Genomic DNA, 71,410 nt, shown 5'->3' with positions numbered 1-71,410 from the left:
TTGTTTAAGTACATTTATGTAATTAAGAGAAGATAAAATGTAAATGATCTGTCATCTTTTGGCTGGCGGACACCAACAAAACGAGTAAAGAAACGCATCAGCGTAGCATTCGTAAAGCGTTGGTGCCTGTAAAAAAAAAAAAGACTCGAAAGGACTTGGGACTTGGAAGTTTCGGACTTGGGACTTGACTTGACGGTTGCTTGTCTTGACTTGAGACTTGACTTGAGTTGACTGTCTTTGCTTGAGACTTGACTCGGGACTTGAGGATAAAGACTTGGACTTACTTGAGACTTGCAAAACACTGACTTGGTCCCACCTCTGGTGATGAGTGAACAGTGATGGCTTAGTTACCTTGAAAAAGTAATCCGATTACTGATTACTTTTTAAAAAAGTAACTTAGTTACGTTACTGATTTCTTGATTTTTAAAGTAACTACATTAGATTACAAGTTACTTTAGTAGTTACATTCAGCAGCAAAATTAGTTTTTCCAATGCTCACTTTATTGGAAGTGCATTTTTAACAGTAACAATGTATCTCCTGATATTTAAATGATGTATCTCCTGACATTACGTTTTTGTAGCTGTGTGGTATTATTTGTAAATGTATTTATAAATGTAATACAAGCGATCTATTCAGTCAGACAGCTATTTGTTGTGAAACGAAATACAATTACAAGTTCAAGCATTTTTAAGTACTTTAGCCAAAATTCCAGCATTTTTCAAACCTGGAACACACTGAAACACAAAGCAACATTAAAATTCGTCATGTTCCTTCCCCTGTTTTTGAGGGGTGATCCTTTATACTACCACATATCGTGGAACTCAGAATTACGTGAACGCGCTCGCGCTTTCACAGGGTCGCGTGCAGCGTGCGGAGTCGAGCGCTACGGTCAGACGCAAAAGTAGAACTGAGCCAAGAAGAAAGCAAAAATATATATTTTACTAGGGAAAATAAAAATAGTAATGCACAGTTACTTGGTAACTTTAATCTGATTACTGGACTGGAAATAGCGCGTTATATTACTTGTTACTGAAAAAAGTGGTAAGATTCACTGTGAGTGATAGAGTGATGATGATCAGTGATTCGGAGTGATGGAGTGATAATGAGTGATAAAGAGTGATGATGATCAGTGATTATGAGTGATGACTGAGGGGGTGAACAATGAAGAGTGAGGAGTGATGACTGATGGAGAGTGACTGGTGAGGAGTAATAAAGAGTGATCAACATTGAAAAGTGATAATAAGTGATGAAGCTCACCAGTCTCTCAGAGCACGGGTGAGTTTAGACTCTCTGTATGGAACATGCTGAGAGACTGCAGCACTCAGACAAAATATTACCTGCAAGTAGAGAAAACTACATTACCCACAAAACCCGAGTAACGCAGCAAAACCCATTACCCTCAGACTACAACAAAGCACAAAGGATCAGGTAAATTTAGAAGAAAATAAATTTGAGAGAGACTTGCTAAAGTCTTTATTCAGTTTACAATTTCTTAGCCCCATTCACATGAATTGTGGACCTCTCAAAGCCAGCATTCAGACCGCAATTGTTACTGATGGGTTCAAACCCAGCTGTGCCATGTGTTACCCAAGGAGTCCAGTGTTACTGTGGCGGACTGTATATCTGTCAGGGGAGGGTAAACTGAACAAATAACCAAAACAACAAAAAACGAAGCATGTCAACCGGAATCGTGATTTGACGAAAAAAGGAGGTTAAACATTCCACTAGTTAAACAATCACCATCTTAGCATCAGGTCTCTGAGAACCTTTCAGAATCATCTAAGATGTAGTAAGTTGCCCCTTCATAAACACTGAAGATCCTCTGTATTAATGCTGAGGCTGCAGTGAACACGCTGCTCTGAAATCCTTCACGTTAATGTCTCGCTGATTTGATGAGATCTTCCTTGTTCTCTCTCCTGTGTGCTAGCGGACTGGAGTGTTATCATGCAAGCGACTTTGTTTTCACAAATGCACCAAAAATATTCTGCAAGGGAGCGAACGGAGTCCTGCGTTATCTTGCTGTAGCTATGGTAATGGGGCTTGTTCCAATATCCTCCTGAACTTGAGTTCATTTTGTTGAATGTGACCCTGACTAACCCCTCCACCGTGACCCCTCACTATTCCCAGCCCCCTCAACCTTCACAGAAACACATTTAACCCCTAACACGTCCCCCTCAGTCTTATTTCCATCTTATTTCCTGTGTGAGTGTAAACACATTGGTGCCCACACACACAGTTTCAGTGCCTACTTACAGGCTGAGTCCCCATATACACCCTAAGTCCCTACATATAGTCTGAGTCCCCACATGTATCCTAAGTCCCTACATGTAGCGTGAACCCCTACGTACAGGCTGGAGTTCCTTCCCTGTGCCTGTTCAGAGAGGTCAGAGGAGCCCAGGGCTCCAGTTATAGCAGATTAGTGCTGTGATGCTCACGTTTCTGAAGATAGTGAGAGATCGTTTGAGTGTTTTGGCTTCCTGTGGGTTCTCTGGAGTCACATGGAAACCCCTCCGCATATCAAGAGCTGTAGAACTATGACATTCAGACTTGCAAAGCAAACAGTCAGAAAGAAAGAAAGAAAGAAAGAGAGAAAGACAGAGGGAGAGAGAAAGAGAGAGAGAAATGGGGAGGAGAGGACAAAAACATTCTGGTAAGATAACTGAAGCACCCGCTCCAACTAAATAACACCAATTTTCCTTTAGCAAAATGACAGCTAAGGCTTCAGAGTGACTAATGCAGTGAATACTCAGGACATGAAGACACGAGGACACGAAGACATGAAGACACAAGGACATGAGGACATGAAGAAAAAAAAAAGCATTTCCAAAAGAGAAACTCTAGAGTGAAAGGTTGTGTGTGTGTGTGTGTGTGTGTGTGTGTGTGTAGGAGTATGTTATTGTAGGTGTGTGATCAAGCTTACTTTAGATGCACTTGCAAGATCTACCTATAAAACCAGAAAGGAGTAAAATGGTCATCTTTGAAAACGCAATGGTTTAAACACACACACACACACACACACACACACACCCACACACATACATACACGAACATGTATACACACACTCTAGTTACTATAACTAAAGAGAGAATACAGTCTACAGTTCATAGTGATACTGTAAACTTACCAGAGTGAGCTTGCTGGACATGAAAACTCCTTCTATAACAACAATTACACACACACACACACACACACACACACACACACACAAGAACACATACATACACACATATGCATAACACAAGGTCACATTATAGTGAGTTAAAAGCACTTTAAGCACACGGGCGGTCCAGAGGGATTTTCTGGCATGTTCCTATCTCTTTACACACACACACACACACACACACACACACACACACACATACACACATACACACATACACACACACACATACACACACACACACACACACACACACACCAGTGGGGGCAACATACACAGGCTGATAACTCTACAGATACCACACACACACACACACACACACACACACACCAGTGGGGGCAACATACACAGGCTGATAACTCTACAGATACCACACACACACACACACACACACACACACACACCAGTGGGGGCAACATACACAGGCTGATAACTCTACAGATACCACACACACACACACACACCAGTGGGGGGCAACACACACAGGCTGATAGCTCTACAGATACCAGGCACACACACACACACCAGTGGGGGCAACACACACACAGGCTGATAACTCTACAGATACCACACACACACACACACACCAGTGGGGGCAACACACACACTGGCTGATAACTCTACAGATACCAGGCACACACACTAGTGGGGGTGGTCCTCCCCTGCCTCTCAGAACCCCTGCTGGAGTCTAGGGTGTGTCCGTGTGCTGAGATTGCTTTCATAAAAGTAAAGAATGCCATGAATTGTGTCTTTGGCTACAGTGAGTGAAATAACAGAATGTTGGCAGATTGAGAGCAAAGTTCCTGTCTGGTTTTAATTACACAGTATACTGCACGGTTTACAGACGACTGGTTGAGCAAATGGTAATCTTAATAATTTAATATCAAACCATATTAATTCATAATTAATAACAATTAATTAATGGCTTAGTGTGGAGGGTGTGCAGACTGTTTTTATTATTTATGTAGTCTAACAGTCTTTGATCAATAAGCCACTTTTGTTTTGTAAATTTGATTGCTGTTACAGTGTTACTGTCCGCACATGAGTTTTTCTGTCTGGATGTGATTTTTTCTTTTCCATTATATGATTGGTCTCTTTCATCTTACCACTGTCAGAGTGTCCTCTCGTGTGTATGACTGTCACACAAAACACCATGTGAGACTTGCTGGCAAAATCACCCTTGGAGACACCTGCACACAAATACAAGGAACGAACGTGTCCTGAGAGCACTGGATCTTTGTCTTGTGACCTACTGGGTTACTAACTGTACACTGGATCTTTGTCTTGTGACCTACTGGGTTATAAATGGTCGTCCTCATACCTGTGTTCCTGTGGGCGGCACCACGGCGGTACACCCTGAGAAGATCCTGGGCAGAGCTCACCTCCACCTCCCTCAGCCCGTCCAAAAACACCGTCTCCTCTGTGTCATGGATACGACACACCTCGCTGACCTGAGACTCCTGAACAGGTACAGAACAGCGATGGATGAGCTCACAGGAGAACCTCACCCATGAGAGACCATGATCTAGGGCTATTTCAGTCTCCCCTTACATCTACTAAAAGAGGTTACATTGCTCATTAACTGAAGCTCAACATACAGGTGACTAAACATGTTTGTAGCTAGCTATGAACGAAAGAGGAATGCTAATTAGTCAACATTTGCCCACGTTAGTGCTGTAATGTTCGTAGCTACAGTAATGTTAGTAGCTACTGTAATGTTAGCATTGTAATATTTGCATTTTTGCATGTTAAGTAACAGATTGTAAAATGCACTCACCAGCAGATCGTAGATCTTTTCATTAGAGACATGGTAAAAAGACACTCGGACTCTAACGTAAGCGGCTTCAGGAGCTGGAAGCTTCATGTTAAGGAGGGAAATCTGAATGCTGTTATTTTGGTCTCTAGTCAGTAACATGATGCAATTCTCAAAAAAAATGTGATAACATGACTAATACCAGCAGACGCCAATGGCCATCAAGTAATTTGCATATAATGTGGACAGGAGTGATCGACGTTCATGCTCTCTTAGCGATGGTCAGGAAAACCAGCACCTTTGACTTCACTACCTTTTAATTTAGTTCGGACGACTCCCAGCTGTCTTCAGCTGTGCACTAGAACTCTGTATTTGGAATAATGTCAGCATAATAATTTAGTAGAGCAGCTGGATAACCTACACTGATACAGGCAACAGAAAACACGTTCATATCAGTGCAAACTGTTGTGGGCAGTGTAGTCCAATATGGTCCAGAAATCCCGTGGGTTTTTAGAGGACTGTAGAGAGTTCAAACAGACAGAAATGTGGCTGGTGGAGTTTGGAGCTGCTCTCTGCCGGGTGGATACAGGTGAAGATGTCATCAGCAGCACGACTGACGATGCTCCTCTGTCTTTCACTACTGTGGTGAACAGTGGTGGAGCTGTGGTGAGTCTCCCCACTGTTGTAGGGGCCATATGCTATCACACAGCCATTATAGCCTTTCATGAGATACTCCACCAAGGGCTGGTGGTGATGGTGGTAAGATGGAGAGAGGGGAGGCAGAGATAGAGTGAGAGAGAGCGAGAATACAAAGAAAAAGAAAGAAAGAAAAGTGAGATAAACAGAGACAAAGAACAAGAGAGTGGGAAGATGATGGAAAGAATGAAAGAATAACAGAGTGAGACTGGCATTCTTCTCTTATAAATGTAATGGAACGTGATACTCCACTGTAGTACTTGTGCAACATGCACATTCCTGTGCCTGAGAATCAGCAGAGAGATAAATGCCTTGGCCGTCGACTCGTAGATGTCTCTGGGAGAAGCCTCCTCATCCCAAACAGCGTCGAAATCCAGAACGTGAGCTCTGTGGCCCTGAACAGCACAAACACGGGCACCAGTGAGCCAGAGATACACAGCGCTGGCAAACAGTCACACGCCACCAAACCTTCCAGTGTTTCACTCCAGTAGAAACCTGACAGACATGCTGTGGAGTTCTCGCTGTTTAATACCCCGAGCTCATATGTGTGTGTGTGTGTGTTTGAGAGTACATTGCTCATGACAATAGGGAAATACAGGGAGAGATTTCATAGGGAGAGATGTCAGGGCATTGATTTAATTGGAGTGGCTGTTTTGATTTGATTAGTCAGAGAACCTCTTACCCTGCCAGTGTCAACAGTTACTCTGTTCAGCCCCACGACTCTGACAGAGGCTCTGCTCTCTTCTGGAGAGAATAAACACAGAGCTCTGTCTAGGGATGTTTCAACACACACACACACACACACACACACACACACACACGTACACACACGTACACACACGTACACACACACGCACACACTCACTCACACTCTCTCTCTCTCACACACATTCACACACACACACTCCTACACACACACATACAAACACACTCTCTCTCTCTCACACACACACACACACACACACACTCACACATAACTAATGCACAAAATATATTCTTAGTCTTAAACAAATCACCAAGAAAACAATAATCAAGCTACAGCCACAACCAAGAAGGGTTATGGACAGAATGAATCAGTGATGTAATGTTTAGATATTCATAAAAGCAGCATTTGTGAAAGTTATCTGTTAAGAATGAATGAATGAATGAATGAATGAATGAATGAATGAACCTGTTAACATTTCAGTGCGCTCCTGTGTACAGAGACGCAGAACCACCCGAAAGCTCTTGGAATCGCGACCTTCGGGTCCCATGTTGTCCTAACGTCTGCGCAACGACACAGACCAAATATTAAACCCACTAGCAGTCCTGGTTACCTAAAGGTCAACGGCATCTTTATGTTCAGACATGTCAGAAACATTCGCACTGGTAAACACAGAGATAACTTTGAAAGAATCAGAGTGCTATGTCAATTGTTATAACCGTTCATGATTAAAAAGAAGTGTATAAAAGTGCCCTACGCTTTAAAATCGGCTATTACTTCAGTCCAAAGTGAGACTAAAGATCACAACACTGGTGATAAAACGTAACGATAACGTGCGTAAATTGAGAAATTACATGTGAATAGTGAATAGAATCTGTAAACTAAGTGCTTGACCACAGTGCAAATAAGTGGTGCAAATAATTACAATTGTCATTACATTACTAAAATTTATCGAAGATAATACCATATATGTATAGAAACATGTGTCCGATTCCGACAGTATTATTGTGCTCCGTGTCTGTAATGCCAAATGTTTGGGGAGAGAAACGTAGTTTACCTTAAACAGATCACTGTCAGCGTTCTGCACCGCCGAGCCCGCTGTACGTCCTGACAAGAAATCATAAAAACTCTCATTGATTCAGATGCTCCTTCACTCATCCACGTGTTGAATCTGTAACAGCGTTGCAGCGTCCCGGTGCCTCGCGCACTCAGCGCACACAGCCGCGTGCGTCGGACGGAGCGTCACGTGCAGCTCCGCAGGCTCGAGGTCGGCGCGCGAGGCGCAGACATACTCCACACACTGCACCTACACGTACAACCACACGAGGTTTATTTAACACTCGGTGGTGTTTAAACCCAAACGGACACCGGTGCGCGCTGCAGGAGTTGATGAAGCGTTCATGAGAATGTGTGTGTGTGTGTGTGTGTGTGTGTGTGTGTGTGTGTGTGTGTGTGTGTTCTGGTTCTGGTTGACGTCCTCGTCCATAACGCGACTGACGTCCCGTATATGTGCTGTTGCCCGAGTTTCAGTGTGGAATCCCCCCGTTTGGTGAGCCGGTGTTTTCTCCCCCCCCCGACCTGCTCCTCTGTGTCTTATTGTGCTTTTACAACCTGCTTAGCAGAAGAATGCGCATCATCACATGGAGACATTTCGGGCCTTCCACCTGTTAAACACCAGAAGATAAATGACCCACTAAAACCAACACTGCATCGTCCTTAAAGCTGTACACGTCCGCTCATAGAGAATCAGAGCCAATATAGCTGGTGATGTAGTTATCAGCTACATTCACTGCCTGTGGTGGCCACGTGTGTAATACAGCAGCCAGTCTTAAGGAGTGTGAGTTACAGTAGGACACAGGGTGGAGGAGAAGGACCTGCGGGTGTGTAGACGCAGGTGGCGGCTGCCATCCGCAGCTGTGGCGGTGCTAAATGGCAGATTCCTTCACTTCATGTGTATCTACGCAGCCGCACTGCGAACTAAACTCCACATTCAGGGTATGGAACACAAACCCGTCTGGAGTCTGTCGCGTTATACTGTGAAGGCTGCATTTATTAAAAAATTAATAAAGCTGACGAAACCAAACGGTGTGAGTAAAATATTTTTGAGTCTACTTACAAAAGTGCCGCGTGTTTCATACTCAAAAATGTTCTCAGGCATTTTAATTCAATGAGTCAACCAGCACCACCAGATGGCAGCACAACACCGCAACACAAGCGCCCGACACCCCTCCTACAGGATATACCAAAATACAGGAGTTAGATATATATGAGTAACTGTGATATGAGTATATATGAGTAACACAAGTGACCGTTGTGATAATGGATAATGGATTTAGCACATATAACCCTGATTTAATATTTTTATTATTTTTGAGAGAGAGAGAGAGAGAGAGAGAGAGTGAGATGATTTTGAGTAAATGCCTATTATGGTGCCTAGATGATTAATCCCAGGTGAAAAGTCGTAATCCCACACCATAAACGCAGGCTTGTATGTTCCAATAACAGCAGGATGCTCTTAAACGGGCCAGTGAGCTGAGACGTCTCCAGAACACGTGATGAGGCCTCTGTAATGAACCGTGGCCCTGCTGGGTTAGGCTGAGACCCTGTAACCACACGGACCTGTGTGGCAAAGCCAGAGCTGCTGTGGAGAGTGTGAGCTGGGCTGCCCACCTGCTCTGGGAGGGGAAGTAGGTCAGAAGGGAGGGGGAGGGTGGTGGAGGGTGGGGTAGGGGGAGCAGGGGGAGGGTGGAGGAGGGGGAGGGTGGTGGAGGGTGGGGTAGGGGGAGCAGGAGGAGGGGGAGGGTGGTGGAGGAGGGGGAAGGGGGAGCAGGGGGAGGGTGGAGGAGGGTGGGGTAGGGGGAGCAGAGTGCCACACTGCAGGGGGCTCATCTGGTGTTTCATCAGGAACTCAAAGGGCGAGAGTTATGACCAACATCCAGCACACACACACACACACACACACACACACACACACACACACAGGGCCCCCCCACCCGACGCTCTAACTGGTTGGTAACACTGCTGTCTCTCATGAAGCCTGGGGCTTCAGTCCCAGATCTGGCATGTGTTCAATGCTAAGTGTGAAAGACTACTAGCATTACATTCACCTCATGCGACATGTTTGAAAATGTAATTCTGGACAAGTGTGTTGGTTAAATGCTAAAAACACAACTCCTGTGCGTGGAAATCACACAGTAAGTTGTTATCTTGCAGACAAAACTTTAGCAAAATCTCCAGTGAATTAACTGCACTTCAGCAGCGGTAAGATCAGCTTTGTGTCTCCTTACTGTACCCGTGTGTCCTCTTAGTGCTTTTAGCTTAGTGTGAAGAAACTCTGTAAATGTGATGGTTTCAAATAGGACAGCTAAAATCAGAAATCTCTCCTTCAGTTACTATCCAGTCAGGCCTGTAGTGGTCTGTAGTGCCTATCGTGGGCGAGTATTTGTAAAATGTGACGTCTAATGACCCATAATTGTTGGTACACAAAGTCATAATGTCCCATGAGAATTCGTGCTTATTAGAAGTAGCCACATTATGACCACAAATAAATCACCCAATGCCAAAGGGATGTGTGTGACATGTAAGCTAGTGATTATTGTAGAATTATCAGAATTCGGGTTGAGTTCTCAACACTGCAGAGGTCCAGAGGGCTGAGCGTCCTGAGCCTTCTAGAAACCAGATCAGGTTGACTCCAGAGTCCTCTCAGCTGTTTGTGGTACACTTACACTGGCAGGAGTGAAGCAGGCACCTGCCCTCACGTCCCACCCGGGAGAGACCGGCGGTGCGGATGAGTGTCTATGCTATTCAAGGATGCTGCTCGGGCCAAGAAACCCGAGCGCACACTTCCGTGCCAACTCTTGGTTCTTTTACCGGAGTCAAACAGCAGAGGGCGATCAGGGCTGTAGCGCACGCTGCCTGTCGCGTTAGGCAGGGGGCCTCGGTCCGAGCGTCTCACACACACACCGCCTGTAACTGGCACCCGCAGGTGGTGTTGGCAGAGGGCCACAGACTCTCCCGTTCAGCAGCAGTACCACAACACAGCACCGGGGCACAGGGACACATTAGAGAGGCTGAGATCACTCAACACACTGATCAGACTTCAGACACGATTCCTGTAAAGGAATTAAAACGGAGTTACAACCGTCACAGTGGTTTTAAAGGAAGATATTTCTTTGCTGGTGTATTTTGGATCCGGCCACGATAATGTTAAGAAAGCTCCACTGGGTTGAGGGATAAACCCGTTGGTGGAGTTATTGCAAATCAAAACTTTCTCTGACGACACAAACTTGTTTAAAATGTTCAGGAAACCAGTGAAACAAAAAGGGCTTAGCTTCAAGAAGATAACCAGCATTGAGTTTAGATGACCAAAAGTCAACAGCTTGAATGACTGACAGCTACGCTGTCCTATAGAAGTTCCCTCAGGCTTCGTCCTGCAGGCCAACGAGGGTCAAACGCTGGAGGTCTCCTCCGATTTCATTCATTTCTATTCCCACAGAGCTCAATCCCAACCCTGGTCTGCTACACCTGTTCTGAAGACACTATATTTAATTTGGACTATTCACATAGAAATTGCTACAGCTCACTGGCCCACAATAGGTTTCATAACAAACTTCGTCATGTGTTCACAGTATTAAACTTCACGTGAATTTATTAACTACAGAATGCAGAGAAGATTCTTCACAAGCATGCAATCAAACTGGAGGGGTGATTATTAACCAGACCAGAACCAGACACAAAAACGAGAGCAGAGAACATGGTTATAAAATTCTTTTAACTTTAATTCGCTCAAAAAAGTTTCACATCAAACGTTACCCTTAAAGAAGGGGGTGTGGCCCCATGGGCCGTGGGCCGGATCTGGAACATTCTTCTCCTACTGAGAATGTCAGCATTCCTGATTCTGCATTTCCTTTCATTTAGAATGAACTTTAAAAATAATAATAATAATTAAAAAAATGTAAACTGAGGGATTTTTTTAAATTTGCTCTAAGTAGTGTCTTAAAGCACTACAGCATGGTAAACAAAGTAAATTAGTACAATTAAAAAACAAACAAACAAAACCCTCTAACTGTCTCTGGGCGAGTTAACTTGAGAGCAGGTATAAAGACGCAGCCTACGATGAACCCATAAATATTTTAACCACTTTCTTTTAAACTTCCATTTAATGAATTTAATGAAAGCTCTCAAAAAGGAGCCACCATCCTCATTGAGGAAAACAAAACAAACAAACCCCAGTACCCCCCCCCCACACACACACACAGAGCGCTGTTGAACAAATTCCACAGAGCGCCACCTGGAGGCAAACACTGTACAGAGCCAGCATCCATCACACCTACACCCGTTACACATCCACACAGTCATCCATACATGAACTCCCATGAATGAGCTCAACATTTCTGCAGAAAGCCCAGAGCGTTCTTAGTTCACTGCAGCGTGTCTCTCCAACACACCCGCCCACACAGTGATGAGGAATCTTCAGCTACGTCTAAACAAGCCCTCAAATCGGACTTCGCACTCACATTTCTGGTATTGATCGGGTTGAACACAGAATCTGATTATACAACTCTGATTAAGAAGCAGGTCTGCTTTACAGCAAATAACCACAAGCTTTGAGCCAAATCTACTAACAGGAAGCATCTGAGTTGAGTCGAGTTATTTATCTCAGTCCAGCAGCTGTGATCAGCCACGTTTCTGATGACCAGCACAGCAGGACCGACGATCCAACCACTGCCTGCCTCCTCCAGCTGAACCGCATGCTTTTAAAGTCCCAGAAGTGAAGCAGTGCTGGGCGTGGGCGGTGCCCAGGGTCCACGTGGGCGGGGCCCAGGGTCCATGTGGGCGGGGCCCGTGTGGGCCTGCTTTGTAGTGCGTTTCCCAGCTCTGGGTAGAGGTGTCCGCGGACGTGTGGAGGTGCGAGCTCTCAACAGGACGTTCCTCAGCACTGCAGGAACATGTGCTATACTGCACAACATCTCACAAACCTGCACTCCCTCACCGACGGAGAAGACACACACACACACACACACACACACACACACACACACACACACACACACACACACACACACACACACACACACACACACACACGAGGTGGAAGAGGAAGGAACGGAGGTGGAGACGAGAGAGAGAGAAGGGCAGGCAGAGAGAACGTGCTGCTCTGAAGAAACTGCGTGCAGCGCTGAGGTTGACCAAACGTGAGGTCCAGACCCAACAGAAAGGGATTACAGAAAGTGTCCGTAAAAAACACAGATTAGGCAGAAGGACTGGGTCATGAGATCATGTACAGATTGGCATCGTTTTGGTCAAGAAACACTGTGTCTACAAAGGAGGAAGTATCTCTCACACACACACACACACGTATACACACTCACAACAGGGCCCCAAACACAGTTTAAACAGAGCTGTCTTTAGAAATATGTTGAGTTCTCATAAGGTGCCAGCACACCATGTGTGTGTGTGTGTATTGTATGTTTTATGTGTGTACAGAGGGTGTGTGTGTTCAGTCACACATCTCCTCAGGGATCTCGTGAGGGTTCAGGATTCCAGGCACAGACATCTGCAGTTTGTGTTTCTCCTCCTGGGCCTGGCGCAGAGACGCCTCCCTCTCCTCCAGGAAAAGGTCTGTTGTATCTTCACCTGCAAACTCCTGCACACACACACACACACACACACACACACACACACACACACACACACACACACACACACACACACACACACACACACACACACACACCAGAGAGCAGGTCATTCACAGGCCTCACGTCAAGCGCCCTTCTACAAACCACACCCCCAGATGTTTGTCCACACCCCCCACACCCTCTCTGGAGGGAGAGAGGACCAGACAGCCGTCCAGCGAGGAACAGAATGCCTCAACCCAACCTGCACACTGCACACACTAGCTAGGAGTCACAAGAGGTCAGAGGTCATTCGAGCACAACCCCCCTGGAGCCTGACCAATGGCAGCGGTACGGACGGGGGGCCACTCACCTTGATCTGCACCAGGAAGTCTCGGAGGTGCTCCTTAAACGCAGGGATGTCCTGGTTCAAGCTGAACAGCCCCGTCACAAACACTTTGACCTGTGCACTGCGCACAACAGAAGCAGCCATTAAGATGTGGGTCACACGGCTCCGCCCACGCGGGGGTGGGACAGGGCTGACCAGCATGAGACAGGAGAGAGCAGACTCACTCCTGCAGGTGAGGGAAGGCGGTCTTCAGCAGATTGGCGACGTATTCCTGGATGAAGGCCTGATTACTGACGGGGCTGGTGGGGTTGAGGGTCATGGTGATCTTCCCCTCCTCCACCAGGTTAAACATGTACGCCAGGATAGACGCGTGCATGGTCAACCCTGCAGGACACACACACACACACACAGACACACACACACACACAGACACACACACACAGACACAGACACACAGACACAGACACAGACACACAGACACACACACACACACACACACACACACACACACACACACACACACACACACACACACACACACACACACACACACACACACACACACACACACACAGGTGATTCAGAGATGCAGGGGTTTCTAATGCTAGAACCCCACGCTAATGCTCGCAACGCTGTCAATTTTGCTGCAAGTGTGAATGTGCATGTGGTTGTGTGTGTGTGTTTGTGCACTCTCATCGGGTGACTCACCGGCTGTGTGAGATGTGTCTGTCACCACAGAGAAGATGTGCTGCAGTATGTCACAGAAATAAGTCTGGTAGAAGCTTTGGGCGGCAGCGTCTTCCTGGGCCACGTTCTGGAGTAATGTGTAGAGAATCTGTAGACCTACACACACACACCCACACACACACACACAATGTAATATTTGCATATCGCTCACACAGACATGCTAAGGGGATTGGACTCACTCCTCATCAAAGTGACGGTGCAGAGCGAGTCTCACCCGTGTCGGCCACGTTCCTCATGGTGTGCTTGAAGGCCCAGATGATGGAGTCCAGCACCAGTTTGAACTGGGCGGGCGGGATGGCCAGGAAGGCGGGGAAACAGTGGGAGTTGACGGCCTGCAGCAGGTAGAAGAAGTGCGTCCGGTGCTCTGGATACTCCTCGAAATCCTGCAGCCACACGCAGAGAGCCGCATCGCACACGCTCGCCACATAATCCCACATTATAACCCAGGATCATAATCCAGGTTTACAATCGGAGAGGAGACCTAACTTGACTTTTACAGCTGCAGCATGGCACACTGCAAGGAGTGTGTAAGCTATAATTTAAACAGCTGAGCCTCGAGACCCAGAACCAACTCTGTGAGCCAAACACCTGCTCAGAGCAGCAGGGAACTGCACCTTTGAGCTTCAAGTGTGTGTGTTTCATCATGCTCAGTGTTGAGTGTGTGTACGAGCTGCTGTGGGGTGTTTGGTGGTCATGTTTGGTGTTGAGTGTGTGTTGAGCTGCTGTGGGGTGTGTGTTGGTCATGTTCGGGTGTGTGTTGGTCATGTTTGGTGTTGAGCTGTTCTGGGGTGTGTGTTGGTCATATTCGATGTTGAGCTGTTCTGGGGTGTGTGTTGGTCATATTCGGTGTTGAGTGTGTGTTGAGGTGTTCTGGGGTGTGTGTTGGTCATGTTCGGTGTTGAGCTGTTCTGGGGTGTGTGTTGGTCATGTTTGGTGTTGAGCTGTTCTGGGGTGTGTGTTGGTCATATTCGATGTTGAGTTGTTCTGGGGTGTGTGTTGGTCATATTCGATGTTGAGCTGTTCTGGGGTGTGTGTTGGTCATATTCGATGTTGAGTTGTTCTGGGGTGTGTGTTGGTCATATTCGATGTTGAGCTGTTCTGGGTTGTGTGTTGGTCATATTCGATGTTGAGCTGTTCTAGGGTGTGTGTTGGTCATATTCGATGTTGAGCTGTTCTGGGGTGTGTGTTGGTCATATTCGGTGTTGAGTGTGTGTTGAGGTGTTCTGGGGTGTGTGTTGGTCATGTTCGGTGTTGAGTGTGTGTTGAGGTGTTCTGGGGTGTGTGTTGGTCATGTTCAGTATTGAGTGTGTGTTGAGGTCTTACTTTGTTGATCATGTTCAGCGTACACTCAAACACGGCGTCAAAGATCTGCGGGATCTCTGAGGTGATGTGGCCGCCCAGTTTGTTTACAATGGTTGCCATGGTACTGAGCACTTCCGGCTCTCTGGCCGCAGGAACGTTCCGCTGGTAATCTATGAGGACGGCGTCCAGCAGGGGCGGGACAAAGTTCTCACCCACCTGACACACACACACACACACACACACACACACACACACACACACACATCAGAGTGGGTCTCGTATAGGGGGCAGGAACAACGGGAGAAATGACGTTTGGATGACGCTCAAACTCCAGACTGCGTTCTAAAGTGCACACTGTAGGGAATAGGGAGGAGTGTGTGTGTGTGTGTGTGTGTGTGTGTGTTTCGTACCATCTGCGGGTCGTTGGAGCGGCTGACCCAGCCTGAGATGAGTTTGAGCGTCTCTCTCTTCACCGTGCGCATACTTCTGATGAGAGGTTGCTTCGTCACCATCTCTCCTGCGCGCACACACACACACACGCGCACACGCAATATATATAATAGATCAGAAACACACACACAGACCCACAAAAATGTCAACAGTACACAGACATAGAAATAATGCAGTAATGCCTTCATGTCCACAGCATGTGTGTACTGTGGGTATGAGCAACTCCACTAATGAGTCTCTCTCCTTCTCTCTCTCGCTTGCTCTCTCGTTCTTTCACATATGCTCACACACACACACTCTCTCTCTCTTTCCCCCTCTCTCTCTCTCTCTCTCTCTCTCTCTCTCTCTGGTGCAGCTATATTTTGAGCCTGCAGTAGCCTAGCAAGCAGCAGTTCTTAACCAGTCTCCTGCCAAACCCCTGCGACATCAGAGGGGCCATTAGCAGTGGTGCATGCCCAGGCCACGACCCCTCCCCACACACACCCACCCACCCCCCCACACCCCCACCCACACACACCGTTGGTCTGGATGGCTGCGGAGATGTTCTCGCTGAGGCACTTGTAGACGTTGAGCATGTCCAGGTAGATGCGTCCCAGCTGGACGACGAAGGGGTGTCCCACAGCCTTACACGCCCTCACGTTGGTCTTCAGGATGCTGCCTAGCTGCTTCACCGTCTCCGGGTCCTTCAGGATGTCCACGTTCTGCCCAGGGACACACACACAGCACAGGGTCATGGAGCTGGACACAGCTGATCACCACCAGTGTCCAGTGGAGGGGGGGGGGGGGGGGGGGGTTGTGAGGTGGTATTTGGGGGTGTGTCTTAACCCCAGGGGGGCGGAGCCTCACCTTGGTGGCCTGCTGGATGATGCTGTCCCACACCTGATTGGGCAGCAGCATGTACTTCTCTATCAGGTGTTCCTGCACAGCCTGGTCTGTCTGGGCACCAATCATGTAGCCCACCGCTTCATAGAACGTGTGCACCTACACACACACACACACAAACACACACACACACACACAAAAACACACACACACACACACACACACACACACACACACACACACACACACACACACACACACACACACACAAATGTACTCGGGTGACTTATCCAAGCGTCTCAGTTAACAATCTTACACAACATTCCCATCGGAGACGGCAGGGCTTTGTAGAGCCCACACGAAACTATCTCCAGATTTAACGTTAACTGCAGTGCCGACGTGACACTTTTCCTCATTCGTACACGTCTAATGCTGGCGAGTTTTAACGTTTATTTACGTTATCCAGAGTGACTTACAAAGTGCTTTGCATCCGATTACAGAATTCATCCTAGGAAATAGTACAGATAGGCCAGAATGTGTGACGTGATATTTATGTGACGTGGCGCATATGCAGTTTGTCCTCATTTGCATATGATGTTAGTGATTCATAATAGAACGCCACTATGCAAAATCCCCGCAGTCGACGTGGGACTTTAAAGTGCACGACCTCATGAACACGTCAACGTTGGTTCTTTCACGGGTCCATTTAAGACAGCAGTAAGCAGACACGTGCACTAACTAACACCATGGGAACTTACATAAGAATGAAATACTGTGTTGCACATTTTGAACGGTGTAGTGCAGTTACTGTGACGTTTTATGAATATGACACATAGTATTTATTAAAGCTCAGCATCTAACTGTGAGGACGTGCCACTCGTAATGACCCTCGGCCTGTTAATACGTTACTACTCCCTATGGGCGGGGCGGCCCGTTACTACGTTACTACTCCACGTTACTACTCCCTATGGGCGGGGCGGCCCGTTACTACGTTACTACTCCCTATGGGCGGGGTGACCCGTTACTACGTTACTACTCCCTATGGGCGGGGCGGCCCGTTACTACGTTACTACTCTCTATGGGCGGGGCGGAGGTCTCCACCTGCTGCGGCTGCAGGTCACAGATGATGGTGTTGATGTTGTTGAGGATCTCGTCGATGAAGGGCATGACCTCTCCGACCTGCACCTGCACAAAATGCCTCCTGCACTTCTGAGCAATCTTGATGAATGTGTCACAAGCCATGTCCTGAACACCATCATGGGTCTCTGGGGTGGGCACAGAACAGAGAGAGAGAGAGAGAGAGAGAGAGAGAGAGAGAGAGAGAGAGAGAGAGAGAGAGATTTTCTGTGTTTATCATGATATCATACAGTCTGAGGGCAGCTCAGCGTGTCCCCACTGTAATGGGTCTTCAGCCTGTCTAAACACACTCCAGGTGACCGTTCCTAAGAGTGAACTGTAGATGGTGAGACTAGCCACTAGGAGGCGCTCTGGAGCAGGACAAACCAAGAGCAACACAGCAGATGTGTGGGTCCCAAAACACCATATTAAAAGACCTTCATCTCACCCAATCAGATCAGAATATGGCTGCCTCATTGACTCGCTTGGGAATGTGCTTGAAATTTTATTATGATATTTATTATATCTGTATCTAACATAAACATAGCCCCACTGTGAAGGATGTTGAAGTCTTGGTGGCCCTGTGGAAGTGATTAATGACAAAATGAACAAACAACATGTATATCTTAACGTCCCTGAAATGGGCAGTGTGTAAAGCAGGAAGTCCGTAAACACCCAACAGTGAGTGCGGGACATAACTCACCATGCATGAACTCAAACAGTTTGTTCACCACAGTCTTGAGGAACTTCCAGTGTGCACGCAGGAATCGTGGGTACTGGCCCACAATGTACATGATGTTGGAGGCAATGATGGCCTTGTTATCTTTCCCACGCTTCTGTTCACACAATCCTAGCAGGTCCTAACACACACAAGCGCACACAAACGTTCAACTACCTTTGCATTCGGATAGTCAACAATAGTCAATGGGCAGGTGCACTTATGTCTTCATTAGTATGATAGCATGTGTGACTGAACCATGACTGTGGAGTTCTGTGCTATATACACTACTATAGTGTATTACTGTATACTAATATACACTACTATAGTGTATTACTGTATACTAATATACACTACTATAGTGTACTACTGTATACTAATATACACTACTATAGTGTACTACTGTATACTAATATACACTACTATAGTGTACTACTGTATACTAATATACACTACTATTGTATACTACTATGCTATATACACACTACAATTGTGTACTACTGTATACTAATACACAACTACTATTGTGTACTACTATATACTTTTGTGTACTATGATACTACATTCTACTGAGTACTACTGGGTCTGTGCATGCAGCTGCGTGAGGGAGGTCAGATACCTTGATGACGGTGACGAGGAACCTCTTCTCATCTTCCTCGTGCATGGCTCCACTGATGGACCCGATGGCCCAGCACAGTGTGTTCAGGTTCTTCCATGACCACTCGGTGCCGTTCACCTGGTTATGGAGCTTCTCAGTCATGATGCGCTCCGTATCTGCATAGTCCAGATGGGTCAAGTACACTACACGCATGCAGAGAGAAGGGGCGTGGCGAGGGGCGGGGCGAGGGGCGGAGACAGGGGGCGGAGAGAAGTAAGAGAAGGAGAAAAGGGGATTTATACTTTAGAAAATAAACACCATCTATATTTTTCTCAACACTGGACCAATAGGATGTCGTCTGTTGTCAATCTTAGGGTGATATTCCTCGAGTGTGGACGGGGGTTCCTGGATGTTCTAGTGCTACATTAAGTGTGTTCCTACCCAGCGTTTCTCTCATGTTCTTGTAGAGGTTGATGGAGTCCGTGTCCTTCATGAATTCTCGCACCACCTCCCCCTGATCGTTCTCCACCACCAGCACCTCCTCGGGCTTCGCCATGCGGCTCACCATCAGAAGACGCACCTGGAACCCACACACACACACACACACACACACACACACACACACACACACACCCGTCAAAGAGAATAATCCTCGAACTAACGCATACAGGTTAATAAGTTACAGTGTTACTGGCATGTATGAACATGTGTGGTGGTGTGTGTGTGTGTCTGTACGCGCATGTACAGATCTGCGCGTGTGTGTGACTACAGATGTGTGTGTGAGGTCTTCACCTTGGACAGGACTGGCAGGTAGAGCTGTCTGTGTGTGTGTGTGTGTGAGGTCTTCACCTTGGACAGGACGGGCAGGTAGATTTGTCTGAGTGTGTGTGTGTGTGTGCGGGTGTGTGTGTGTGTGTGTATGTGTGTGTGTCACTAACCTTGGACAGGACGGGCAGGTAGAGTTGTCTGCGTGTGTGTGTGTGTGTGGTCTTCACCTTGGACAGGACGGGCAGGTAGAATTGTCTGCGTGTGTGTGTGTGTGTGTGTGTGTGTGGTCTTCACCTTGGACAGGACGGGCAGGTAGAATTGTCTGCGTGTCTGTGTGTGTATATGGGGCACTAACCTTGGACAGGACGGGCAGGTAGAGCTGTCTGCGTGTGTGTGTGAGGTCTTCACCTTGGACAGGACGGGCAGGTAGAGGTGTCTGCGTGTGTGTGTGTGTGTGTGTGTGTGTGAGGTCTGTACCTTGGACAGGACGGGCAGGTAGTGGTGTCTGCGTATGTGTGTGTGTGTGTGTGTGTGTGAGGTCTTCACCTTGGACAGGACGGGCAGGTAGAATTGTCTGCGTGTCTGTGTGTGTATATGGGGCACTAACCTTGGACAGGACGGGCAGGTAGAGCTGTCTGCGTGTGTGTGTGTGTGAGGTCTTCACCTTGGACAGGACGGGCAGGTAGAGGTGTCTGCGTGTGTGTGTGTGTGTGTGAGGTCTGTACCTTGGACAGGACGGGCAGGTAGTGGTGTCTGCGTATGTGTGTGTGTGTGTGTGTGTGTGTGTGTGTGTGTGTGTGAGGTCTGTACCTTGGACAGGACAAGCAGGTAGTGGTGTCTGCGTATGTGTGTGTGTGTGTGTGTGTGTGTGTGTGTGTGAGGTCTTCACCTTGGACAGGACGGGCAGGTAGAGGTGTCTGCGTGGGGGCACGTCGTAGTGCTGGCTGCCAGACAGCAGGGGGGAGGTGGAGGTGCTGAAGGGACTCTCTCTGTACAGCTCCGCCGCCAGGTGGTTCCAGTACTCCAGACAGATCTTAAAGATCTCCGTCTCCTCCACCTCAGACACCAGCAGCATGTAGTGGAGGGCCTGCAGGGGGCGACACCGGCCACAACACCTCCACCGTCATCACACACTCGCTACAGGGTGGAGAAGGGCCCTACTCCAACAAATACATCATAACGCTCCACAGAAAAATGACACTGGCTGACACCTCAATGCTCCACCCAAGTGCTCCACCACGCTCTAGAGCAGAATCTCCAACACCCTCACTGCACCGTTTGACTGCAAGTAATAAGAACACACACACTTTTTTGGAAAGTGCTATATAAATAAACCTGCCTGGCCTGTGGGGTGTGTGTGTGTGCCTCCTTATCTACACTGCATTGGCTCCCAATATGCCCCACAAAGCTCTGGATGGTCTTAGTGACCTCTTGAACTGCCATGTCTGTTTCATCCCTCTATTAGCAGTAGAAACCCGACTGAGTGCCCATAATGCACCCAAGATGTGGAATAACGTGCTCTAAATCAGATGCAGTCTCACCGTTTAAGACTTAGACTTAAACCTATTTGTTGAGTCAAGCAGCTTGAACACCTCCCACCTTAAGTGGGGGGGGGGGGAGATCTGTTGGGTTCAGGACTCTGAGGGTTACAGGTTGTCATGTTGTTGTCTGTCTCCATGTTGTTGTCTGTCTCTGTACCTCCATGAGCGTCTCTCGGAGGTTGAGCCTCTTCTCGATGAGCTGCCCGTGCTCCTTGAGGAAGGTGCAGAGGAACAGGCTGAGGTTCTGGATGAAGTTCTGCTCATCGTCCTTCCCGTTCGCGTACGCCAGGCGGATGTTTGTGTTCAGAGGCAGCATCTGCAAACCACAGGGGAAAAGTGTGTGGGTACCTGTGTGCGCTCATAAATATGGCTGGTGTCTGTTCACAAGTCTACGTATGTGTTTTTTTTTTTTTTTTAAACATTAGTTTTACATGAAGGTAAATGATAAATACACTGAGGTGTTGTGTGTGTTACCTGTTTGAGCTGCATCATGGTGAGTGTGAAGAGTGTGACGAACTGCTCCTCATACTGACTCACACTCACACCTGCGATCTCCGTCAGACACTTCAGAGTGACGTTACGGAACATGGGAACGTTCAGGAACTGCAGGAAAGGAGGGGAACGTGTTTTAACAAATCTTAAAATGGGCACGACACCATCTTTATATCTTCAGAAGAGGGATTTCAACACCTGTGTGTTGCATGCTGTGTGTTCTCAGCACCACGCACGGTTTACCATCACACACACTCAATCTGGGCTGAGGTCATGGTCCATCTAACCACTAATATCACACACTCCCAGTCCTGAAGGGCAGAGAGACCCGACCCGTCAAGTCCTGCTCAGGACCGACCAGCAAAAACATCAACGCTTACTGTAAACATAGAGCGTGTGATTATAACCTGTGTGCTGTGTGTCTTCATAAATGTATGTCGATGTGGACTGTTATAGTTTTCTACTGTGCCACATATACGGGGACATAACCTCACTGTGTCAAACACAAACCAAAACAAAAAAGGATTTTGATCTGAGAAAAATCCTCTCCATATGCAGGCTGCTCTAGTAGCTCTGACTAGTAGATCAGTGTTCGTGTTTCAGAGTCTGGATGGGTACGAGTCTCTGATACCTTGTACACCAGGGTGCTGATCAGTTTGGTCTCGAAGATGTAACCCAGCGGAATCCAGTTCAAAAAGCGTAATAACGTCTCCAAGGTGGCGTGTACCAGAGGAGCATTCTGGGAGTTTTCCTGCGAAGTGGTAAAAAACAAAAAAAAAATTGTGATTTAAAATGATAAAAAGAAGTTTAGATTAACTGTGTGAGAATTTGAAAAGATTGTGGAGGGTGTGTGTGTGTGTGTGTGTGTGTGTGTGTGGATGTGAAGTTCACACACCATCACAAACTGGCAGAGCTGAAAGATCTGGGAGAACTCATTACACATGCTGTGGGAGCAGAGAAGAGGAGGTTACACCGTGGTCGCAATCATCACAGACACGGGTCTTCATCATCATCATCATCACCTGCCACCACCTCACCTGTCCTTCAGGTGCTTGGCCTTCACCTGGGTCATCTGTCCGCTGGAGAAGTCGAACACCTCCTCACTGAGCAGCTTCAGGATGATCATGTTGTTCTGACAGAGGCTCTCGCTGGTGCGGCTCGCCCCCACGATGTCGCTGATGAACGTGGGCCAGTGCTTGGGCCACTCCTGCTTCAGGATCTAACCAACACGCCACACACACACGCCTGTTCATGAACACACACACACACACACAAGTAGTGTTCTCCCACTAAATGACCAGCTAGGTAACTTCAATCAGCCTGTAGGAACATTACTTGAGCTTAATGACTCTAACCCCCGACAACCTGCTTAATATTTGTAAATTGTACAGCATCTACAACAACGTGACAGCACCTTTATAAGATTAAAGAACACTAACGGGCTCATTATTCTGATTAATACTGCATTACTGACGATGCCCAGTGCTTACCTGAACTAAGATCATGTTGAGCTTTCCGATGTACACCTTCTCTTTCTGTAATAAAGGGCAACAGGTCAGTCTTCTGCCCCTAATCGATAGGGCCATTTTAAACGACTGAACACAACAGGCAACAGAACTGTGATTATGCTGCTACATGTTAGATGCAGCTTTGTCACTGTGCTAAGTACATGGCAACAGAGATACAGTTAGTCAGGAAGTGTAAGCCGGTGTGTGTATAGTGCAAACAGGAAGGGGACGCGGGAGCGTCAGGTGCAACTGTAGCGAGAGTGAAGTGCGCAGATAACGGGAGATAAAGACGTGAAGGTAACGGACGTGTCCCGGGTCGTAAGAGACTGGAGGCAGACGTTAACGTGTAAGGCCTGCACAGAGCGGGGGGGGGGAGCTCAGGCCCAGCAGTGATAATGTGACAGCAGACAGTTGCGCAGTGCTCTCCAGATGGGAGTTGTGTGGACGCCCTTCTTTAGGCCCTGAGAGGAACCGAGAGGACAGGTCAACCATCCTCTGACTCCACAGGAAGTAGACACACAGTCTAAATCAGGACAGAGGTGTAGACACAACCGTGGACAAGGCTGGACACTCACTCTACCTCAACCCCACTGATGTGAACAAGGGCACGTGGTCCTGTGTCGTCTGGGTGTGGAGGGACCACGCTGTTATTGCTACACCTCGAGTCTTGACCAGGCAGTCTTGAGTGTGGGGGCAGAGCTGAGTGTGGGGGCGGAGCTGAGTGTGGGGGCGGAGTCGAGTGTGGGGGCGGAGTCGAGTGTGGGGGCGGAGTCGAGTGTGGGGGCGGAGTCGAGTGTGGGGCAGGGTCGAGTGTGGGGCGGAGTCGAGTGCGGGGGCGGAGCTGAGGGCTAAGCCCCTAGCCCAGGGGAACACCAACGGCAGTAGAAGAGCCGTGATTATCCACCCTAAAAGACTGTGGTCTGTGAGTACAGAAATCTCACATCCGTTTACGGAGGGAGGTGCTGAGGTGAAGATTGGGGAGCTTGGACATCAACTTGGACGAGTTAACGCTGGATGAGTTGACACTGATCAACAGTAAAAAATTGCTGTTTTCTAGGAATGTCAGGGCACAGTGTAGCATGGCATGATGGTCAGGAACACTTTTGCAAACACACGATCGCTCTATTATTTTTGAGCACTCATGATTGATCTGTGATTGATCAGGATGCCCAGAGCACATTAAAAATGTCTGGTGATTTATACAGTTTGCATACTGCAGCATTCTGTGAAATAGGTACAATGGAAGCCAATATGGCGATAACAGCAGATATATGGTGCAGGCTGCCTGGACCCTGGACTTTGCGCGTGGACCCTGGACATGGACTCTGGCCTGAGGATCATCACTCACCTCCACATTAGCTGCGTCTGACGAGGTCTTGATAATGAGCCCAACCACATACTTCTTAATGCCTGCACACAAGCAGAGGAGAGGACAGTGTGGTTAAGGGTTACGACTCAAACACGTCCTGTAGTACTTTGAAGAGAGACTTTGTGAGGGGCCAGAAAAATGAACAGAATAAGGCGAGTTAAAACATCACCACAAACACTGCTTAGCTAAGGCACATGAAGGGTCTCGGGCCAGATGCCAAAGTGTAGTGAATGTGAGAAACAGTAGAGGGAGCCACTGAGTACACACATCCTCCTCAATGGAGACAAAATGGAAGGAGTTTTGAAATAAGGTCACTTTATACTGGGGTCTAGCATGCAATAATAAACTAAAATGAACACAAGGTCAAAATGTTTTACAGATAGCACTTACATAAATATTTATCCATCTTCATATCTGACTAGACTCAAAGCTGAGAATGAATAGTCAATTTGAACCTTGACTCAAAGCCCAGAAACCCACGATACTGTGAGCTGTCACCCAGAGCCAGGAAGACTCTGATGGAAGAAGCTTAAATGGAGACACACGAGCAGAGTGTCAGACGCACCTGCCTGTGTCCACCTGTAATAAAGCCTTTCAGCTAGGGACACGTCCTTTAATTCATCTTTATCAGACTTTGTGCCCACTGGTGCCCACAAACCATTGTGTGCTCAAAACACTACGAGCACACTCAGAATACACTCACATGAACAAGTGTTTGCGGTGACTGAGCTGCTGGTGGGTGTTTCTCAGCATGTGAATGAACTGGATAGTCATGCAAAACGTTTTAAACTGGTGCACATACAAGTTACGCTAACTTGTAATTAACTAACACTAACTACACTAACAAGTTACACTAACTGTGTTTTACATAGATTTTTCTAGTTTGGCATATTTAAAAACATGCAAACATACAGCTCAAACTACTATTACAGCCCATACTACTAATACAGCTCATACTGCTGCTACTACTACTACAGCTCATACTGCTACTACTACAGCTCATACTACTACTACTACTCAAACTACTACAGCTCAAACTACTACTAATACTACTACTACAGCTCATACTGCTACTACTACAGCTCATACTACTACTCCAGCTCAAACTACTACTAATACTACAGCTCATACTGCTACTACTACAGCTCATACTCATACTACTACTACTACAGCAGCTCAAATTACTACTACAGTTCATACTACTTCTACTACAGCTCATACTACTACTACTCAAACTACTACTAATACTACTACTACAGTTCATACTACTTCTACTACAGCTCATACTACTACTACTACAGCTCAAACTACTACTAATACTACTACAATTCATACTACTTCTACTACAGTTCATACCACTTCTACAACTACTACTACAGCTCATACTACTTCTACAACTACTACTACTACTACAATTCATGCTACTTCTACAGTTCATACTACTACTACTACTACTACTACTACTGCTACTACAGCTCATACTACTACTACAGCTCATACTGCTACTACTACAGCTCAAACTACTACTAATACTACAGCTCATACTGCTACTACTACAGCTCATACTACTACTAAAACTACTACTAATACTACAACAGCTCATACTGCTACTACTATAGCTCATACTCATACTACTACTACTACTACTACAGCAGCTCAAACTACTACTACAGTTCATACTACTTCTACTACTACTACTCAAACTACTACTAATACTACTACTACAGTTCATACTACTTCTACTACAGCTCATACTTCTACTACAGCTCATACTACTACTAATACTACTACTACAGTTCATATTACTTCTACTACTACAGCTCATACTACTACTACAGCTCAAACTACTACTAATACTACTACAGTTCATACTACTTCTACTACTACAGCACATACTACTACAACTCAAACTACTACCAATACTACTACTACAATTACTACTTCTACTACAGTTCATACTACTTCTACAACTACTACTACAGCTCATACTACTTCTACAACTACTACTACTACAACTCATACTACTTCTACAACTACTACTACAGCTCATACTACTTCTACTACAGCTCATACTACTTCTACAACTACTACTACAGCTCATACTACTTCTACAGCTCATACTACTTCTACTACTACAGTTCATACTACTTCTACAACTACTACTACTACAGTTCATACTACTACTACTACTATTACTACAGCTCAAACTACTACTACAGCTACTACTACAGCTCATACTACTACTACTACAGCTCAAACTACTACTACTACAGCTCATACTACTACTACTACTACTACAGCTCATACTACTACTTCTACTACTACTACGCCTCAACTGGAGCCTCCACACTCCGACAGTTTAGCCCCTGCCTATTTTTTTATTGATAAACATATATAAACAAGGGCACATCAAATAGATCTGTGACCATCTTTTCTGATTGGTTATCACCATCGAGTATTCACAGCTCATTTGCATACAGTTGAGCAGAGCTGAATTTGTTCACGTTTCTCACATTACTAGCGTCATGTCACGTCACCACATAGTGGAGACGTATCTCACCTATGAGATGACCTACGACCACGACACTGGGGGGTGGGGGGGGGTCTCAGCTTGGCAACCATGTTGTGCCTATAAATGGGTGTCTCCCCCAGGAAACAAGACTGCAAATTCAAGCTCAATAGTTGGAGAACTTTGCTCATATGGCGTTTTTTGTTCCGGACGTCACCATCTGACCCAACTGGAGATATTTATATTTCCATTTATATTTATATTGAGTAAAGTGAAAACCCCCGTACGGATACACAGACACCCGGGCTCTGCAGGAAGAGGAGGAGGAAGACTGGGGTTGTTTTCACTCTGCACACTACAGCCTCACACATTTTCCAGCTTGCAGCCTTAAATACTTAGCAACTCCATCCAAATGAGCCCAGTCTGTATGCTGACCACACACGGTGTGGGACTCTTACTTCTAAAGTCCACTGGACACCTGCCATGCACACTGTCCAGTTACAATTTGCCTTTTCACCTGCAACCTGGACCCGTATCAAGACGTGCATCAGGACCCGTTTCAGGAAGTGTATCAGGACTCGCTTCAGGACGTGTATCAAGACCCGAATCGATCAGGTGATCAATAATACGACAGTATGGGCAGTGGCCCCACACCCGGTCATGCAATGCACGGTAATGCTTCCAATGCCCCGCTCACAATGGGTTCTGCCAATAGAGGGCTTCATAATGTCCTGATGTCTCTTTCTACAGACTGTTCTCCTACAGGCAAAGGGAAGATGGCATGCACCACCCAGGCCAGTAGGGGGTGCTGGTGTAAGGACACAGTCTATGACCATGCAGTGCTTGCAAGAGAAACAGAACTGGCATTCAAACAAAGAAAAACTATGTTAAGAACCATTTACATTTCATTTGATGTTGTAAAAAAAATGTTTTAATGCATTTTAAAAACACCAGTTCAACAAACACTTGCATGTGGACCTGGATATATAACAGTTTGTTGAAACTGAGGGTCTTACCAAATAAACAGGTCCAACAATATAGGCCTGTCATAAACTTGTGTGCCTTCATTTTAAGCAAAAGGAAAGAAAAGTCTTGAACAGATTGCATGCAAAAAGAGCAGGTCAGGCTCTGACCTGGAGCTGGTCAGTACAGCCAAACGGGTGATCGGTGTGTTCAACTTACCTTCACACTGGTTTCTGGGTAGGATCTTCCATCTTGTTTTAATAACCGTTTCCAGAATCTGCAGAGCATAGTACTGTAATACCAAGGGAAAAGAGCAGATATGAATGACTCTACCAGCTTTAATAAGCTTAAGCACATGAGCTACTGCTGGACTGGATTGTCAGAATGACTCAAAACAAAAGGAGAAGGAGAGTGGCCCTGCCTGAATACACTTATACTCTTTCATGCAGGCTTAATTTCAGTGTGTTAATTCCTATGGTTTTGATTTAAACTTTCTAAAGAATTGGTGAATGTGAGTTTAAGCCTGTAGAAGTTTTGCTGTTTCTGCCAGCTTCACACCAGAAAGTGAAAGCCAGGGGAGGAAACGCCAAGTCTAACGGGTTAACCGCTAACGAGACGCCGCTAACGAGACGCCGCTGTATCCAGCCATAACTGCGCAGGAAGCCCAAGAACCCACAGAATACAACATATATGTTTATATGTCGCACAGTGAAAATAAGCAAAGATAAGAGAACACTACTGTTCCTCACCCCCAACGCTCGTACGGGGTAGTGTTACCACACCACTCGAGGAAAGCTAGTCACGGGGGAAAAAATAAAACGAAAGCATATCTAACAGCGTTGCTGGCTGTGCTTTTCACCTTCAGCTGGTGTGGGTCTCGGGAACAGCAAGACGAGTCACAGGTCTGGTTCCATACACATGTCTACAGAGCTTCACAAAACTTTATTTGAATTTTACGGAGCTGTGAGAATTTGGGGTTTGTTAGTTTGTGTTACTGCCTTTAGTGTTTTAACCGTCAAGTGTTTCAGCTGTAGGGATCGATGACTGTAGGCTATCAGGGGAGAAAACTCAGGTGGGTCAAAAGGGAGGCGGATGAAATGAGGAGCTGATGTGGAACAGAAGATTTACACATTGAAGGAAGAGGAAGAGCCGGCCCCTGTGTCCCGTGGCCCCTGATGGCCACAACCGTGGTCTTGGTCCACGTGCAACCCTGAGCATTTGAACAGGCACCTTTAATACTAGTCAAGGTGCACCATCAGGGTGTCAAAGAAACCAGGCATGTGCACTGACGCTTCACACATCTGAACATGTCCTCACATCAGTGCAGAAGCTGTGTTTCTTCAAGGATTTTTCCTTCCATCTTTCTAACTGAGAAAGTGATGGCCAAAACAGACAACCACAATACAGAGTGAGAGATAGAGTGAGAGAGAGGCAGAAATGATCCCTACAGCCGAAACACCCTGTTACCCCTACACCTAGTTAGAGCAATACCTGCCACCTGCCTGATACCACTGAGTAGATATATCTTGGAGCAAGAATGCAGGTCTAGGCACAGCCTCTCCTAACCAACACAGCCACAGAGGAGAGGAGAAACTGCTCCTGGATCAGACACTTGCTCTGAGATGCTGCTCCAGATGAGAAGTAAATGCAATGAAAACGGATGCAGAGCAGAATTGAGTATAAGGGAATGAAAAGGTAGACCTTGTGGAGGCCTGCCGCCCAAAGCCTAGCTGTGTCAAGGTGCACAGGAAGACACACCCCTTTTCTTCCTATTACAAGCAATCAACATAATGGAACATTGTCATTAATAATCAAATATGAACAATTTCAATTAAGAAATGGTTGAGTGTTTTTGTCTGTTCTCTTGTATTGTTCCTTAACAATGTTTTTTTTTTTTAAGAGAAAAAAGAGAATGTAGTGGAAACTGCCAAATGACCAATGTACTTTACATAGTTTTTCCTTCACTTAATTTTGTTTTCCTGAAAGATTTTGAAAGGTATGAGAAATTTAATAAGAGTTTTACCTTTTCTCTTTTAGCAAAAGTTCCTCTAAGGCCTCACATTTTGGGCAGCACAATATGAAACTATGAAACACTGCTGACAAATCCCCTCCAAACATTAGTATAAGGGTTAAGAGCGTACATACAGCAAGCCCCAAATAAACAAATAAACAAATACATCAACAGCAAACAGAGCCACCAGTACTTTGAGGAAGCCTCTTAAACAATGGGGGAAAAACTCCATCGCAACCGCCATAGGAAGAACTGCTGAGCAAATCAAAGTCCCAATTAGGATGAGTGAGAACAGCTGCAGGATTAGTGCCGAGCTCTCTCTCTCACACACACACACACACACACACGCGCACACACGCACACGCACACGCACGCACGCCTCTTCACAAGGCCCCGCAGTCTCAACACTGAAACCCGCCCTATGGTGTTCAGTGATTCCTCACTGAGGTTTTGATGGCAGGTCCTTCTTCGGTTTGCCCATGAAGACTAGATGAGCGTACGGCTCCGATAGAGACGGGATGGAGGTGCAGGAACTGAGTGAGCAGACATGCTGCACACGGATCCTCTCAGCAGCTCACACTCCCCAACAGGCCAGAGGGGTCTGACTGGACACTTCACTGCCAACACCTCACGCTTCATACACATTTCTAATTAAGAAATTAACTGGTGTGGGGAGGTGGAGTTTATTAGACTCACCGAGGTTGGAAGGTATCTAAAGACGTGAGTGGGGAGGTCCAGTTTAATGGGCTCTCAGATGTTGGGAGGTATCAAAGGTTTGACTTGAAGCCAACAACATCTTATATAAAAATAACTGTGCCCATGACACCATAGTAACACAAACCAAAACAAGCCTCGTCCAATTGAGCTGCAGGCACTACAAATGCCCAACAGTTAATTTGTATGAAATAATCCATCCGGTGGCACTAATTCCTCACTGTATTTCCCCAAAAATCTGTACGAGTCACATCAGATCAGCGCTTCCTCAGAGTAGAGGTTAGGAGCCGCCCTCAGGAGGCCCGTCGGGCCGAGAGTGCTGCTAGAGGCTCTGCTTCTCGTCCCCACGGTGAAATCCACCATGCAGGGGGGGGGGGGGGGGGGGGGGGGGGAGGAGCCTGGCCAGCACTCACGCCCCCACAGTGCCCCAAGGGCGTGGAGCAGCCTGTCAGGAGGGGGCAGGCTCACCTTGGTGTTCATGTTCTGGGAGAACTCCAGAATGGTGTCTACTCGGGTCCAGGCGTCGGGATGCTCCTTTAAATGGGTGAGGACCTCCTGCGCCATTCTTTGCTATGAAAACAAAACCGTATCAACATGGACACATCGAAAAAACGTACTGCAGACATTTAGTATAGATATTGGACTGCATAAAAATCTGTACGTGCGAAATCAAATAAGAAACAGAAAGATGGAATAGTTATGAAATTAGTGCATCGCGCTCTGCAAGCTCATTGTTCCTGTTTTGCAGCCCAGTAGTTTGAGCAAAACATCACAAATATTTGGTGTTCAAATTCAAGTCTCAAAATTCCAGTCTCGTCTGGCAGAAGAGAAACACAATGCCACTATGGCATGTGGTCACACTCAGGGCTGGAAGAACACTATCCAGCCACAGAACGCCGCTTCACACATGCTTCTTACCTGTGGGCCAACTCCATGGTACAGGCAGTTCACCACATTATCCAGGAGGTTAATGTCCAGTTTCTGATTGAAGTCCAGCAGCTGTCTGGCTGCATGGTCGGCTAACATTGTCATAACTGCTGGCATAGGGCTCTGTGGGGACAGGGAGGGCTGGTGAGGCCTTTGTTCAAAAGAAACATCTAGCAGGGAAAAAGCATTTGAAATGAACTCCAAACTATTTCCCCAATGTCTGTACTGCAGGGCTTTGCGCTGGCATGACCGGGACGTGGTCGCTGTATTCTTCTTAATGGCTCTCTCACTGGGACACACACAGCGTGCATGACCTGAGGTCCGGGGCAGCAGTGCAGGTCCAAGATCAAGTTTCTGGACCGTTTATGGAGATGTAGGTCACAAAATCTAATCCATTCCCATTCTGACAGCGTCACTCCGCAGGTTTCTGAGTTCAGGTATTCGTGACGCAACACGGTTGAAGATTATTCATGTTGGTCAGTTCATGTGAATGCTGCGTTTCATTAACGCATTGGAAGATGTTGTGAACCAGTGAATGTCTGTGAACGTTTACACCACGCAATTAAAATAATGCTGATTTGGTTCATTTGCATACTGCAGGCTTCCACAGCATCATCACAACAAAACCCAGTACTACAGTGATGGTTGCAAAACAACAGATTTGGCAACCATACCCATTAATGTTCTTGCATTCTCATATTCGGATATCAAAACAAAGCACATACATAATCAGCACTCTAAACATCTGATACACCCGACTCCTTAATTAATAATTAAAGACCATGTGGACGGTCAATGGGAAATTTAAAAAATGACTAAATGGCAGAAGCAACAAACAGATTTGTTTGCTATCAATATATAGCTCAGTGCGGTAAACTGTAGGAAGATTTAGTGGTGTGTCTGTGGGAAAAAGAGAAGACTGAACTTTATTTTCTCAATGAACCCACGTGCAAATCAGCCCTTTCCCTGACGTAACACTGTTTACATCCGCCAGACAGGCGCGCGGACCGACACGTCATGCAGCAGTCATCACGCACCTATAATATTCTGTGTTTTACGCACACGGAATTAATACAGAACATCTTAACTACTCGATTCAGCAGCCAATTTCTAATTCAGTCTAATGGTCTGTGGAAACAAAAAATGTACAATAAGGTTATCCACAACGTTGAGAACCTCCACTGAGGGCCACAGCAAATAATAAAACACAGAACCTTAAAACTAGGTCAAGCAAGCCCGTCGAACCGACACTTTGAGGCGCCGGGCTCTAACGTACTTGTGGAGGTCAGTCCAGCACTGGGGTTCTGTGCAGCAACCCGGTACTGACCCCACAGACATCCCACATCAACACGGGGACAAACGCTGACCGCAATTAACAAAAGGACATTTTAAGTGTGGAAAAGTAACTAGCGTTTAGCCATTCTGCTACAGGTAAAGGTGAAAGCCAGTGTGACAACAAGACATTATCAATATCGTTAAGTATTTTTTCTCAAGTCCAAATCTAACTCTATTTTGTCCACAGAGTTGGTGCTTTAAGTGATGTGTGCACATGTGTTTTCTGCTTTAGTTCGACCGCGACTCCAAATAAGCCATCAACTCCCATCATCCATCAACCCTCCACACGGATGTTCAACCTGGCCCGACTGGAGCGGTTCTGGTCCTGCCCGTCCCGCCCGTGTAACGTGTACGTTACACACGCCGCATTGATCCACCCACCACCGGGCCAACTTCACCTCAAACCTGCACACTACATCCATCCCACACCAACCCACGACACCACCCACTCACCTCGTGGATATAACCGTGGCGCTTACACACACTCGTGGATATAACCGTGAGTATAAACTTACACACACTCGTGGATATAACCGTGAGTATAACCTTACACACACTCGTGGATATAACAGTGGCGCTTACACACACTCGTGGATATAACTGTGGCGCTTACACACACACTCGTGGATATAACCGTGGCGCTTACACAGACACTCGTGGATATAACCGTGGATATAACCGTGGCGCTTACACAGACACTCGTGGATATAACCGTGGCGCTTACACAGACATTCGTGGATATAACCGTGGCGCTTACACAGACACTCGTGGATATAACCGTGGCGCTTACACAGACACTCGTGGATATAACCGTGGCGCGTACACACACTCGTGGATATAACCGTGGCGCTTACACACACTCGTGGATATAACCGTGAGTATAAACTTACACACACTCGTGGATATAACCGTGGCGCTTACACACACTCGTGGATATAACCGTGGCGCTTACACACACTCGTGGATATAACCGTGGCGCTTACACACACTCGTGGATATAACCGTGAGTATAAACTTACACACACTCGTGGATATAACCGAGGCGCGTACACACACTCGTGAGTATAACCTTTCACACACTCGTGGATATAACCGTGGCGCTTACACACACTCGTGGATATAACCGTGGCGCGTACACACACTCGTGGATATAACCGTGGCGCGTACACACACGCGTGGATATAACCGTGGCGCGTACACACACTCGTGAGTATAACCTTACACACACTCGTGGATATAACCGTGGCGCTTACACACACTCGCATTAATGCAGATGTTTGCAGTATTGTACTAAATAAAACAAACACATAAACCTACATAACTAACTACATACGCGCATAAACACGGACGGGGCAGCCCACTGTTGTCACGCATCTCCCGGACTACACGCCAGCGGAGAACCCCTCCCTCCCTCCATCACCACCACCACACCGCTCGGCGTAGTAGCGCCACCCTCCACCGTGCAGACAGGAGCAGCTCCACCACCTCCACCCGCACCAGCGCGGCTACACCAGTAACGGTAACGTGACCGAGCTGCAGTCCGGTTCGCCGGGGGTCTCTCGGTTCTGGTCCTCGCCCCTCCGCCCCGGCCATGTCACCCGTCCCTGACGAGCCGTGCCACACACACACACACGCACGCCTACACACACACACCATCCCCAGTTAGCTCCAGTCTGAGCCCCCCCCAGTTACCTACCGCTAGTCCGCGCCCGTGAGAGGAAGGTCTGCCGGTCTGCCAGAGCTGCTAACCCGCGTGCTAGCTAACTAGCTCCAGTGTCGCTCGCGCCCGGGTGCACGCGGTCGCCTGGTCGCCCCGAGATACGCCGAGACGTCGGTCAGCCACACAGCCTATGTGACGAGTACGCTAACTTCGCTAGCCTAGCTGCTTGACTAGGACCACCGCGATGTGGATTCGGCATTAACAATCACGGCGAGCTGGGTATTCTCTCAGTCCGATTCATTTTACGAAATAAAGTTAACCTTGATTAACAGTTGTTGTTTTTTTTTGTCTTTTACTGGAAGATATTGCAGCGGGGGCGCTATTTAGAGACTGTGAACCTGCGCCTCTCCTCCTCACAAGCAACAAACTCGTAACCGGTTGAAACCGGTTCAGACTGGGAGATTCCATCTCGGTTTAGTTTTCAGCCGATGTCGCCGCGAAAAGTTTGGATTAACGTCACGCCCATTCCCCGCGGGCCATTGGTCGAGGCGGCGGCGGCGACGCCCACGCGGACGCGCCATAGGAGCGAGCGCTTGTCACTCAACCTCGATTTTTCTGGGCGCCCACGCCGCAGCTCCGCCCTTGTAAGAGAGAGAAAGGAGGGCAGACTCGAAGCAGAATGGAGTTTTAAATTCTGCTGTCGGGCGGCGCGGTCGGTTCGTTTTGAGGCTTGTAGTGTCTTGTAGTTACATCACACCATCGGACTGTTTATTTTAAACTCGACACCTGATTAAAAAAAAGAGTGGCACAACATGCTTATTCTTTGTAGTGCTGTGTTTTTTCTCTCTCAGCGTTTACAAGCAGTGACAGTCTTGGCAGATAACGAAGGTAAAAGTAAAATTGGTGTTATTTTTTGCGGGTAAACCCCTCGGAGATTGTGGGGGCAGCCAGTCTGGGCGATGGATGTCGGAGCTTGTACTTCTGCTGATTGTACTCTGGTAATTTTCCACTAGCCACGAAGGGGAGTGGTTGTTCTGAGATAGGCTAGCTATAATACGCATGGGTATGGGTCGAGTGGAGCTACAATAAAGCTATATGGACCTTTTTTTATTATTATTAAAAAACTTAGCTACAGCGAAATAAAACTAATATGCTGTCCTATGTGAATAGTATTTTTGGAGCGACACGTCGGGGTGACTTTGAGAGGCAGCCACGTGATGATGCCGTGGCGGAGAAATTAATGTGCGCCTTCGAGTCACGTGATGCAACTACACTTGGACGTCAGTTGATGGAAAAATACTGGATTTGGTGTGTAGGCAAACTAGTGTTGCCGGCGAACAAAGGATCAAATCAGCTTGCCCCATCAACACACATGCAGCAGTTTATGCTGCACCTTTACTAAACAGACAGGACACATTAGCAGTCGCCAGGGATGTAAAATGTTGTTTGTAAATGTAAGGTGTTCATACGTACGCTATCCAGCACATGTACATGTGTATAGTACAGAATCAGGAATACTTTATTGATCCCAGAGGGAAATTGCACGCAGTCCTAATCATGGTGGGCATGAAGAAAATATATAAATAAATCTAAATAAGCTGCATGTGCACAGGCTTACTTGAAGGTTTTTGTAAAGTTACTGGATATAATGAAAGGTTTCCCTTTTGCAACTGATCTGGTGTCAGTGTGATCATTTTTGCTGTGCCCTCTCTACACGCTGGAGGCCACATGACAGTAATAACGCAGTAATAAAAGATATGAGGTAGAAGTTTGAACCGCTCATTCACTCCGATGACAGGACTGGACTCTCTTGTTTACATCTTCACTGTGCAAAGTCAGTGTCGCATCTGAAGAATTTTTCCCTCAATTTCAATGTTAGAGGGCATCTCTTCTTCCAGGAATCTGAAGACCCAAATTCCCTGAAAATCAAATATTTGACGTGTTGAAGAATGTCACAGATGAGTTTGATTTTCAGCGGTCATTTCAGAGTGTCTGGCTCGTGTTCTTATGCTGGGTCTCGTCTGGAGCAGAAGTCGGACGGCTTATGTGAGATTGTATTGAACATATTGCAGTTTATATATAGACTAAAGTCAGACTGGGCTATATCTGACTACATCAGTTGCTACTCACCTTTACCTCCTTATTCATATCACATATTAACATGACCTACTGTAAACAAGCAAATGTAAAACTCGAACCTAAATAAAACCTTTTAAAAGCTGAGTGGAGAGTTATGTGAGCTTTGGGCCTGTTTACATTGGGTTTTTACAGTGTCTGTGTGTGAAGGTGTGTGTTGAAACAATTCAGACTTTAGTAAAGACTTTTCAGTAACTTCCGCTGGGTCGCTGCTCTCCTGAGACTTTGTTGAGTTGCTGCTATGTTGAGTTTATTCTGTTGAGTTGCTGCTATGTTGAGTCTGTTCTGTTGAGTTGCTGCTATGTTGAGTCTGTGTTCTGTTGAGTTGCTGCTATGTTGAGTCTGTGTTCTGTTGAGTTGCTGCTATGTTGAGTCTGTGTTCTGTTAAGTCGCCGCTATGTTGAGTCTGTTCTGTTGAGTTGCTGCTATGTTGAGTCTGTTCTGTTGAACACAGTGATCTGTTGAGTCACTGCTATGTTGAGTCTGTGTTCTGTTAAGTCGCCGCTATGTTGAGTCTGTTCTGTTGAACACAGTGATCTGTTGAGTCACTGCTATGTTGAGTCTGTGTTCTGTTGAGTTGCTGCTATGTTGAGTTTGTTCTGTTGAGTCACTACTATGTTGAGTCTGTTCTGTTGAGTCACTGCTATGTTGAGTCTGTTCTGTTGAGTTGCTGCTATGTTGAGTCTGTTCTGTTGAGTTACTGCTATGTTGAGTTTGTTCTGTTGAGTCACTGCTATGTTGAGTCTGTTCTGTTGAGTTGCTGCTATGTTGAGTCTGTGTTCTGTTGAGTTGCTGCTATGTTGAGTCTGTGTTCTGTTAAGTTGCTGCTATGTTGAGTCTGTTCTGTTAAGTTGCTGCTATGTTGAGTCTGTGTTCTGTTAAGTTGCTGCTATGTTGAGTCTGTTCTGTTGAGTTGCTGCTATGTTGAGTTTGTTCTGTTGAGTTGCTGCTATGTTGAGTCTGTTCTGTTGAGTTGCTGCTATGTTGAGTTTGTTCTGTTGAGTCACTGCTATGTTGAGTCTGTTCTGTTGAGTTGCTGCTATGTTGAGTCTGTGTTCTGTTGAGTTGCTGCTATGTTGAGTCTGTGTTCTGTTAAGTTGCTGCTATGTTGAGTCTGTGTTCTGTTAAGTTGCTGCTATGTTGAGTCTGTGTTCTGTTAAGTTGCTGCTATGTTGAGTCTGTTCTGTTGAACACAGTGATCTGTTGAGTCACTGCTATGTTGAGTCTGTGTTATGTTGAGTCTGTGTTCTGTTAAGTCGCCGCTATGTTGAGTCTGTTCTGTTGAACACAGTGATCTGTTGAGTCACTGCTATGTTGAGTCTGTGTTGTAATGAATCTGCTATGTTGAGTCCGTTCTGCTGGCCACTTTGTGTTGCTATACAAAGTTATACAATGGACTGACAACATACACACTTGTTCTCCACCATGGCTGGAAAGCACCAGCTTTTTAACACTATACTTGTGCGTTTTAGGGAAACCGAGCAGTGTGTGTCCTCTTGTAGTAGTGTGGTGGTGTTGTGGAGCAGGGACACTTACAGGAGGGCCACGTAGGTGCAGCAGGCAGACTGAAGTCCCTTAACTGTGCAACAGGAATTCTGAGCAGCAAGTCAGATTGCATAACCAGTTTTGATCTGGTTCAGTTTGATCTGGTTCAAACCAGAGAAACAAAATTAACTTGTTCAGTCTGACCGATGAAGCTACTTTGGGGATTTCTTACGCTACGTAAACGTAAAAAAACGGGTGTTTACACAAGTTTGTATGTTATCACACGGAGCAGGACTTATCAAAACAGTGATTGTATCTTATCTGGAGGCAGATAAGCATCAGTTATTTTCCAAATTGTTTACAAACACTGTGGCTGCTGAGTAATTATTCTTAGTTGTGCAGCGTAAACACAGTGAGTTACTTCAGCTTCCTGCATGCTTTTGAAGTTTCATAGCAGCGTTGTTACTTAGTTGTTACTTAGCTTCTAAACCAACGACTCTTAGGTGAGAGTCACCTGAGGCTGAAGTTCTGATCACACAGCCTAGAGCTGCTGCAGCACACTAGCACTGCTGTGTGAACTGTTACACGTGTGTGTGTGTGTGTGTGTGTGTGTGTGTGTGTGGTCAGATGGGGGTTGAAGGGGTGGGTGAGGGGGAGTTAGCAGGGCGGAGCCCCCTCTTCATGATTTGGCCAATCTCAGCTTGATCTGGTTGGTCCCACCCACCTATTTACATATGTTATCATGATATCAGGTCAGTGGGCCACACTTGGCTCTGCACCTGAGTACTGCAAGTGCTGCACATGTCACCATTGTGTTGCATGTATGGTGATCAATCTCAGTAGTTCTTAATAGATATTTTACCCCTGATGTGCCATAGAGATACTTAATGCTTGGCAAAGAACTGATGGCAAATCTGTAAACATGAAATTAACATAAATAATTAGGATTAACATATATGCAGATAATAAATATTGTGTTGCCACAGTGGCCTGCATAATATTTACCACATATTCCGAATAATACAAAGTCCAAAAATGCATATATTGTCATTGTGTGTGTGCATGTTCATAGTCTATGGCGTTAGTCTACTATAAATAGTGGTGCCCTGTTCTAGGAGGTGAACTTTAAAACAAGAATACAAAAAATGAGGAAGAGTCACCTCTTTTCAGGGGCACTGAAATTCAGTATAGGAATGAAGTGCTCCCTCTAGTGGCTAACGTCCATCACGACAAGCACAGACTGTTTGGACTTGGAAGCCTGACACATCTGTAAAATAGCTTGTGGGAATATAATATGCATTAAGATATCAGTGCCCTGCTGCAGCAGTGGTAAATAAACTACAGAAGCAGTCATTAGATTACCTGTAAACACACAGAACATGATGAAACCCAGTTTGGTTACTGGATCATGTTATTCACACCCGCACAACTCAGTGTGGTTGATTATCTCTGATGACAGTGGAAAGAGAAGCTTTCACTGCCATGAACAATAAACAAAGGAGCAGCCAATGATATGACCTATGACCCTGCACATGGAGAATGCAACCACTGTCTACCTTTCGCTTGTGGTTGTGTGTGTGCGCAAGTGTTTGTGTGTACACAGCTTTGTTCTGCTACACAAACACCATTTTGCTTCTGTTCCAGTCTCTATTCAGTGTCAGCTTTAAATACAAGGTTCAACAAATATCTTTACCATGAATGTTCAGATGCCCTAAACTCTCCAATAGAAGGTTCTTAGACATTTTTTCAAATAGTTTCATGGATGTATAGAAAATGTTTTTTAAATGGTTGATTATTTATGGAGGGAAACTTTATTAAGCTGTCAGTCAACATGTTTGTGATCAGTGTTTTGTAAGAACCAAGTTCAGCATCTGTGTGGAGGGTTTTGTACGAACCAAGCCCACCAAAAAACTGCCACCAAGGTTGTGTGTGTGTGTGTGTGTGTGTGCGGTCAGCGAGGTTGTGGTTGCTCAGCCTTTAGAAGGACTAATCCATTTCCTGTCTAAGAGAAAGAGAAGTGTAAAATAGTGCAAAAAATGACAGTCGCATAAATGTGACAAATAAGATGAGAAAGATGAAATCGCAGTGTAACATGAACATGTATACGGGGGGAGAGACGGGGAGAGAGAGAGACAGGCAGGCAGACAGACAGACAGTGAGAGAATTCTGGCATGTTGTGTGACGTGTCTTTGGTGTGATGTGTCTTCTGTTGTCACTGAGAATACCAACGCATTCATTTGTTCTGGAGAATAGCAGAAGCTCTATTACTGAACTCTAAACAAAAAAACATAATTTGGGCTTTGTCCTCTAAGCCCAGAGTGCCAGTACTCTCGTTGCCATGGTTTCCACAAACTACCAAAAATGTATGCAGATGCTCATTCGCCTTTGCACACACAAACGTTTGGCTATTCACACAACACATATCACACACACACACACTCACCTGTGCTTAGACCCATACTACACACACACACACACACACCTACCATCGTGTCCAAACTACTCCAACCCCTAACATAATCTCCAATTACCCCAACCACCACCACCATCTCCAATTACCCCTACACCTACCATTGTGACCAAACTATGTCAGTTCCCACCATCACGCCCAAACTACGTCAGCTCCCACCATCACGCCCAAACTACGTCAGCTCCCACCATCACGCCCAAACTACGTCAGCTCCCACCATCACGCCCAAACTACGTCAGCTCCCACCATCACGCCCAAACTAAGTCAGCTCCCACCATCACGCCCAAACTACGTCAGCTCCCACCATCACGCCCAAACTACGTCAGCTCCCACCATCACGCCCAAATAACGTCAGCTCGCACCATCACGCCCAAACTACGTCAGCTCCCACCATCACGCCCAAACTACATCAGCTCCCACCATCACGCCCAAACTAAGTCAGCTCCCACCATCACGCCCAAACTACGTCAGCTCCCACCATCACGCCCAAAGAACATCAGCTCCCACCATCGCGCCCAAACTACGTCAGCTCCCACCATCACGCCCAAACTACGTCAGCTCCCACCATCACGCCCAAACTACATCAGCTCCCACCATCACGCCCAAATAACGTCAGCTCCCACCATCACGCCCAAACTACGTCAGCTCCCACCATCACGCCCAAACTACGTCAGCTCCCACCATCACGCCCAAACTACGTCAGCTCCCACCATCACGCCCAAACTACGTCAGCTCCCACCATCACGCCCAAACTACATCAGCTCCCACCATCACGCCCAAACAACGTCAGCTCCCACCATCACGCCCAAACTACATCAGCTCCCACCATCACGCCCAAACAACGTCAGCTCCCACCATCACGCCCAAACTACATCAGCTCCCACCATCACGCCCAAACAACGTCAGCTCCCACCATCACGCCCAAACTACATCAGCTCCCACCATCACGCCCAAACAACGTCAGCTCCCACCATCACGCCCAAACTACGTCAGCTCCCACCATCACGCCCAAACTACGTCAGCTCCCACCATCACGCCCAAACTACGTCAGCTCCCACCATCACACCCAAACTACATCAACTCCCACCATCACACCCAAACTACATCAGATCATGCCCAAACTACATCAGCTCCCACCATCACACCCAAACTACATCAGATCACACCCAAACTACGTTCTGTTGCCAAGTAAAAACCCTTCCAGTGCACAGATATTTCAACAAATGTAATTTCAGATGTGCCGGATATGTAAATAATTTGCAAAAATAAAACATTTAGGTCGAGCTTGTTAGTTTGGTATAATACAGTTGCATGACTGACATTGGTAGCTGGTGGATTAGCAAGCTAGTTATGTTAATTAGTTTGAGACTAAGTGAAACATTTCTACCATCCTGCATGATTTTTTACCTTCATGGATAAATGAGGCTGGATATGGCCACCATATCTCTTACCAAGAAAGCCAAGCATAACCCAAAAAGTAAGAAATACAGCTGCATTTGTGTAGATGTGAAACGATTGATTAAATTCTCATAATCAACAGAAACAAAACGTTTTGTGGTGGGTTAAGTGGGCCGCCACTTGTAACCGAGTCCATAAATATATGCCTGGCAGACCAAGTTGAGCCTTGTGTTGAGGTTGAAGACACTGAAACACACACAGTTGGAAACTCTGCTCCATTCTTTATTCTAGATTGAGTATGTCAGGGTCGTGAGAAGAGCCACCTTCCCAATGTCCCTGGCAGCAGGACTCTACAGGGTTAATGCTCACCAGCAGGGGGCAGCGTGTTAGGGCAGCACAAAGTGCAGGTTACTACAAGGAGGGTCACCTGAGATTAGGAAGACCAGGTTTATGTGCATATGCGAGGAGATCAGAGAATGAACAAGACAGAAGAAAGTGAAATAGCACGAGAAGAAGGATAAAGACGTACTTTAGCATCTATGATGCTAGTAGCACTGCTAGTAATGGGGAAGACGGATTCAAATGATGTCAAATGTTCTCCATGGCATCAGCTTCCTTTATGACATCACTGGCCTCATTAATGACATCACTGCTCGCAGTCCTCTACTCGTTCAGTCCAACGTGGTTGGAACAAAGGTATACAGGGATGGAGATATCTAGTGTCTCTCATCTCTCTGAACAGTCTCTGGAGTCTGTTCACACATTCAGCAGTCCAACTGTTTCTTCTATGTTGGTCTCGATGGCCCAGAGCGAGTCTTCAGCCTAAAGAAAGGACCGGGCGATTAGCAGATGTTGCCTGCAGAATATAATGCCCATGTCTCAACATGGGGACCCAACTTAGGGAACCGAATAATAACAAGCAGTTAAGATTAAACAGCAATCAGAATAATGTATGAATGCAAAATCTGGGTCTGTAGTAGTGTGTGTAAATGTTTATGTGCAGGGTGTGTGCATATGTTTATATACTTTAGGGTGTCTTTTGAAGTGTGTGCATCATACAGAGAGAGAAAGAGAGAGAGAGAGCGATAGAGAGAGATGTACCGGAGTGTTTTGTCTGAGCTGCTGTGTTTGCTGCTTGACTGTGTGCAGCTCTTAAACTGGGCTTCCAGTCTGGAGTAGATACCGCCTGCAAGCTGGACACACACATCAAAGAACAAACAATAGCCACACACACAGTATATTAGGTATTACATAACGTGTATACTTGCTATAAGAAGAATATGTATTATATGTACACAGACACAACAGTGAAGGTGGCTCTTCTCTACCTCTTTAGTGTCTTTGGACTTGCTCTGCTCTAAGTCACCAAAACGCATTTTGGTGAGATGGTCAATAATGTCCACCATTCTCCTCTGGTCTGTAGGGAGCCAAGGAAAAGAAGATATTTAGAGTCACACACACGGTCTGGAGGATAGGGGCGGGGTCTATAGCATGGGGGCGGAGTCTGTGGGATGGAGACGGGGTGTGTAGGACAAGAGAGGGGTGTATGGGATAGGGGAGGGGTGTGTGGGATGGGGAGGGGCGTGTAGGATAGAGGAGGAGTCTGTGGGTTGGGGCGGGGTTTGTTGTGTAGGTACAGGGTCTGTGGGATGGTCTGGGCAGGCGTGGTAGCTACTGGGTTAGAAGATAAGTGCGTATTCTGGACATATACCTTCCTCCCTTTGAGCGTCCTGGTTAAACCTCATTGAGCGAGTGCTGTCCCATTTACTCATCTGCACACTTACTCTGAGGGGTGAGACAGAAAGAGAGACAGACAGACAAAAAGAAGAACAAGACTACAGTTTAGAGGTTGCGGCGGTTGAACTCAGTCAGGTTACTGACTTGCGATCCATAAGTAATTACTTTAATACTAACGGCCATAACTGATAAAAGGAGACATAAACACTTGAGGAGAAGACAGAAGAAAGACGTACGTGAAAGGGGTGGAGTCTCGTGAAGGAACCTGCAAAGCGGCAAAGACGTGAGTTAGAGCAGCTCTCTGATCTGCGGTGCTGAGGTGAAGCAGTCGTGCCCTCACCTTGTCTATGGTCTTCTCTCTGCTCTGTATGCTCGGGGAAGACACCTGTCTTCTCAATAGTTTGCCTGATTTTTTTGTCTTCTTTGCCACTGTGCATAAAGAACCTAATGTCAGTTCTTAAAGTTTACATTCAAGATCAGGACACTTTAAACTGTACTTGGCTGCCACCTTCAGGTCAAAGGCTGTCACTACAGCTTGAAGTTCACATATATGAAGAATTGTTTTATTATAGGTCTACAGAACTACAGAATAACTTCAGAATCAGTCAACCTTGTTTCTTTGAAGGATCTTCTTCATCTCCAACTTCATCCTCTGTAACCTCTGACCCTGTGGTATACTCTTCATCCTCAGACAGGAGAGACTGCTGTCTCTGAGAAAGGTCAAAGGCCGTTGAGAATGAGACGAACAGTACATGTGCTAGAATTCAACACTCGGTCTGGTTTGAGAGTGTGAGACGTGAGTGTGTTGGGTGTGACTGAATGTGAATGTGTATGCGTGTGGCTGTATGAGTGCATGCATATGTGTGTGCACGTGTGTGTGTGTGTGTGTGTGTGTGTTCTCACCAGCTGAAGACTCCAGTTCTTTAACAGTGAAAACTGAAACAGACCATGTGATGGGGACACACGTTAATGGATACATTATTTTTCAGATGCCTCTTTTTTGATTCCAGAACTTTTTTTGTTTCCAGACCTTTTTGATTGCAGGACATTTTTGAACTCGAATGTTTCGTTCATAAGTACACAAGCTAAAAAAAAAAACATCAATGCGATAAAGCTGTCTCCAGCAACCGTGCTGTGGGATCGTGGGTAAGCAAACGTATCGCCTGTGGCCACGTTATGTTGTCATGGTCACTCAAACAGGATCCGTTATTCATCAGAGGATGAGCAGGGTACAGACCCAGCTGCCAGAAGCTGCAGAGAACTGGTGACCTGCAGGATATCTCTAGGAGGTTTCCACCCAATAACCTTTTGAAACAGCAGACCGACTGTGTGTGAAAACAGTGTTTATACTAGCATGGTGTAGCAGGTGAGACTGACAGCAGTGTTTGCTCCGCCTCTTTGAACATTTCGAACTCCAGGCCCCAGCATGATGTCACAGTCCTGCACACGCTCGCCACCTGCAGGCGACTCCACCAAACTGCACAAAAAACACATCACAGCACAGTCACATCCAGCATGGAGTTCAACTCAGTGGAAAGTCATAAATGGAAGTGATATGAACATGGACGCGAACCTCTCGGAGGCTGGAGGGTTGTTCACACACACCACATCCCGATGCAATAACAGGTCATTCAGGATTCGGGTCTGGACAGAGTTCACATTGTCCACACAGTCCCCGCTATCTGGACACACCACGTGGTCTCTTAGCTTACAGCCCTGCAGTTACACACACACACACACACACACACACATACACACACACGCACACACAGAAAATCTCTTGTGACTATAAGCTGATTCAGCATAGCTCTAGCACACTCTGGGCACAAAATACAGTTGTAGGCGGTTCTAGCTTACATGGGGCATGGTGGTGGGGTCGAAGCGAAGAGCCCTCTGGTTGCAGCAGGGATAGAACCCAGTGCCATGCCAACCCCGCTCTGCACCCACACCTGGGAACACCACAGACTGAGGGTGGTACCTGCACTGGGCCAGCTCACAGCAGAGGAACACCTGCAACAGAGCAGCACCTCTATAACTGGAACACCTCTAGAACAGTGGAACATCTCTGTGGAACACCTCTAAAGGAGAAGAACACAAGCAACACAACAGCATCTCTATAACAGGGGAACACCTCTATAGAACACCTCTATGACAGTGGAACACCTCTATAGAACACCCCTATAACAGTGGAAAACCTATAGAACACCTCTATAACAGTGGAACACCTCTATAGAACACATCTATAGAACACCTCTATGACAGTGGAACACCTCTATAGAACACCTCTATAACAGTGGAACACCTCAATAGAACACCTGTATGACAGTGGAACACATCTGTAGAACACCTACAGTATATAACAGTGGAACACCTCTATAGAGCACCTCTATGACAATGGAACATTTCTGTAGAACACCTCTATGACAGTGGAACACCTTTATAGAACACCTCTATAACAGTGGAACACCTCTGTAGAACATCTATATAATAGTGGAGCACCTCTATAGAACACCTATACAACAGTGGAACACATATATAGAACACCACTATGACAGTGGAACACCTCTGTAACAGTGGAACACCTCTATAGAACACCTCTATGACAGTGGAACACCTCTATAGAACACCTCTATGAAAGTGGAACACCTCTGTAGAACACCTCTATAACAGTGGAACACCTCTGTAGAACACCTCTATGACAGTGGAACACCTCTGTAGAACACCTCTATAACAGTGGGACACCTCTGTAGAACACCTCTATAATAGTGGAACACCTCCATAGAACACCTCTATGACAATGGGACACCTCTATAGAACACCTCTATAACAGTGGAACACCTCTATAGAACACCTCTATAACAGTTGAACACCTCTGTGGAACACCTCTATGACAGTTGAACACCTCTGTGGAACACCCCTATAACAGTGGAACACCTCTATAGAACACATCTATGACAGTGGAACACCTCTATACAACACCTCTATAACAGTGGAACACCTCTATGGAACACCTCTATGACAGTTGAACACCTCTGTGGAACACCCCTATAACAGTGGAACACCTCTATAGAACACATCTATGACAGTGGAACACCTCTATACAACACCTCTATAGAACACCTCTATAACAGTGGGTGTTACATTTGTTTTGTTTGTTTTCTTAAACTCTTTCAACTGGACACTCACGGTTGATTCCTCCTTCTTTCCTGCATGTTCTTTGCCCGTGACAAAGAATCCACAAATCATTTCTTCATTCATTCATGTGCCTTCATCACGCTGCCTTCTATTCGCTTTCAAGTTGTAGATTGAGTGCCATTAAGCATCTTTATAACTACGCTAAAGTTCAACATAAGAAATTGTAATTTCATATGTTAGATTTTATTCCATAATAATTGTGGAATAAATACATTATCTTGCTACATATCAATCTAACTTGCAAGCTGGCAAACTGTACACTGGACCAGTATTTGATTTTGAGTGTTAGCATGTTTCTAGTTAAAACTGTTTCTCTTTTTACTGTAAGCACCTGTTCCCCTTTACAGCACGAGTAGATTAGGGTGTGTTTACCTCTCTTAATGCATGTGTTTACATGTATACAGTGTAAGCAGGTCTTACTGTGTTTAGCTGTTTACAATGTGAACAGATGTATATACCTGTTTACAGCATGAACAAGTGAGGACGTTGATGGTTCCCCAGATCCTCCAGTAAACCAGGACCCAGGATTTCAGTTCCTCATACAAGCTATTCAGAAACTCATGGACATCCCAACCTTTATGCCTGAGGTCAGAACAACCAGAAAGTGCACAGCGCACAAATAATATAAATGCGCATTATATATGCACATTTATAATAATATCCAAATATATACACAATCAGACGAAGATGATCAGACACTCAGCTGTGTGTGTACACACTGATCAGATAGCTGCTGTGCTTAGACAACGATCAGACATTTGCTGTGTGTGCAGACGATGGTCAGACATTCAACCTTCATTGGTGTACACAATGGTCACTTATTACTGTGTGTGTGTGTGTCGAAGATGATTAGACACTCGGCGTGCTGTGTGTACAGATGATTATCAGACACACAACACAGCATGAAGTGAAGGAAGGCAACCTAATGTGTGTTTAGACAATGATCAGACAGCTACTGTGTATGTAGACAGTGGCCAGGCAAATGTGTAGATGATGATCAGATGCTCAACCTGCTGTGTGTGTAGACTATATTCCCACGAGAGTCCACATTGAGTTTGCCTGGGACACAGGGAATCTTCCGTTCAGTGTCTTTGGTTAAAAGCTTCTGACAAAGGCCACACCTGGAGGGAGGGGGAGAGGGAGAGGGAAGAAGAGAGATGGAGAGACAGTGAGGGAGGGAGAGAGAGAAGGAGAGAAAGGGAAAGAAATGAGAGAGTGCAATGAGGGTATTAAAATACTTATTGTGCATACGTGTGTGTGTGCGTGTGTGTGTGTGTCCTGTGCTCCTGTGAGGCACCTGTACAGCGTAGCTGCGCTTCCTGGCGAGTCCTGATTCTCATGGTCAGGAACGAACAACTTCTCAATCTTCTTCTGGAACAACTTACTAAAGCAAAACACACACAAAATATTTAGAATATCTAAAGAGAAAAGGTCAAGAAGAACTGCTATGGAACCTTCGTCCATACACGTTTGTGGATCTGTGCTGACCTTTTGAACTTGTCCTTCTTGTCTTTGATGTCGTGGGCCTCGTTGTGTGTGAAGAGTTGGGCGATGCGACACACCAGCGCACTGCTAATGCAGCTCATGTTACACGGCGTGGCCACAACAGCACTCATGTGTTTATGGCAGAACTGAATACACTCCTCCACCTGCAGTCCAGGAACACACACGCACACGCGCACACACACACACACACACACACACACACACACACACACACACACACACACACACACACACACACACACACACACACACACACATTCAGAATTAAGTTCACTGCTTCATGAGTGAGGCAGGACCCCAGCATTTAACCCACAATGCCATCAGACACCCATAGACCAGCACCCATAGACCAGCACCCACATACTGTGAGGTTCACACAGCAGGTTCAAGCAGCCCACATCACATCTTTCTCTCCATATGTCAGATTTTTCATTCGGATGGCAGCGTGAACAGCAACATTCTGACATTCTCAGTTCGGATTTGGGACATTTTCATGTGCGGCAGAGCGACTCAGTCTGAACATTCGTTATCGGGAGTTCGTGTGACTATCACGACAATCGAGCTCGACATTCCTCATAGTTTTGCGCTGCCATCAAAGAAAGATGGACGGTTAGAGTGACCTCCAACTGTGTATCCAGACAGTGCTCTCTCATGACTACACACACACCACCATCTTTTAAATCTTCCCCCCTTCACCTCATCGCAGTCATGAGTGTCCAAAATCACAGCCAGTCAGCAGGTTGTTCCTGATTAAACTGGTTACCACGTGGAGCGTTACAGTTTTAGTACAAGTATACTGTGAACTAACAAAAAGCCGATATAGACAGAAAATCAGGTTTGGGTCACTTTTGGCTAATGTGTAACCGAAGATAAACCAGAGTTTGATTTTATTCAACAAATCAATAAAATATTTTCAAATAAACAGTTTAGAAACCTAAAGTTCCAACACTGCACATAATGAATAAAAACAGCAGAAACTGTTAGCATCAAGACTGTGGCACTGTGCTAGCATACCTCTGCTAGCATTCATTTCATGGTACCCATTTAATTACTTTATAAAGTTAATTTCACCTAGGTATATTAACCTCAGGTAAAACACTCATAACGGTCGTATCTGGTTGTCTACATACAAACGCATTCATGGCTATATACGGCTTCTATGCACTTTACCTGTGCGTTATAAAGATTACATTAAGTTTTTTTGTTACATGAGATTACATGAGAATTAACTAAAATATTACCGGTTTTGCCAGGTACAGGTATTTGTATAAAACTGGTCATGCAGCAAGCTTTGTACACTAACCACACAGACACACATTCACCTCATTTTCACACTTACTGTCTGTGTATTTATAATGACTGAAGTAATGGTACTTAAAAATTCACACTTACTAAAGTATCCATCTTCAAGAATTCGGATGAGATCAGGATGGAGATGACATTGCTGGGTTCTGAAAATAAACACCATGCACCATGACCACACCACATCACAAACACACAAAACCAACGTGACACCATTAAACATCATACACCATGACCAAACCACACCACAAACACACAACACCAACGTGACACCATTAAACATCATACACCATGACCAAACCACACCACAAACACACAACACCAACGTGACACCATTAAACATCATACACCATGACCAAACCACACCACAAACACACAACACCAACGTGACACCATTAAACATCATACACCAGGGGTGGCCAACCCGCGGCTCGCGAGCCGCATGCGGCTCTTTGCCTGGTTTCATGCGGCTCCCCAGCCGGTCCGCGGGCTCACCTGCACAAACGGGGCGACACACTGCTACATTTTCGTGGTGCGCGGTTAGTTTACAAGCCTAGTGAGCCGCTAATACTTTTTAAACCGGCGTAGTGGAAAACACGCATTTGACTGTCTTCACAGCTAATAATTTACACTCGTCAAACCCCCCCGCTCAACAGATTACACTCGCCCATGTACGATGTGGCTCTTTGCCGTAACACTGTAAGAAAAGTGGCTCTTGGTCTATGACGGGTTGGCCACCCCTGTCATACACCATGACCAAACCACACCACAAACACACAACACCAACGTGACACCATTAAACATCATACACCATGACCAAACCACACCACAAACACACAACACCAACGTTACACCATTAAACATCATACACCATGACCAAACCACACCACAAACACACAACACCAACGTGACACCATTAAACATCATACACCATGACCAAACCACACCACAAACACACAACACCAACGTTACACCATTAAACATCATACACCATGACCAAACCACACCACAAACACACAACACCAACGTGACACCATTAAACATCATACACCATGACCAAACCACACCACAAACACACAACACCAACGTGACACCATTAAACATCATACACCATGACCAAACCACACCACAAACACACAACACCAACGTTACACCATTAAACACCATACACCATGACCAAACCACACCACAAACACACAACACCAACGTTACACCATTAAACATCATACACCATGACCAAACCACACCACAAACACCACATCCACATGATTCAACACCACATACCACGACCAAACCACATCACAAACACTTACACAATAGCGTTCAACACTACACTCAATGTCTAAACCACATTACACCCACCAAACCCACACGATTTAACACCACACACTCAGAACCACTGTCACTGTAATGAGTTCTAATCTTATAGGCTCACACACACACACACACACACACACACACACACACACACACACACACACACACACACACACACACACTGACCCAGCTTGGGTCTTTCGACGTGCTTCCCAGGTTCAGGTTCCTCACAGTTTCTCTTCACGTAACTCATTAGCCAATCAAAGATCTGGATGTCGCAGTGCACAGAGATGTCCACCTCCTCCCACCGCTGGGCGTCCATAGACAGGTACTCTGAGAAGTAGCGCATCTCCTTCACCAGCAGGTGGCGTGGACATTCAAAATCCTGCTTCAGGTTCTTGGCTTCGTCACAAACGTGGATCACCATGGTAGGACTGAGAGAAAAGACCCAAGGTCAGCAGGTAAACCACTGATAACGCCAGTGACATAAACCAGTGGTATTACCCGTGATAATAACATTGATATTACCAGTGATATTACTAGGGAATTAAATCTGATATTACATGTGATAACAATGGTCACATTACCAGTGACATAAACCAGTGATACTGCCAGCGAAATAAACCAGTGATATTGCCAGTGATATAAATCAGTTCTATTATCAGTTATATAAATCAGTGATACCATCAGTGTTATTACCAGTGACCATAATTTTGGTTGTAATATTTTCTCTCAGGGATGTTTAAGCCAGTTATATCTACGGTTTCAGTATTTTAGTGCAGTGGGACCCACCAAGTTAGCACTATTATGGGAAAAACTGTAAAGCACTGTAATAAACAGCCCAGTACATGCTGTAATAACCAGCTCAATATATACTGTAATAAACAGCCCGGCACATGCTGTAATAAACAGCTCAATATATACTGTAATAAACAGCCCAGTACATACTGTAATAAAAAGATCAGTACATACTGTAATAATTATACTAGACTGCTAACCAGCTCTGATACTGGAGGCCCACCATCAGTGTACAGTTAGGCTGTCACTTCCCCAAGTGCAGGGTTGGCACTAAACTCTGCAGGGTGGCAAGACTCTAGGAGCAGGTGTGGCTACCACTCCAGTGAGAGTGAAGATTCACCTTTTCCCACCATCTTCTTTGTCTCTGCCCTCTGTAGCTGCCGTGCCCTCCGTGTCAGGCCTGACTCCTCTCTCTGCGTGGGTCACAGTCACTCCTGGAGAGCACCAGAAACAGCAGGCACTGAACCCTGTCTGAAACACTTCACCGATCGCAGTAACCGCACCACACACTGTCCCCTTGGTCCGAACTAACACCCACACGGGGCAGCTAATCAAAGTCCATGGGAATGTGAATCTGCGCATGCTGAATCAGGTGTTGTTCTCGAACAGAAACGACATTGAAAAATGCAACGACATGGGCCATGCAACACTGAGGAAACATGTCAGGCAGGAAAGCTGACTAAAGGACTAAAATCACTCCTCCGATTGGTTCCCCTGCTTATTGTGAATTAAAGAAAAGCGTGGTTTCCAAATCCCACTCTATTGACTTACCTGATACAGAGAGGATGCTCTGATTGGTCCGTGGATCACCCGTCTCTCCCGTGAGGTCCAAGAGGGTGGATCTGATGTAAGCGGAGAGTGTTTCAGACGCAGAGCCGCTAGTCACCATATTACACTGATCATCCACTAGAGGGAGACTCCCCGCGCTCTTCAGCTCATCAAACCTGCGTGAACACTGACCACCACATGACATTAACAGTGCCAGCACGTCCATATGAGATGTCAGTGATGACATCCGATCCAAAATGGTCTCATATGTGGTGTATACTGTATTTCTCACATCCTACACTAATGATTGGTGCTCCAGTATCTCAGGAGAATCGGGTAGAGCATGGCAAATCTGTAAGCTGCTGTAAACGGTCATAACCATTTAGAACGGTGGTCTATACCCTTCAGAACAGGTACTCAGCTGGTGACACTGACATTGCTTCTATCTAAGGTAGAGCAGTTGTGCCTATATGTAGTTAATTTGAATTTTTATACATAGAAAATGGGAACAAGTAGTTTGTGGTCATATCATCAGCACATCTGAGGACACAGTCATGTGTTCATGTACTTTAGGAGAGCTTCAAGGACTTCTACAGCCTCTAAACAGCAATGACAGACAGCACAGACATGGGGAAATAACATTGCTAATGCATGAGACATGAAACTTTATAAAATCCACTAATAAATAAAATTAATACAATAAGTGACCCTCACTTGCTTGAACACCACACAGAAGGTGATCTATTAACAGTTCACCCTACCAAAAGTCCCAACCTTAAAACACCATAAGAGCAATATTACAGCAGACCTCAGCACCAGCAGGCTCAGCTTAATTACCTCTTTTGGGGTAAATCCAGGGACGAGTCTGGCGACGTTGTCCCAGTTGATGGGCTGCTGGACCGCCCAGAGCGAGCTCAGAACCATGTCCAGAACCAGCAGGTTGTTGTCGTATGGGAAATTATTGTTGACGGAACACAGTCGGTTCATCATCTGAAACCATAAACGAACCCGTTTTGGTATACGACGTTTTTTTTTTTACAAACATATATATAATTCAGATTTTAACAACAGCACACAGGAGAAAACACGTTGCAGAACACACAATGATCTGTACCTCCGTACATGTTCACGTGGTGGCAGGAATATTCTCATAAATATCATCTTAATAAATATGAACTAACATTTATTTGTGCATTATACGTGGATAAATACAGTGTCCGTGCTGTGAGCGGACACCGAGACACATCAACACACATCAAGGCGGATTGTGGAGCAGTCTCACGGTCATTCGGGTGTCTCCTCCCGGTAGCCCCGCTCTCCTGACCCGGTGTCCCCGGGACAGCTGCGCCGCGGCCGGCCTGCCTGAAAGTTTGCCAGCCGGGCGAGTCGTCCTAGCTTGCGTCCTGTCGATAACGTTAGAGAGCCGTTCAAACGACGGTCCGTCGGACGTATTTTCCGTCCTTATCCGTTATAATAGCTCCGTTCGCTGTGTTCGTCTCCCGTTACCGACGGCCGGTGGTCGGGGTTAGTGCCTCTCGCCACATCGATAGATGCGCGGCTCCTCCCACCCTGCTGCGTGTTTGACGGACGGCCGGGGAAACCAATCAGCTGTGGCCAAAATGAAGACTCCCGTCTAGACGTGGTAACAAACTGACCAATGACAGCGAGCGGCTTTGCTTTGTAGCGCTCAGCCGTTTGTATGTATGCCGCAGTGCAGCAGGTGCGCGAGGGCGTCCTCGTTGCTTGGCGACAGCGACTCGCTACTAGTGATTTATGGTTCATCACCATCATACCAAACGTCAGGCCGCCATTATTTGTGAACGATTTATGTTGTGTGTTTTATAAACTGTTAAAAGCTAAAAAACCGTAAAAACCCGAAAGCTAAAGACCGTTTTACAAACTATTAGTAAACGGGGGGCTGAAATGACTGAAAAAATACATGAACAGACATTGATAAATAATTCGTCTTAAAGTACAGTATGTCACAAGTACTATTTTTCATGCATTTCCTAATTAGGACTAAAATGTAATAAAAAAAGATAAAAGTTTAAATTGTGAAAATATTTTACTGTCAAAATGTTTATATTTACATAACTGCATGTGTTAATGATTATACAAAGAGAGTACAGACAAATCCGTAACACAAGACAGTTAAGTAAGCGATTAATGAGGAGTATGATGAGATTGGGCACAGTGCAGCAGGCCAGTGGGACGTCCACTTCACCCTAGCTGATCTCAACAATACTGCTCAAAAACGTAACATTGCACACCTAGCATTTTAAATATGATTTTGTCAATTACATTCAAAGAAATGCAGTCGATTGAACCCAATAAAGGAACAAATCTCTTAATTACTATGCTTTTTAACCCTAGGCTGATGTTGAACAAAAGGACCTGAAAAAACTAATGTGTTATTTAAAATAATCAAAATTAAGGTTAGCAAACATGTAACAAACATATTTGCCCTTTTTTCTAATATATATTTTTTAAAGGACAGATATTAGAACACAGAACAAACCGGTTCTACCAACCGTATCAGTCAAACGGATTTACCAAATAACCAAATTGCGTTTTGAGGGGGAAAAGTCTATTGCTCCAAGGCAAGCCCTGCAAATGATCCGGTTCCTTCTGAAGCCGTAATCAGCATCTGAAAGGGAGCTGATCCCGGTTTCTGCAACACACAATGGGACAGCATCCATACATGTGATGGTTTTCAACACACAATGGGACAGCATCCATACATGTGATGGTTTTCAACACACAATGGGACAGCATCCATACATGTGATGGTTTTCAACACACAGTAGGACAGCATCCATACATGTGATGGTTTTCAACACACGATGGGACAGCATCCATAGATGTGATGGTTTTCAACACACAGTAGGACAGCATCCATACATGTGATGGTTTTCAACACACGATGGGACAGCATCCATAGATGTGATGGTTTTCAACACACAGTAGGACAGCATCCATACATGTGATGGTTTTCAACACACGATGGGACAGCATCCATAGATGTGATGGTTTTCAACACACAGTAGGACAGCATCCATACATGTGATGGTTTTCAACACACGATGGGACAGCATCCATAGATGTGATGGTTTTCAACACACAGTAGGACAGCATCCATACATGTGATGGTTTTCAACACACAGTAGGACAGCATCCATACATGTGATGATCTTCCCTTCTTTGCAACTGCACGCGAGACATGTAGACAATTAAAGCAATTCCATATCAAATGTCTCTTTATGAGACATACACTGCACTACTCAATTCATTAAGAGATCATCTTTAATCCAACACAGCCCATTTTAAGCCAAGACTATAGTTTATAAATTGAGTGGGGTACTGTCTGAAGCATTGAAAATATTCCAATTATAGCTTTACAGATAGCTTCTAAGTGCAGAGATGTCCCCCAAGACCTTGATGTCATGGGGTTTGCTCTGTAAGGGACGGCACACCCTTCACATAATGTCCAAGCCCTTGAGAGCACTACCACACGCCCTGTATCTCCCCCAGACACATGCAGTCACAGGTGCAGAGATTCCCTCCCTCTCTTTCCTCACATATAATCAAACACCTGCCCCCTTTGCTCACACTCACAAATCAACCCTCTCAGTCCCCAGTGCAGCGTTTGTAGCTGTGGTGTTTGTGGTGACGACTGGGTGGGCGTATGACACTGGCGTTTCCTTATACGCAGCCTCCAGCAGCTCCTCCGGGAAGGGGCGGGTCTCTGATGTTGCCACGCCCCCCGTGTTTGGGTAGGGGCGGGTCTCGGAGGCGGCCACGCCCCCGGCGCCTGTGCTCGAGAGCGAACGCTGCTGTCCCTCCTGGAGCTGTGGCAGCTCTGGCTCCGCCGGTCTCCTACCACGCCTCTTGCCCAGGATTTTGACGTGGTTAGCGGGGACGAGTCCCACCGCCTGCCCGTCCAAACTGGCCAGCAGCCAGCCGCGAACCCTCGGCTGTTGGTCTAACGGCGGCGAGAGAACCGGACCACCCACACGGGCTCTCAGTGCACAAATGACAAATGACTCACCACATAAAGAGCAAAATGTAGCAGAACATTATACGTAATGAAAATTCCAAAGAGCAACTTCTCTGCACTTCATTAGTAAATGCAGACATTGGAAAAAAATTACACTGCCTTACCAAGTATTCTTCATGCTAAAATTTGCAATAACATTGTAAATATTTAATATATGGCATACATAGTATGTAACCTTCTTTAATATTCCTGAAACATATATTACAGTACTGACATAGATTGCTAGCAACAAAAGTAAAGCATGCCTAACAGTTTATACCTGTTCGTTAGGCAAGCACACGGGATGCATGTAGGCATTATAGTGATGGATCAGTGAGACAGCGGGTAATCGATGGCTGTGTGTCATTACCCTTTGGTGCCAGATTGAGCATGTTTCCAGCTTGGAAGGAGATCTCCTCCTCAGAAGCAGCAGTGAAGTCGTACTCGGCTTTGGCCACCACGTGGTCATCTTCCCCATTAGCCCAGTTAGTGCCTGGACACAGAGCAGTCAGTCAGGGTGGACACGCCTACGTAACCACACAGAAGGAGACGGGCTAAAACATCACACAGGAGATGCCCTAAAACAAACATGTCCTGTGTGGATGAAACCCTCATGTTACACATAATGGAGATCCATATACAGTCAAATTAAAACAGACAGTCTGCACCAACTTCTTATTAAGTGTTGCAAATTCAATGTTCTGAAACACACAGCCAACAATCTGCCATTGGTCAGCTACCCACAGACCTCACTGCAATTAAGTAACCCATACTAATCTCACATCACTCAGACTTGTGAGGTGCTGTAATTAGAAAGAGAGAGGGAACGTGGATGGGACACATGGGGAGAGTGAGAGAAAGAGGGAGAGCGAGGGAACAAGAAAGGGATGGGTGGTGAAAGAGAAGAAGAGGGAGAGAGGAAGGTAGAGAGAGAGAGTGAGTGAGTGAGAGAGGAAGAAGAGGACGAGGAGAGGGGAGAAAAGGGAGAGGAAGAAGGAGTGTGTGAGGGAGAGATGTATGAAGAACACAAAGGAAGCATGGAGAAGGAATGGGAGACGGGTGGAGAGATGGAGGGATGTGACACATGACGGCCACTCACCTCTCTCCTCTACTCCTTCCTCAGCTCTGAGTAGTTTCCAGATCAGGTACGGCCCTCCAAACACCACGGCGAGAAACAAAAAGATGGGCCAGGACTTGACTCTGGCCTCCGCCCCTCCTGCCGACCCGGGTCCCGACGCCGGCACCACGGAGCCCTCGGCCACGCTGTCGGCCCACAGGTCCTCCGCGTTGGCCTGGGTGCGCACGCCCAGAGCCCTCTGCAGACGGCGGTAGAGGTAGCGGAGCGTGCGCACCAGGGCGAAGGCCGACAGCACCTTGGAGAAGTGAACCCGCAGGCGGGAGAAGTGGTTGGCCACGTCCAGCACGGCGCGGAAGCTGTTGTAGACGGCGGAGAAGGTGGCGTCCAGCATCATGCTGACCGAGGCGAAGGCGTGGACGATGCTCTCCACGGACTGGAAGGCCCCTCGGCTGCTCTCCTCCGCGTGCCGCACGAAGCGGCTGGGGGGCACGTCCTCCGCGTGCGGCCGGCCGTAGCCCAGGCCGTAACCGCCGTAGCCGCCGTAGCTGTACGGGCTGTACCCTCCGTACATGGAGCTGCCGAACGTGCCGTAGGAGGAGGGGAAGGAGCTGTAGGAGGGCCGGTACGTCTGCTGGACGGGCCGCGGAGGGACGGGGGGCGCCACACGCGTCAGAACCGGAGGAGCCGCCAGAGGCGCTGTACTGAAGTCCGGAGAGCTGAGGGGACATGAATTCATGAGGAGGGGAGTATAGACAGGACTGGCAACACTCCGGCTCATTACAAAAGGACACTCTTATCTGACAAAGTGCACGACAGAGTTCAAAATTATATATAATATAATCTATGGTGCACTACTAAAGGAATTTTCTGAAGAGGGAAAAAAAAAAACATGAAAATATTTTTGGGCCCCTAAAACACAGTGAATACACGGGTTACATATACACAGAAGCCACATACAAAAATGTGTTCGCCTCCAGTCCTGGGGGGTTCCCGCACATGTATATTAGAGCAGGACAATCCCTAAACAGTGATGGTGTCATGGGTGGTATTCCACAAAGCTTATTTAACAAACCTTGAACCTAACCTTGAACCTAACCTTGAACCTAACCTTGAACTCCAAGTCGACTTCACTTGGCATGTCATAGCCAAGGCTGATGGTTCCAGGACGGGAGTATTTCTGACTAACCCTAAACTAGGCCAGCAGTTTTTACCACGTCAACTCCTGCACTTTTGTGGAAGCTCTTGTATTACTTTTGTGTCTAAATATATGCTATATTCTGCATATGCAGACAAATATTTTAAGTTCCAGTGGTGTGAAATATGACACTGTACTATTATTGTCTCTCTCTGTGAATCATTTTATTGGTGCTCCATTGAGGGCCGCTTTTAATTATTAACTTTGAAAGTTGTCCGATTAATGCAAGAGTTTATATTTTTTCTAAAAAACACATTCAGAAGTTGGACAGACCAAAGCAAAGTTTAATGTGCTGGTTCATTTCACCCATGCTGTGTGTTTATTTATTTACATAAATAGCCTACTGGTCTAATTATAGAAGGAGATCATATTGTCCTGTAATCAGTGACAGTAATTATGAACAATGCAACATTACGCACAATATGAATCGTATGTCCATTAAAGCTGCCACAGGCCACAGTATCCTGATCAAATAAATCTGTTGTATTGTGTAACTACTAAAAATAATGTTTTTGATGTGAATCAGAACCTAGATATTTGACTTCAACATTCGGGATGAGTGGCCATTATCACATAATCGTGATGGAGCAAGATAACAGTACAACAGTGGGTTGCAGTACATTTATTAAATGACCATGCATTTAATCAAGCGTCACATTGGTCACCAGATGACATTAACGCTCTGGGAGGATTTCCAGTTCACGTGACTGAGGTGTCATGGGAGTGTGGGTTTCCTTAATAGAGCCACCGATTAAATGGTGCGGAGACTTTTACTGTCCATTACTCTCATTTGTGTTTTATTTTTTATTCTTTGTTAATGAAGACAAAACGGTGTCCATTACATGTTCATTACCAGAAAACACCACAAAGTATGTTATTGCTAGGCACGCTTTTCACATAGACTGATGTACAGTCACCTTGCCAGCGGCAAAAACAGAGATGCCCAAAATCTGATGAGATTTGAGGACTAATCCATAATGTGTGGCTTAAGAATGCTGTTTATATAGATGACTGACTGACTGAAAACACATGTATATGTACAGTGCCCTCCATAATTATTAGCACCCCTGGTTAAGATGTGTTCTTTAGCTTCTTATAAATTGAGTTTTTTTTCTAAATAATATAGGACCATGATGGAAAAAAGAGTAAAATCCAACCTTTAACTCAAGTGCATTTATTCAGTAGGGAAAAAATCCCACATTAAGAAATAATTGTTTAACATCAAATAATGTGTGCCACAATTATTAGCACCCCTGATGTTAATACTTTGTACAACCCCCTTTTGCCAACAAAACAGCATCTAATCTTCTCCTATAATGTTTCACAAGATGGGTGAACACAGAAAGAGGGATCTTCGACCATTCCTCTTTCAATCTCTCTAAATCATCCAGCGACCTGGGTCCTCTCCTCTGCACTCTCCTCTTCAGCTCACCCCACAGGTTTTCAATGGGGTTGAGGTCTGGGGACTGAGATGGCCATGGGAGGAGCTTGATTCTGTGTGTGGTCAACCATTTCTGTGTAGATCTTGCCATATGTTTAGGGTCATTATCTTGCTGAAAGACCCAGTGACGACCCATCTTCAGCTTTCGGGCAGAAGCCACCAGATTTTGTTTTAAAATGTCCTGGTATTTCAAAGCATTCATGATGCCATGCACCCTAACAAGGTTCCCTGGGCCTTTGGAAGAGAAGCAGGCCCACAGCATCACTGATCCTCCCCCATATTTCACAGTGGGCATGAGGTGCTTTTCTGCATACTCAGCTCTTGTGTTACGCCAGACCCACTTACAGCATTTGTTGCCAAAAAGCTCTATCTTTGTTTCATCTGACCAAAGCACATTGTCCCAGTTGAAGTTCCAGTACTGCTTAGCAAACTCCAAACGTTTTCGTTTATGATTGAGAGTGAGAAAAGGTTTTTTCCGTGCATGCCTCCCAAACAGCTTGTTGGCGTGTAGATAGTGCCTGATGGTTGTTTTGGAGACTTCGTGACCCCAAGATGCTACCATTTGTTGCAGTTCTGTAACAGTTAGCTTTGGAGAACTTTTTATTTCTCTTATCATCCTCCTCACTGTGCGTGGTGGCAAAATAAACTTGCGTCCTCGTCCAGACTTGTTTACCACTGTCCCAGTTGTTTTAAACTTCTTAATAATTCCTCTAACAGTAGATATGGACAGGTGTAGGCGAGTGGCTATTTTCTTGTAGCCATTGCCTGACTTGTGAAGGTCAACACACATCTGCCTTACTTGAATGTTCCTTTGTCTTTCCCATGTTGAAGAGAAATGGCCTCTGTGTCATGTCATAATTATACCCCAGGGAAACAAGAAGTTGTAAATTGCTAATTAAATGTTCCTACATACTCTGATTAACTTCGTGAACTACTGTAGAAGTGACAGAAATTCTCTAATTACATTTATTTCCTAAGAATTGTTAGGGGTGCCAATAATTGTGGAACAGGTGATTTTATGAAGAATAATTATTTCTTAGTCAGGGATTTTATTTTCCCCCTTAAACTTCACTTGAGTTAAAGGTTACATTTTTCTACAATTGTCAGTGTAAGAGTATGTTTCCACAATAACAATTTAATTTATTAGAAGCTAAAGAACACATCTTAACCAGGGGTGCCAATAATTATGGAGGGCACTGTATATGTAATGCATGTATATATAATATAATGTATATGTAATGCATGTATATGAGTTTAACTTAGTTTAAGGGTTATGTTTAAGGGAGCAAGAAGTCGTTTTTAGTGATTTTTATTTTTAATAACGTGCAGCTCACATAAGACGCAGAATCAAATAGCTTTGCAGTCCTCAAATGGACCCGTTTAAACTTCAAAGAGCCGGTCCCCAACATGGAGGCCTCCATGTTTAAAAAATGAATCATTAGTTGTGAGTATAATGGTGGTTGCGTAATGTTTAGCACATTTGGTAAGTTGACTTATTGCACCTTTAAGTAGGCCTAAACCCATTACAAAACAGGTTAGCTTCAGAGTAGCAGCTGCTACAGGAACCGACACGCTCTCTTTAATCGTATTAGTTAGGGAAGAAACTGAAAATACCAGGTTTTCACCAACTCTCCAGTTAACACATGCAAGTTAGTTGCTTAACCAGCTGCTGTTGATGTGCAACTCGGTAACAAGTGAACAGTGTAGTGGGTAACAACACTGGGAGTCCCGTGGGAAATAGTGTCCACTACCCTGTCTGGGCAATTGCACCCCGCTATACAAATAAGAGTCCTATGGTAAGAGTCCTATGGTAAGAGTCTTCAGGTAAGAGTCTTCAGGTAAGAGTCTTCAGGTAAGAGTCCTCAGGTAAGAGTCCTCAGGTAAGAGTCCTCAGGTAAGAGTCCTCAGGTAAGAGTCCTCAGGTAAGTATGGTAAGTATGTCCTTAGGTAACACTATATTCGTCCACCATTCTACAATGACCTGGATTATAAACTCAGAGTAATAGCGTCTACAAAACATGTAACCTGCAGTTAAGACATCAGCAAAAGGCGTGGAAACATGTACTCACAAATCGCAGTTCACGTACGACATACAACACGGTAGACGAACAGAAAGTGTTTAAAATAACCGGTGTTGCTCCACACAGCAGAGAAGCGTGTGAGTGATTAAGTACATGTGTGTTCACACACACCTCACACAGGACAGGGACTTTGGCACCTAACCCAGCGAGCTAGTCGGTCTGTTGACGTTTCTCCCCGAAATAAGGCGTGAGGAGACAGAAGTGGAGGGTGTATTATAATAAAACATTAATATTAACTGTGTGTATGATAATAAAACATTAATATTAACGGTGTGTATGATAATAAAACAGTAAGTTTTAACTGTGCGAGCTGTTCTGGTATTAATGAACAAGTCCACGACTCGAGGCCTGTCATCTAACGTCAGACGACTAGCTGAAAAACAAACTTGCTTCTCATAGAATTACGGCAAAAAAACCAATTTGCAGAACTTCATATAAATATAGTACTGACCGATAATGTAGCGGAGCTGTGAGGGTTCCGGGGGGTCTTTCCCAGGGTTTGGGGGGCGGCTGAGACATGGTGTTAGCGCTGTTAGCTAGCTGACACGGGCCGGGGCCGTTCACCTGGAAACGAGCTGCTCGCGCTAGACCAAAGTAGTGGAGTGTCGAGCTCACACGTCGATGAGGACGCGTCACGGCAGACTGTACGGTCTGTGGGTCAAAGTCCTGGTCTGGTTTTGGTCTAAATCAAGTCGCCGTGGCCCGGGTTGTAAGTGTGCATGACAATGTGATTTTAAAAGTAGAGATTATTTTAATATACACCCGCTTTCAGAGAACATTAAATTTATTACCGCTAATATACTAAGATACACTGATCGTGCCTTGTCACAGTGTTGCAGAACTGAATACAATCTGTTAAGCTGGTTAATAGAAGTGTCATTTGTTCACATCGGATCACAGTTGTAAGGGAATTTGTGATTTACTGTCGGTGACCCTCAGACAGAACACACTGACATTCAGTTCACTCCCTTATATGTGTGTCTGCTCCTCAGTTAGAATCTCTCTCTCTCTCTCTCTCTCTCTCTCTCTCTCTTTCTCCTGTCTCTCCCTGTATTCTTTCACTTCCCCTAGACCCAGTCTACTGTACCTCCTCTCCTAATAAGGAGAACACAAATCATACATATGTTTTATTCTTACTCAATTGTGTTAAGACACTTCTTCTTAGTCTTCTTCTTCTTCTGTATTTAACTACATGTATTATTATCATTAAACTCTGGAACTATTTCCAAATACCCGTGTGTTGTGAATCTGTTCTCCTCGTCAGCTACGAAACTCTGAGGGCTGTACAAATTTATAATCCTGTCTATGAACCCTGAAGGCTATGATCTACGTCTAGAGACGATTTCAGAAACCTTAACTGTCTATACAGTTCATGGTTCCGATTGACTGGCAAGCGATGGGGTTTTTTTATTTTTAATCTGGAACGTAGTATATAAATGAACCAAATGCAATCAAGTGTAAAAAAAAACACTTGTAAAGTAACATAAAATCGAAGTAACATAAAATCGTCAATGGAGCATGCCTAAAGAAATGTAATACAATCAGGCGCAGCTCACGGCTGTGAGGATAACCATCATGCCCTTGTTTCGGTCACTAGATGGCGCTATCGTGCCGCATTCAGTGTATTTTATGACGTTTAAATTGATACAGTGAATACACCCAAACTGTATGAATACATACAGTTGATTACACATTTTAAAACATTTGTAACTACATACAACTTCATTTGCAATTAACCGAGTGTGGAAGGTATGAGAGACTCTGATCAGGCTTTAACCACCTACCCAACATTATGACCAAATTACGCTGCGAGCGCAAACGAAGCATATCTGCGCATCCGGGTCTTAGGACAACACTGCTGTTTTTAAGTACACCTGCTTTATGTTGGCTTTATGAGGCTTTGTTTGCAAGCATTCTTTCACGAAGACAAGTTCTTCAGGATGTTTGGGACAGGGAGGAGCAAGTCCAGCTCCTTCACCGCACTCTCTCTATTCCTCTACAAGAGCGCGTGCGATTGTGATTCAGTTCTTCATCTAACTCACGAGTCCGTGGTGAGCAGAAAAACTGCCACGCCTCCTCCCGGAGGGCGTCCTCCTCCGTTGTACGCACGTGATTTGGGTCATTAGTGACTTCATAGCTCTTTAATTGACTTAATCAGATGTGCGAGGTGTGAACTGGAGCAGCGGGAGCGCGCATCTGTGCAGTCCCGTGATCTTCCACTGCTACCCGCCTGTGAGGGACTCACTACAGTCCCACCTGTCCACAGAAAGTCTTTGCTTACATAGCTGATGAGGGACCTTTGTCCTAAAAAACAGCCCTCGTGATGACACAGGAACATTCACTTCTACGTTTTAACTTGAGTACAAGTTGATCGACATTTCATATCTGAATGATTCTTTATTCAGACAAGCAGAGGACTTTGTATCGTCACTGTAGTACATTCATTGTAGAAAACTAAGGAAATATGTTATTATTGAGTTATCTTAGCCATTTATTTTGACTAATGACATGCAATTTTCACATTTAAACATTTAATTACATAGCAGGTCTACACCAAATGTAAGTCTATTATAATAATAATTATTACTTATTATAAACTATGCCTTTGGGATCTTTTGGAGTTAAGTGGGTTATTCAAAGGCATAACCCTTCTGAATCTAGAACCCTTCTGTAAGACCAACATCCGGGATATAACCATGCTACATAGCTCTGCAGTCTTTATAGCATGGTGTTTCATATAGAGCGCCCATACGTCCGCTTTTTCACCGACATGTGCCGTTGTTAGGAACTAAAAATGTGGCTGGTCGACATTTCTAAATTTCTGCTTCTGTTTTTGCATTAGACCGTTCTTTATAGACCCCGCCTTCTGGCACGCGACAGTTGGTGGATCGTGTCCACGCCCTAATCGCAACTGCTTCACAGCGTGTGTGTGGTGTAACTGTTGGACAGCTTATGGCCAGAGAGCATGCATGAAGTTTGTATTTTATACTAAGCACGAATATGATGTTTTGCATGTTGCCTTAACAAGGCGTTAAATGGTCCAACACTGGGCTGGTAGTGATGCTGTGAGGGTTGGGTTGGGTCCCTTTTGTTCTGACACCCCATTTAATCATAATAAGAGAATAAAAGATGTGATAAAATGGCGTGTTTGTATGTAAAACAGATTGATCTAATTCATCTACCTGGGCGCATCAGAACGACTGAAAAGTGTTGTGAAGTTGTGGCTTTTTATGGCTGTTGGTTTCATTCATTCAATGCAAATGAGAATAATTGTTTTTCACATTTTGAAAATTCTTTTGTTTGTAAGAAGAGCAAAATAGGGAGGAAAATATTATCTGGCCATTTAGACATCGAAAGCAATTGTTATTGATCCTGTATGTGGCCCCGTCCAGTTTAAAAAAATATGGCCATCATACTTCATATAATCAGTCCACACGATCTACCATTGGTTATCAGTGCTTACGAGACAGCAAAGCATTTTTAGTATGGAATGATATACGCTTAGTGTGATTAGGACTACCATAATATGAATCATCAACTTAAACAAAAACAGCAAATATATTTTAATAGTCCGCTCACTAACTTTTTCTTTTTAAAGTCATTTTCAAACACAGTTTTTTTTAGGATTTCATAGGCCAGGCCAGTGACTTTTATTCCAAAGGCCGAACACGCTTCCGGCCACTTCTACACGCTTCCTCTCTCGGCGCGAGCAGCGCGGGGGACCAATCGAGGAGCTCATATCGCTCGAGCCAGCAGATGCCGTCATCACGTACGCTTCCTCCGCGATGACGCGGCGCACGTCCGTCTAATCAGCGTCGGCTTCCCGACGCCCCCCCCCCCAGGAACAGAGGCAGATGATATAGCAGCTTCGCGAGCGACCGGGTGGAACTCGCGTGTTTCTCGTTTTCATCCGTTGCGGCTTAAAACCGCGAAAACATGAAGTCGGTGTAATTAACACGAGCCAGCGGGGGGGAAGACGCGATGATTTACGTGATCTTAACGTCCGCGCTGTGCGGCGCCGTCGTAACGCTGCTGCTGCAGCTCGCGCTGCTGTGCCGGAGGAGCCGCGAGCGCGTCGCGCGCACCGCGCAGTACGTCAGCGCCGTGCCTGACCGCGCGCTGCGGGACTTCCTCGCCGGCGAACCGGCACCACCGGCACCGCAGGACGGCGCGGCCTCCCCCGGGTCCGGAACACAGGAGGCCACCGGCGGCCCCAAGCAGCAGCCGCCGCCGCCGGACGAGCCTCCCCGGGCGGAGACGTGCGGCTTCCTCAACGCCGTCGTGCTGTTCGTGTTCCGGGAGCTGCGCGACACGCCGGCGGTGCGACACTGGATCACCAAGAAGATCCGGGTGGAGTTCGAGGAGCTGCTCCACACCAAGACGGCCGGGCGCCTGCTGGAGGGCCTGAGCCTGCGGGACATCTCGCTGGGCCACTCGGTGCCGGTGTTCAAGACGGCCCGGCTGATGACGCCCGTGGCGCTGAACCGGGACCACATGCCCGAGGAGCTGAACCTGGAGGTGGACGTGGAGTACAACGGCGGCTTCCACCTGGCCATCGACGTGGACCTGGTGTTCGGCAAGTCCGCCTACCTGTTCGTGAAGATGACCCGCGTGGCGGGCCGCCTCAAGCTGCAGTTCACCCGCATGCCGTTCACGCACTGGTCTTTCTCCTTCCTGGAGGACCCGCTGATCGACTTCGAGGTGAAGTCCCAGTTTGAGGGCCGCCCTCTGCCCCAACTCACGTCCATCATCGTGAACCAGCTGAAACGGGTCATCAAGAGGAAACACACCCTGCCCAACTACAAGATCAGGTAAAAATAAGGCCCTGCTGAACAAGGCACTCAACACCTCGTTGGTTACTTTAGTTATTTTGGCCGAAGGGCTTGGAGGCTGTAGAGGTTTGACCTGAGCTCAGTGAGAGGTTTCCTGGGCTTTGGCTGGTAAGTCACCTAGGCAGGAGTCCCGCACTGGTTTACAGGGACAGGAAACATGGAGGTTCAGAGTGTGTTTTAGGAAAACGTTGGAGTCTCTGCTGTTTACGTAATGGTGACTTGGTGGTTAGTGCGGTTGCCGCTCACCACTAGGGTCTGAGTTTTCATGTGGGCGTCCTCCAGGGTGTCCAGTTTCCTCCTGTAATCCAAAAACATGCAGGTCAGGCTAATTGTCAATCCTACTGAATTGTCCCGGAGTGTGATTGTAAGTCTGCATGTCCAGGGGTGGGTGGTGTCCTCTCTCCCTGTGTTTGTATGTCCAGTGGTGGATTGTCCTCTCTGCCCTCCTTACACCTGATTCTGTCCCCCAGGACGACGAGTCTTCCGGTTGAGAGAGCTGTGTGCAATTGGCTGCCACTTCTCACCGGTGTGTGACTGGATTTAAAGTTGTGTTTTCATTCTAAAGCCACCTTGGATTCTTTGAAGGGATCCATATAAATATAACTTCATTCATTATCAAGGAGGAAACTGGGGAGGCATTTTATAAATATACACTCGATTCATTGTCTGCCAGTATTTCTGTCATGTTTATATCATTGTTTTCCCCAAATATTTATAAATGGCACAAAATGTACAGCATATATATATATATATATATATATATATATATATATATATATATATATATATATATATATATATATATATATATATATATATATATAAATTAGCTATAAATCTTGAATAAAAGTGCCCTTTGCTTCCCAATCCCTGGTGGCACCTGTTGGTTCTGTAACTCGGGTAACGATATGAGATCCAGCTGCTTCTGTAATGTAACATTGTGAACACCTGTGGCTTCCATAATCCTGAGACTGTGTGTGTGTGTGTGTGTGTGGGGCATTTTTGGCTTTCAAAAATGCTCTCTAACCTTTACAGGTGAACTTAATACGACCATCTCTAAATCTTTGATTCACATGTCCAGCCGTTCAGTGTTTCAGTACTTTCTGCCAAACTTGCTGTTCTCCAAGAAGGAGCTTAACAGCAACATTCACAACAGGTGTTTGATCCATGAATCAACCAATACATGGTTCAGTTGATATTTAAACAGTCCTCCTCACCATGCCCAAGTTTTGAGACCAAGACGACCCCTAATAAGTGATCACCAGTACCAGCCGTTGTGAGGGGTCAAACAGGATGTTCAGACAGAAGTAGCCACAGTTCAGTGTAGCAGAGTTTCATCAGCAGGTTGCCACAGAGAGACAGAGTGATGGAGGAGTCACAGAAAGACATAGAGGTGGACGTCCTGTGGGCTCGTCCCACACTGATGACGCTTCGTTGTGAACAATGTCCTGCAGAACCGATGATAAACGCCACACAACTCCAGACACATTTAAGGGAGAAGAGAGAGACCTCCAGGTGTCATATCAGACCTTTCAAAACCATTTACATCAGAGGTCTGTGTGCTAGACGACCTGCAAGGGTCCCTGACCACACAGCCTGGCGTCATGGTCCTGCATGGGCCAGCGAGCATTCATTATGCTCCTCACTGGAGATAGTGTAGTCGTGCTGAGGAGAAATGACGCCCACCAACCATGTTGGAGAGGTCAAGGACAGGGCTACACACCTTGGGTGGTGGTGGTGGTGGTGCTGGTGGTGCTGGTGGTGGGGCAGTGTGGGCAGGTGTGTCTAGTCAATACAGAGCTGCCCTACACTTTGAGACAAGGCCATAATACTAGAATAACATCATTGTGCCTCTGCATGAACAACACAGGCCTCATTTCATCTTCATGGAGGACAATTCTCCAGCCCATTGAGGTGCAAAGTGACATTTCTGTTCTTTATAATTCTCCTGTTTCATACAGAGTTACCAAAGAAGTTGATGAACAGAATCCACACATTCATGCTAACAAGAGTGCAGCCATCAACAACAGAGTTTAAAATGGGGAACAAAAAAGCTTAAAATATATAACAATCACCATATTGCTTATACATAGAAATAACAAAATAACTACATGTGACTGACAGAATAGCTTTATTTATGTGATGGTGACAGAATAACTTGTATAACTAATTGTATAGAGATGCAAAGAAGAGTGAGAGATCCTCCCCAGGTACTTTTATTTATATATATATATATATATATATATATATATATAAATTAAAGTGCAGCACACAATCCAGTTGTTTCGCAGACGATGACAAAAGACTTTATGTAGGGCGATGTAGGGGACAGAGTTGCTGTCCCTGCAGATAAATAGAGATTAATACACTTACCTGAGGCCGTCTGTGTTCTGAGATTACATATCTGTTTGTTTGTTTACATGCATGTATTAGCGTGCGTGTGCATGAACACGTGTGCACATTCAGATTTTCTGAACACAACGCAAGATGTAAAGAGGACAGATACACAAGTTGCTTGTCCATATATATTTGGTTTATAACACATTACATATAAAGCTGTAATGTAATTTTTGAGTATATTAAGTAGTTAAGATGTCCTATTCCTGTTACGTATATTGTGCTGTGGTGATGGTTCATGAACGGTTAGAATCCTTCGCTGTCCAAATGGCCGTTGTGGTTTGCGTTCATAGAGAGCGCCAGGCGTAATCGGTAGTGGTTCATGTCGTTTCCTGTTTTATCCGCTAGTGCGTTACCTTACTGTGGCATGGACGCTCTCGGGTGATAAATGCAGTGGAGAGTCTTGCTGTCTCTAAAGAGGAATAGCGATTAACGCACGTACCTGAGGCCATCTGTGCTCAGCAGAGATTACATATCATTTGGGGCACCACCGTCCTGTGGCACTCGGGCCCCTGCTGTGTGGCAGGTGTTCTGCTGCGGCCCACAGAGACGTGGACTCCAGCCTCCTGGCGCCCGTCTTCCGTGCTGCTGTAAACCTTTGATGAACTGCTTGATGCAAACGCTTGAACTGGGTGTTGTTGTTTAGGGAGAGCCCAGGAAGTCTAACTAAATCATTTACATCAATATTGAACATTGGTTGGGCTTGAGTTGCAACCCCGCCTCACCCCACACCCTTAATGATGGTATCTTGTGTTCTCTCTCTCTCTCTCTCTCTCTCTCTCTCTCTCTCTCTCTCTCTCTCTCTCTCTCTCTCTCTCTCTCTCTCTCTCTCTCTAATGACTTTGTCTGAGTTAAGGACATGAATACGGTAGAACACCCCGCCCCCATCTCCCACTCTGCCCCGCCCCTTATCCTGCAGCTACCAATGACCTTGTGGGTACAATCCAGATACTATCACAGTGTAGTTTATCACTGCAACCCCTCCACTCACAGATCTCTCTCTCTCTCTCTCATGCACACACACACCCACTGATTCTGCTTTTTAAGCTCAGCATTTAAGTTCTGACTTCAATTATACAGAACACTGACCCTTAAAGCACAGCAGCAGCATTATACACACACACACACACACACACACACACACACACACACACACACAATTTTGCAGGCATTTGTTCCCTTAAGCCAAATACTTTTATAGATTTTGCAGGACAACCAACTTGTCAGTGACATCAGTTTTAAAACACACGTGCGTGCGCAGAACTGCGTGCTGACTTGATCATCGAGGCCCAGGCGAGTGCCACGGGGACACCCACATCAGCTGGGACGCTATTGACGTGTCTTGTGTTCTTGCTGAGTTTGTTTGCAGTGCATGCTGTAGCAGCTCCGAGCTTTGCACTGAAGCCAT

At 45.9% G+C, this 71,410-nt stretch overlaps 5 protein-coding genes across 9 annotated transcripts in view; 1 reads left to right on the top strand and 4 right to left on the bottom strand.

Annotated features, from left to right (window-relative positions):
* The window catches only part of LOC143480842 (uncharacterized), a 17,287-nt gene extending 8,808 nt beyond the window's left edge, over positions 1-8,479 (bottom strand). The window contains exons 1-13 of one of the 2 annotated variants that reach the window (XM_076978703.1): positions 8,431-8,479; positions 7,372-7,978; positions 6,783-6,877; positions 6,294-6,355; positions 5,923-6,006; positions 5,503-5,659; positions 4,940-5,013; positions 4,484-4,622; positions 4,269-4,352; positions 3,127-3,158; positions 2,922-2,945; positions 2,437-2,547; positions 1,259-1,338 (exon numbers count right to left, since the gene is read on the bottom strand). In XM_076978703.1, coding sequence (XP_076834818.1) covers positions 1,259-1,338; positions 2,437-2,547; positions 2,922-2,945; positions 3,127-3,158; positions 4,269-4,352; positions 4,484-4,622; positions 4,940-5,013; positions 5,503-5,659; positions 5,923-6,006; positions 6,294-6,355; positions 6,783-6,864 — 929 coding nt within the window. In that variant the 5' untranslated portion in view covers positions 6,865-6,877; positions 7,372-7,978; positions 8,431-8,479. Of the gene's footprint in view, positions 1-1,258; positions 1,339-2,436; positions 2,548-2,921; positions 2,946-3,126; positions 3,159-4,268; positions 4,353-4,483; positions 4,623-4,939; positions 5,014-5,502; positions 5,660-5,863; positions 6,007-6,293; positions 6,356-6,782; positions 6,878-7,371; positions 7,979-8,430 lie in introns of those variants that run through there. The other variant, XM_076978704.1, reaches the window with a different exon arrangement.
* A 2,592-nt stretch (positions 8,480-11,071) lies between these two features.
* Positions 11,072-35,277, bottom strand: xpo1b (exportin 1 (CRM1 homolog, yeast) b). Its single transcript, XM_076979283.1, has 25 exons — positions 34,867-35,277; positions 31,827-31,958; positions 31,377-31,478; positions 28,403-28,475; positions 24,691-24,752; positions 23,325-23,369; positions 22,872-23,053; positions 22,730-22,778; positions 22,466-22,585; positions 21,817-21,945; positions 21,500-21,658; positions 20,691-20,888; positions 19,475-19,613; positions 19,055-19,236; positions 18,421-18,577; positions 17,703-17,866; positions 16,626-16,760; positions 16,297-16,480; positions 15,740-15,846; positions 15,351-15,545; positions 14,242-14,410; positions 13,989-14,123; positions 13,505-13,664; positions 13,305-13,401; positions 11,072-12,960 (listed from the first exon to the last, which is right to left on the bottom strand). Exons 2-25 carry the CDS (start codon positions 31,950-31,952, stop codon positions 12,814-12,816), a joined length of 3,216 nt encoding a protein of 1,071 aa, XP_076835398.1. The 5' UTR covers positions 31,953-31,958; positions 34,867-35,277; the 3' UTR covers positions 11,072-12,813.
* A 7,308-nt stretch (positions 35,278-42,585) lies between these two features.
* Positions 42,586-55,468, bottom strand: sanbr (SANT and BTB domain regulator of CSR). 4 transcript variants are annotated; one of them, XM_076978208.1, is made up of 21 exons: positions 54,197-55,468; positions 53,780-53,932; positions 52,946-53,129; positions 52,515-52,608; positions 51,563-51,810; positions 50,150-50,208; positions 48,740-48,900; positions 48,549-48,635; positions 48,262-48,372; positions 47,710-47,833; positions 45,914-46,066; positions 45,630-45,772; positions 45,434-45,533; positions 44,960-44,992; positions 44,667-44,766; positions 44,397-44,485; positions 44,293-44,321; positions 44,031-44,104; positions 43,615-43,736; positions 43,421-43,512; positions 42,586-43,141 (listed from the first exon to the last, which is right to left on the bottom strand). In XM_076978208.1, exons 2-21 carry the CDS (start codon positions 53,930-53,932, stop codon positions 43,105-43,107), a joined length of 2,193 nt encoding a protein of 730 aa, XP_076834323.1. In that variant the 5' UTR covers positions 54,197-55,468; the 3' UTR covers positions 42,586-43,104. The 4 variants fall into 4 exon arrangements, with proteins under 4 accessions (XP_076834323.1, XP_076834322.1, XP_076834324.1 ...); XM_076978207.1 differs by having other exon boundaries at positions 54,225-55,468; XM_076978209.1 differs by having other exon boundaries at positions 43,648-43,736; positions 54,225-55,468.
* A 148-nt stretch (positions 55,469-55,616) lies between these two features.
* Positions 55,617-63,392, bottom strand: pex13 (peroxisomal biogenesis factor 13). The gene is made up of 4 exons (XM_076978211.1): positions 63,225-63,392; positions 58,078-58,772; positions 57,349-57,471; positions 55,617-56,924 (listed from the first exon to the last, which is right to left on the bottom strand). The coding sequence occupies exons 1-4, from the start codon at positions 63,290-63,292 to the stop codon at positions 56,554-56,556; spliced, it is 1,257 nt and encodes a 418-aa protein (XP_076834326.1). The 5' UTR covers positions 63,293-63,392; the 3' UTR covers positions 55,617-56,553.
* A 3,226-nt stretch (positions 63,393-66,618) lies between these two features.
* Positions 66,619-71,410, top strand: part of pdzd8 (PDZ domain containing 8) — a 47,022-nt gene continuing 42,230 nt past the window's right edge. The window contains exon 1 of the mRNA XM_076978421.1: positions 66,619-67,584. Coding sequence (XP_076834536.1) covers positions 66,755-67,584 — 830 coding nt within the window. The 5' untranslated portion in view covers positions 66,619-66,754. The remainder of the gene's footprint in view (positions 67,585-71,410) is intronic.

The sequence above is a fragment of the Brachyhypopomus gauderio genome, chromosome 17 (assembly GCF_052324685.1).
Source record: "Brachyhypopomus gauderio isolate BG-103 chromosome 17, BGAUD_0.2, whole genome shotgun sequence".
NCBI classification, from domain to species: Eukaryota; Metazoa; Chordata; class Actinopteri; order Gymnotiformes; family Hypopomidae; genus Brachyhypopomus; species Brachyhypopomus gauderio.
The sequence above is the reverse complement of the archived record's forward strand: the minus strand, read 5'-3'. Positions and strand labels throughout refer to the sequence as shown.

What these genes read in the sequence shown, in the direction of transcription:
- xpo1b (XM_076979283.1), bottom strand. Translation starts at nt 31,952, where the DNA reads ATGCCAGCAGTTATGACAATGTTAGCCGACCATGCAGCCAGACAGCTG. An exon ending in CCCAGAACATGAACACCAAG is followed by an intron (nt 28,476 to 31,376) that starts GTGAGCCTGCCC and finishes TTGGTATTACAG; the next exon opens with TACTATGCTCTGCAGATTCT. An exon ending in AGACACATCTCACACAGCCG is followed by an intron (nt 13,665 to 13,988) that starts GTGAGTCACCCG and finishes TGTGTCCTGCAG; the next exon opens with GGTTGACCATGCACGCGTCT.
- sanbr (XM_076978207.1), bottom strand. An exon ending in GAGCATCCTCTCTGTATCAG is followed by an intron (nt 52,609 to 52,945) that starts GTAAGTCAATAG and finishes GGTGCTCTCCAG; the next exon opens with GAGTGACTGTGACCCACGCA. An exon ending in GAGAGAAGACCATAGACAAG is followed by an intron (nt 44,322 to 44,396) that starts GTGAGGGCACGA and finishes GCCGCTTTGCAG; the next exon opens with GTTCCTTCACGAGACTCCAC.
- pex13 (XM_076978211.1), bottom strand. Translation starts at nt 63,292, where the DNA reads ATGTCTCAGCCGCCCCCCAAACCCTGGGAAAGACCCCCCGGAACCCTC. An exon ending in ACAGCTCCGCTACATTATCG is followed by an intron (nt 58,773 to 63,224) that starts GTCAGTACTATA and finishes ATGTCCCCTCAG; the next exon opens with CTCTCCGGACTTCAGTACAG. An exon ending in GGAAGGAGTAGAGGAGAGAG is followed by an intron (nt 57,472 to 58,077) that starts GTGAGTGGCCGT and finishes CTCTGTGTCCAG; the next exon opens with GCACTAACTGGGCTAATGGG.